Raw genomic sequence first — 72,089 nt, 5'->3', positions numbered from 1 at the left:
CAATACATCACGCCCTCGCATTCCCATCATGGTAGTCACATTGTGACTGGCGCCTGCTCTCAACAATTTCTTTCATGGTGAGGTGTATAAGGGATACCTTGGTTTTGAGTGTCCTTTTCATTAGCAGCTCTGCAGGTGGGACCCCAGTGAGCAAGTGTGGTCGGGATCTATTGGCCAACAGGAGGCGTGATAAGCGGCTTTGTAGGGAACCCCCTTGGATTCGGAGCATTCCCTGTTTGATTATCTGCACTGCTCGTTCCGCCTGGCCATTTGAGGCCGGCTTGAACGGTGCCGTTCTGACATGGTTGATATCATTTCTTGCCATGAAGTCCTGGAATTCAATGCTTGTAAAGCACGGGCCATTGTCGCTCACCAAGATGTCCAGTAGACCATGGGCGGCGAACATTGCCCGTTGACCTTCTACCGTGGCAGAGGATGTGCTTGAATTGAGAATGTCACACTTGATCCATTTGGAGTAGGCATCTACTACAACCAAAAACATTGTTCCCTTGAAAGGACCTGTGTAGTCCACATGGATGCATGACCATGGCTTGGCGGGCCAGGACCAGGGGCTAAGGGGGACTTCCCTGGATGCATTGCCCAGCTGGGCACACGTGTTGCACCTGCGAACACAAAGTTCCAGGTCTGCATCTATCCCTGGCCACCAAACGTGTGACCTGGCAATTGCCTTCATCATGACAATGCCCGGGTGCTCATTGTGGAGTTCTCTGATGACCATCTCTCTGCCCATTTGGGGCATGACTACTCGGGATCCCATAGTAGGCAATCGGCCTGAATCGAGAGTTCATCCTTGCGCCTGTGAAATGGTTTGAATTCATCAGGGCATGCCCCGTATGTGGCTGCCCAGTCCCCATTCAGGACACATTTCTTGACTAAAGACAGTAGCGGCTCTCTATTTGTCCAGACTTTAATCTGACGTGCTGTCACCGGTGAGCCTTCGCTTTCGAAAGCTTCAACAGCCATGACCATCTCAGCAGCATGCTCGGTTGCCCCCTCGGTGGTGGCTAGTGGGAGCCTGCTGAGTGCATCGGCGCAGTTTTCAGTGCCCGGTCTGTGCCGAATTGTATAGACATAGTCAGCTAATGTGAGTGCCCACTTCTGTATGCGGGCCGATGCATTTGCATTTATGGCCTTGTTGTCGGCCAAAAGGTACGTTAGGGATTTGTGATCTGTCTCCAGCTCAAATTTCCTGCCAAACAGGTATTTATTTTACAGCATATACACATGCAAGTGCTTCCTTTTCTATCATCCCGTAGCGCCGTAATGCCTGGGACAGACTTCTGGAGGCATAAGCTACTGGCTGTAACTTGGCATTAACATGCTGCAACACACAACCGACTCCATAGGATGACGCATCGCACGTTAAAACGAGTTTCTTACATGGGTCATATAGCATTAACAGATTGTTGGAGAATAACAAATTTCGTGCTCTATCAAAAGCCCTTTCCTGGCTGTCCCCCCAGACCCATTCGCGACCTTTGCGTAGCAGCACGTGTAGCGGCTCTAACAACGTGCTCAATTTGGGAAGAAAGTTACCAAAATAGTTCAGGAGCCCCAGGAACGAACACAGCTCCGTCGTGTTACGGGGTCTGGATGCTCTCTGGCTTGCTTCTGTTTTGGACGCAGTAGGTCTGATCCCGTCTGCTGCTACCCTCATCCCCAAGAATTCTACTTCTGGAGCTAGGAAGACGCACTTCGCCTTTTTCAGTCACAGATCTACCCGGTCCAGTCTGCGTAGCATCTCCTCCAGGTTGTGAAGGTGTTCTTCAGTATCACAACCCGTGATGAGGATGTCGTCTTGAAAAACCACTGTCCTTGGAATTGACTTGAGGAGGCTTTCCATATTTCATTGAAAGATCGCAGCGGCCGAGCGAATCCCAAACGGACATCTGTTGTACTCAAACAACCCCTTGTGTGTCGTGATGGTGGTCAGCTTCTTCAACTCACTCACCAGCTCCTGGGTCATGTCAGCTGAGGTCAGGTCCAATTTTGAAAAAAGTTTGCCACCGGATAGTGTCGCAAAGAAGTCCTCTGCTCTCGGTAGTGGGTACTGGTCTTGGAGTGACACCCGATTGATGGTGGCCTTGTAATCACCACATATCCTGACTGACCCATCCGCCTTGAGCACCGGCACAATCGGGCTCGCCCAGTCACTGAATTCGACTGGCGAGATGATGCCTTCCCTCAGCAGGCAGTCCAATTCGCATTCTATCTTTTCCCGCATCATGTATGGCACCGCTCTGGCCTTGTGGTATACTGGCCTGGCATCCGGGTTTATGTGAATCACTACCTTGGTTCCCATGAAAGTGCCAATGCCGGGTTGAAATAGTGAGTCAAATTTGTCCAGGACCTGTGAGCATGATATTTGCTCCACAGAAGAAATTGCATTGACATCGCCCCATTTCCAGTTCATGACAGCCAGCCAACTCCTCCCCAGCAGTGCAGGACCGTCCCCCAGGACAATCCAGAGTGGCAACCTGTTCTCCGAATCTTTGTGGGTCACGACTACCGTGGCGCTGCCTAGCACCGGAATGATCTCCTTTGTATATGTCCGTAGCTGTGCGTCAGTTGGCAATAATTTTGGCCTCCTGGCCTTGGATGCCCACAACTTGTCGAACTGTTTGATACTCATCAGGGTCTGGCTGGCCCCTGTGTCTAGCTCCATTGATACTGGGATGCCATTGAGGAGCACGTCCATCATTATCGGTGGCATCCTGGTGTATGAACTGTATATGTGCTCCACATGAACTCGCTGAACTTCAGCTTCCAGCAGTTTCCCCCAGTGTTCATTTGGCCTCGTAGGGCTTACATCCTCCCTGTCCTCCTTGTACATCAACCTTGCTGCAGGCTTCCTGCACATACGTGCCAAGTGACCGCTGACGTTGTAGTTTCTGCAAGTATAGTGCTGATACTTGCAAGCTCTGGCTGTGTGTTTTCCTCCACACCTCCAACATGAGCCGTTGTTGGAAACGAAAGGTCCATTACCAGTCGATCGTCTCTGACTGTCTCTATAACTGACCTTAAGCACGCCATTGACAGGTGTTGATGGCCCCATTACTGTCCGCATTGTTCCTTGCGATGGCATGAATCGCCGTTCAGCTAGCCATTGTCTCTGTTGAATTCCCCCTTTGGGTTCGATTACATGCCCGGGCATGTCCGATTGCCCCTGTCTGCCTGGAGAACTGTGTGCCACGTTAACAATGTTGACTCCCTGTCCATTTACTGCATTTAAACCAAGATTTTTGTCAAACATCATTCTGGTCTCTTTCTCCCCTGAGATAAATGTCTGGGCCATCAAAGCCGCCGTTTCCAGGGTCAAGTCTTTGATTTCAATCAGTTTCCTGAAAACCCCAGCATGCCCGATGCCCTCAATAAAAAAGTCTCGCAACATCTCCGCTCTGCATGCATCTGGGAACTTACATCGACTCACCAGTCGCCGGAGGTCTGCCACAAAGTCTGGGACGCTTTGCCCTTCTTGCCACCGGTGCGTGTAAAACCGGTGTCTCGCCATGTGCATGCTGCTCGCCGGTTTAAAGTGTTCCCCGATCAACTTACTGAGCTCTTCAAAAGTCTTGACTGCCAGCTTCTCTGGCGCTAGAAGGTCCTTCATCAGGGCGTACGTCCTGGATCCACAAACTGTCAGGAGATGAGCCCTGCATTTGTCGGCCGAATCCTGTCCCAGCCATTCCCGAAACTTTGCTGTAGTCTCTCAATAAAATCGTCCCAATCATCACCAACACAGTACCTCTCATCTGTGCTGCTAGTGGCCATGCTTGCATGGTTTAAATCACAGTTTCTCATCGCCAATAATATGTCCTTACTACACAGTATAAATGCACACGAGGCCCATACTTGAGAGAAGGTCACTCTGTGACCAGTAACCTTTATTCGCCAGCACTGAAGTGATGAATGTGGGTGGAGCTTCCCCTTTTATACCTAAAAGTCCAGGTTGGGAGTGTCTCCCACAAGTTCACCACCTAGTGGTCAATTTTCTCACGGTGTACAACTTAGGTCAGTTTATACATGGGTTACAATGACAGTTAAATACATGACAGGAACCATGCCAAACAAGCATACTACTACAACAGAGGTGCTATAGCAGTTCTCACACTGTAGAAAGGAGAAACAGTCAGGCTCAAACAAACGCGAGAAAGCAAAGAGTGGCAAAAAGCTCAGGTTCAAAAACAAGTCGGCAATTGTTCATATCAGTTCATTACAGAAGATGGCTGTGACTATCGCAGAAATAGGAAACACCTGAGAAAGAGTGCTGAGACATTTATCGAAACTCCAGAGATCTCAGTGACACCCACAGACGATCCACTGCCAACACAGCCAACTAACATGCGAAACAATACTTCAACGACAACACGTGAAAACAGCGATATGTTGCCTGATATTTCCCCTCAGAGCACTGATAAAGGGACTAAAGCGATCAGTGCACAGAACACCACTGAAACAACCAGTTTGAGGCGAAGCAACAGATTCCGCACAACACCAAAATACCTGGAGTACTATGGACAGAGATAAGAAATCATGGACACTGAACATTTGGATAAAGAATTAATAAAACAAGAGTTTTGTTGTTTGTTAAACATGTAATTGTTTAATACATGTATTCACAAGTTAATCACCCGTTTATATTGAAGCTAACTTTAATTTATTTTTGTTTCTTATGAAAGGAAAGGTGAAATGAGATAATGTATAGCGCCCTCTAGCTAGGAGGTATCGATATAATGTATAGCGTCCTCTAGCTCGGATGTATCGGGAGCTCTATTGAGAGAGAGGGTCTGTGAAGGAACACCATCTTAAGCTTTACATGGCTGTCTGAAATCTCCCAAATAAATAGAATTAAGTTGAACAAAGAGTGTTCAAGAGTGTTCAAGAGACTATAAGATACAGGACCCTATATAATGGCACATGTTGAAGTGTCCTAATGCCAACCCTTTACATAAATGCCAATTGTTGTTGTGATCAATCCCTTGCCAGACACTGAAAAATATCCATGTTGAAGCTACATGGACCATGAGCTTGTTAATGCACAACAGCTGCATACGATAATATTAATTCAGATTACTGCATTTGTGATCGTAACAGTAATGGTTTTGTGTGCATATATCAGAACATAAAAATGTAAGAAATAGAAGCAGGAGTAGGCCATACGGCTCCTCGATCCTGCTCTGCTATTTAATACATTCATGGCTGATCTGATCATGGACTCAACTCCACTTCCCTGCCCGGTCCCCATAACTCCTTAATCACTTATCGGTTAAGAAACTGTCTATCTCTGTCTTAAATTTATGTGCCCAAGTGCGACTAGAACTCACAACCTTCTGACTCAGAGGCGAGAGTACTACCATTTGAGCCAAGGATTTAGAATCTCTGCCTTATCAATGTGAGGCTTCAGAATTTTACACAATAATACATAATAATGGAGAGTGTGGAAGAATGAAAAGACAAATGAAGTGATAGAAAAAGAAAAGCAATGGAACAAAATAAGAAAAAAACGCTTTTTTTGGAAGATAAAATGGGCCTGAAATCCCGGTTCTGGGCTTCCCACGGGCACTCGGCAGAAAATAAGAAGAAAGATCCTCACATTCCTTTTGCTGTTGCGCCCTCCAGCAGTCCCGGAGATGTGCAGAGAGAAGCTAGAGTCACGTGGCAGTGGACAGCCAATCAAGGTAAAGTATTCTCATTCACAATAATGGGAACTCAGTAAGTAGGAGTTCTCATTATTATGAATGAGAACCGCCCCCCCAAACACCAAAACACCAGGCGCAAGAGTTTTAAGGACATTCGCTGGGCAAGAGATGAGCAAATAGCGCAATTTTGCCCATGCGAATGTCGTTGCTGCCGAGATGCATTGGATCTGTGAAGCCAAAACTTCACAGATCGGAAAAGCTGTTTTTTGCCGCATGTGCATCACGCACTGAAAACCGGCTTTTGCGGGGCCTCGCTGGGTCCATACATACTCCGTATGGACTGGTGAGGCCAGAATTTCCGGCCCAATATGTTAAAAAGAATCAATATACCACAGATTATTGATAATTTAAACAGAATTAAATAATTGTCATATTGTGCAAGAATGAAAGCAATTTTTATAGTTTATAAGTATCATGAATGATAACATATTCCTTGAATAAATGAATATTGCAGCTAAGTGAAAATAATTAAGACTCTATAATTTCTGTAGTTTGCTTTTTTTTCCTGTTTGTCACACATCACACAGATAGGCAAAGAATGAATACTGTGGTGTGGAATCTTTTCTCCTTTGCATCCAATCGCATCCAATGCCATGCTCAAGTCCAATGTACAATACCTGTCGGAGGGAAAATTGGCAATTTCCACCCACCTGATTCTTGCCTGAAAAATGTCTGGCAGTGAGAGGAATGTCCAGGAGGAAACTCATGCCACTGGTAGCTGCTCCACTAAAAGGGCCCTAAACCATCTTTGTTTGAATTTTTGTGGGACCAGAAGGAGCAGGAGTGTTCCTCCAGACCCCACAAACATAGTGCAGTCCCTCGCCGAGATTTTATTTATTGCCAATCACTAATTGCCATTGAGAAGGTGGTAGCGAGCCATCTTCTTAAACCGCTGAAGTCCATGTGGTGAAGGTACTCATGCAGGCCTGTTAGTTAGGGAGTTCCAGGATTTGGACCCAGCGACAATGAAGGAACAACGATATATTTCCAAGTCAAGATGGTGTGTGACTTGGAGGGAAACTTGCAGATGATGGTGTTCCTATGCGCCTGTTGCCCTTGTCCTTCTAGGTGGTAGAGGTCACTAGTTTAGGAGCTACTGTTGAAGAAGCCTTGGCGAGTTGCTGCAGTGCATCTTGTAGATTGTACACACTGCAACCATGGAGCGCAAGTGGCAGCGGGCATGAACAGGTAAGGAGGTGGATGGGGTGCCAATCAAGTGGGCTGCTTTGTCGTGGATGGTATTGAGTTTCTTGAGTGCCGTTGGAGCTGCACTCATCCAGGCTAGTAGAGAGTATTCCATCACATTCCTGACTTGCACCATGTAGATGGTGGAAAGGCTTTGGGGAGTCAGGAGGTGAGTCACTCACTGCAGAATACCCAGCAGCTGACCTGCTCTTGTAGCCACAGTATTTATGTAACTGATCCAGTTAAGTTTCTGGTCAATGGTGACCCCAGGATATTGATGGTCGGGAATTTCACGATGATAATGCTATTGAATGTCAAGGGGAGGTGGTTAGACTATCTCTTGTTGGAGATAGTCATTGCCTGGCATTTGTGTGGCGCGAATGTTAAATGCCACTTATCAGCCCAAACCTGAATGTTGTCCAGGTCTTGCTGCATACAGGCACAGACTGCTTCAGTATCTGAGGAACTGCAAATGGAACTGAACACTGTGCAATCATCAACGAACATCCCCACATCTGCCCTTATGATGGAAAGAAGGTCATGATGAAGCAACTGAAGGTAGTTGGGTCGAGGACACTGCCCTGAGGAAATCCTGCGGTGGTGTCCTGGGGCCAAATTCTTGTTGTGCTATGGAGTGGTAGCATATATGTTCACCATTACAATTGTTCATACAGAAACACTTTCAATTGGCCATCTTGGAAAATGCTGCTTGGAAGTCTGGTGTTTTCTCTCAGGAAGGAAGGAAAATTGGGCATTGTAATCTGTCATGCTCTCTTGCAGCTTCTCTTGGTTTGCTTAAGGGTAACATTGGCCATGACGGTTGGAAGAATAGGTAGCTTTAAGTTAGGCAAGTATTTAAATTAATTACAGGAACTGTCTGGGGAGGGTGAGGGGGAAGAGATAAATTAGAGAACAAAATTACCATAAAAGCTGCCAGATTTTCATTAAAACCCAAGTGGTTCAATAATGAATGTCCTTCAGGAAAGAGAACCTGTCACCGTTATCCAATCTGGCCTACACACCCCACATTACTGTATGTTTAACTCTTTATGCTCTCAGGACAATTAGGGATGAGCAACAAGTACTGCTTTGCCAGTCTCTCCCACGTCCCAAGAGCAAATTAAAAAGAGTTAACATTGATGAACAAACATCAAGGATCTCCACAATCTAGCCACACATTTTCTGGCATACCCAGGATGTGCAATAGAGGAAAATTGGGTGTTAAGGCCCAAAGCCACATCTCTGCCCCAAAGACAAGTGGAACCATTTTACTCTGCCCTGCTGGTTGCGAACCTTTTTGTCTGCTGTTTTATCACCCAGCTGCAGGGACATGTCAGCAAGTGGGCAGGCTTTGCTGCACGGCCCCACTGCTAAGTGGCTACCAGTGGGATCAAGGCCTGTACAATCCAGGCATTGGAACCTGTTTGCAGTGGCCCAGTGATGCTCCACTGTTAAAAGTCACAAGGGACCCATGAGAAACCTGTAAGGATGTCTTCAACCATGTTTATTTTTTTATTTTTTTTATTGATCCTGAAATTGGTTAGATGGAGTTCCACTGGAGTCCAGCAGGAGTCAGGACGAACAGCTGCAAACTTAGATAGGACAATTCTCTGCCTCACACTGGAGTTTGCAATTATGTTCTTGCACAATAAAGTCTCTGCCTGCCTCAAACAAGGCCACTAATGCAGAAGGATGGGGCCTAGGGTAGGGCCTCCTGATGCTGGGAGTTCTTGCTTTTTCATCATCAGGGGAACCCAGCATACTATATCACAAGATGAGCATTACCAACCTCCCAAAGGGCTGAAGCACGGCCCAATGGGATGGGGATGCAGCAGTTATGAAACATAGAGAAGAGCTTTCTATACTGGGAGTTAATACAGGCAACTCTCGATTATCCGTACACGGATCTAACGGAGAACCCGCTGCAACGGCACTTTTAAAAACTGTCGCACACGTGAATACCAGCTGACGTAATGAGGGTTGTCACTTCGTCCCCAGTCAGGAACAGATGAAAAACAAAATATATACTGCAGTCAGTTCTGGTTACTTACAGGGAGGTTAAATCATTGGGGGGATAGATGAAGTTCCGATACACATGATAGTGTCCCGTGTACAGCTGCACCGAGATGGACATTTCACTGTTTTTCTAATCTCAGCACCGGATAAGAAGCTGATCCCAACTGCAACAGAAAGCAACGCAAAGCTCCTGTCCAAACTACTCATTTTTGGTCTTTAACGCGCTCTTACACACGATCATTAAACCCACCCCACACACAGTCCTGCGCTGACCACTTTCTGCACCGTCCGCTGTTTGCACGAAAGCGCTGACATCAGCGAGTAACTGCAGCCCTGGGTGCAATGAATTATTTATTGAATGTTCCCACTCCAGAGAGTTTAAAAATATCCGCTTCCAACACAATAGGGTTCACCGTGTCCTTGCCCGCTGTTTTATCTTTCTCTCCACGTGAAAGACCGCAGATCAAATTTGGGACCTAAACATTCTCGCCAAGTACTGAACAGTCAAATTACAGGGGCATTTAAAAATAAAAAATAACTAACACAGACGATATGAATCCATTGTCATGTATTTTATTACCTTCATGCTTCGTGGTTGGTTCTAGCACCGTCAAATTTCAGCTCTGAGACGTGCACTCGCCCTAGCGGCAAAATCGTTTACTCGGCATAGCCTGATCCCCGAGAGACCCAGATAATCGAGAGTTGTCTGTATATTGTTTCAATTATTTATAAATATAATTAGATTTCCCATAGGATTCAGGATGGGGTCTGAATCCTTAAAATTCAGAACGAATGGGAATTTTTTTTTTAAGTTTTAGAGCATCCTCTGACACAGGGAACAATGGTGCTATGATCCACTTTTTTCAAGGGAGGATTACATAAGATTACATAGGGTATACGACGCAGAAACAGGCCATTCAGCCCAACCAGTCCATGCCAGCGTTTATGCTCCACTCGAGCCTCCTCCTGTCTTTCCTCATCTAAATCTATCAGCATAATGCTGTATTCTCTTCCTCCCCTCACCATCTGCTTATCTAACCTCCCCTTAAATGCATCAATACTATTCACTTCAACCACTCTCTGTGGTAGCGAGTTCCGCATGCTCATCACTCTTTGGGTAAAGAAGTTTCTTCTGAATTCCCTATTGGATTTCTTAGTGACTATTTTATATTGATGGCCTCTAGTTATGCTCCTCCCCACAAGTGGGAGCAGGATACCTGCCCCTAGGCTGGCCAGCTTCCACTCGCATAAAAGGAGTCTTCAACAGGGGTCACTGAAGATGGAAGATCGAGGTGGTACTTCCTTGTCTTTAAGAAGAAAGTAGAGAGAATGATGGCACTCTGTTTACTGTCATATGGTGTTGTGTAGGCATGCCTGTTCACTGTGTGATGTCTGTAACACTGTCATGTAACATTGAATGTACCCTTGTACTGTACACACCTTACCGGTACACTAGAGGATGCTGTTGCTGGAGGCCCAGGGGTTGCCTGCACATGGCAGGTAACCCAGTATAAAAAGGAACACACAGCTTGCTGTCGTCACTCAGGAGCTGCTAATAAAAGACTGCAGGTCTGCAGAATTTAAGCACCATACCCTGCCTCGTGGAGTCATTACTAAAGGTACCTACATACACTACAACTGGCGACGGGAATACTGGATCACGAACTACACGCTCAACATGTCTAACCTCAGCAACTTTCAGCAGTTTACGGAGGGGGAAGATTGGGACGCTTTTGTGGAAACTTTGGAACACTTCTTCATAGCCAACGACCTGGACGGGGACACACCGGCCACACTACCGAACAAACGCAGGGTCATCCTGCTTAGCAGTTGTGGGCCCACCATCTACGGTCTCATCCGGGACTTACTAGCCCCGGAGAAGACAACCACCAAGAGCTATGAGGAACTTGTAACAATCATACAGGAACAACTAAAACCGAAAGAAAGCATCCTCACAGCCAGGCACCGGTTCTACACTTACCGGCGACCTGAGGGCCAAGAAATTGCCAAGTATGCTGCACACTTAAGAAGACTAGCTGCACCGTGTGAGTTTGGCGACCACCTTAATGAAGCTTTGGAATGAATGTGGTACCTCTTGCAGGACACACACACAGGCAGTGAGAACAGACCCACGACAGGGACAATGGTCAATGGGCAGACAAGCCACCACCAATGGCAACCTGCACCAGACCAGCCCTACAGCCTCTGGCCATCAGGGCCAACACCAGAAGCATGAGGCCAATACCCTCCAGCTTCCCTGGCAAACCCTGGGATGACCTGACCCTCATCCCCATTGGTGGACAAGGAGCCCACCCAGTCTTGTGGCGCTGCCCACCATCCCACAACTACCCACATCACAGTGTACACACACCACCCACTGCTGCCGTGGCTACCTCCCCGAGGGATCCCACAACAGTGACACCCACATGGTCTGTGTGTGAGGGAGGGGAAACGTACGAGGCCAGCCTCAAGCACAGGGGTCACACCTGGCAACCACACAACCCTCACCACAACCGCCAATAGCCCACCACTGATCACCTCCACTGGGCATGACAACTAGGATATGAAAAATGCTCAGGGGACAGTATTGTTGTGTAGACATGCCTGTTCACTGTGTGATATCTGTAACACTGTCATGCAACATTGAATGTATCTTTGTAGTGTACACACCTTACACACTAGAGGGTGCTGTTGCTGGAGGCCCAGGGGTTGCCTGCACACGGCAAGACGCCTTGGATTCCGGTCGGAGGCCTTCTTTCCATGCGCTTCGCAGCCATCCACATCTTTTAGATATGGACGGAGAAGCTGGAGTCACGTAGGCCTGGACAACCAATCACGGTACAGTATTTTCATTGATAGTAATGGGAACTCTGATTTTACGAGTTCCCATTACTATCAATGAGAATAACCCCCTAAAACACCCAAACACAACATAATAAAAAAACGCACATATTTAAAATTAATTGAAGTGAAAGTTAATGAAATGTTTTAGAAAAAATATATATTTTGGGGATTTTTTTTAATGTCTTTTAATAAACTTACTTTAGTGAACAGGGTTTTTACTATAAAAATGCGTAATTACATTTTATTTTTATATGTTTTAAAACTTCTTATGCTGGTAAAAGTAGATTATGTGCCTGCTTTTACCAGGCATAAGAGTTTGAAGGACATTCGCTGAGCAAGAGATGGGTAAATAGCCCAATCTCGCCTGCGCGGATGTCCTTCTCCCAGGGATGCAGAGGATCTGCCAAGAATCAGGAAAAGCCGGTTTTTGGCGCATGTGCATTGTGCGCCAAAAAACGGCTTTTGCAAGGCCTCGCCGGGTCCGTATGTATTCCATATGACCCATACAGACTCAGCAAGGCCGGAATTTCAGAGCCTAGAAAGTTACCAGTTACCATTTGGATCCCCAGTATAATGTGAGGGAAAGATTAACTTTGATAGCTACAGTTAAACATTAATATTACCAGTGCGTTGAAAAGCCATAATGAGGAAAAACGAACTGCCTGCATGTATAAAAGTTAATTGAGCTGAAATTAATGCATGAAGCAGTCTTTGCCGAGAGACTAGAAGAAATTACTACGGCAGAATATTCATTCCATCTGGAAAGAAATCATATAAGTACCTGAGTTGAAAGTATATGTCGTGGAAAAAAACTCACATAGGACTGCAACATTTGTACAGCTACTCCCAAGTTTAAATTTAAATGTTAAATTCCCTTAACAATTGCTGCTTTTAACACAGAGCTAATATTACCTACATCTCTTTGCTGAACATTTTCATGGTACAGCATACTGAATTGCCTGTCAAACTCCTATCATTAAATGTCACATTCCTTGAAAACACTGTCATGCATGTATGCTTGAGGTTACTAGCCACCAGGGGGTGCCACTGCCGGAGGTCATTGGGTTGTATGCACGTGTGTGCGGGCCAGGTATATAAAACAAGCCACCATGTAATGTGGGCACTTTGGACCCGAATAAAGGTGAGTCAGGTTTGCACCTGAGTGAGTTTACAGATTTCAGTCTATCGCGTTATTACATACATAACATTTGGTGACGAGATAACTCAAGAAACTTCGCCTGCAAAATGAGCACCATTGGAATTCTGGAGAGATTTGTGGAGGGAGAGGACTGGTTGGATATTATCGATCACCTGGAACAGTACTTAGTGGCCAACAAAATGGAGGAAGCTACTGACGCAGTTAGGCCCAGGGCGGTTTTCCTCACGGTTTGCGGTCCGAAAATCTATGGCCACATAAAGAATCTCCTCTCGCCTGCACGTCCAATGGACAAGGACTATGAGGAATTGTGTGCTCTGGTACAAGACCATCTCAAACCAAAAGAAGGCATCATCATCTCACGCTATCGATTCTACACGCACGTTCGTTCTGAGGGCCAGGATGTGTTGGAATTTGTCGCCGACCTAAGACGTCTTGCTGGGCCATGTAAGTTCGAAGGCGCGTTGGGAGACATGCTGTGAGATTTCTTCGTAATAGGAATCAACCACGAGGTAATCCTCCGGAAGTTATTGGCTGCGGAGATGCCGGATTCGAACAAGGCCATCACGATAGCACAGGCATGCATGACGACAGATGATAACTTACGGCAGAGCTCCACAGCAAGTACTGTAAACAAGATTGTGTCATCGTATGGCAGAGCTGCTTATGGCAGGGCCTACTTGACTACGTATGCGAAACCTGTAGCTGCTCAAAGTTCGCCAATGGGTACGAATCCGATTTCACCCTGTTGGCATTCTGGAGTCAATCACCAGCATCATCAGTATCGTTTTAAACAGTACATCTGTAAAGGCTGTTCGAAAGTGGGGCATCTACAGCGAATGTGTCCACAACTGAGCAAGCGTGCTGCGACTCACCACATGGATGATGACGACCAGTCCAGCGCAGACCTTGATATGCAACCCGAGATACCCAAAGAGGAAGTGTATGGACTGTATTCATTCCTGACAAGGAGCCAACCGATCATGGTTAATGTGAAACTAAATGGCATGCCGGTTTCGATGGAATTGGACACAGGTGCGAGTCAGTCGATAATGAGCCAAAGGACATACAACAAGCTGTGGGACACTAAGGCTGTGAAGCCTAAGCTGAGGCCCGTCAATGCCAAGTTGCGTACTTACACCAAAGAACTCATACCGGTGATTGGCAGTGCAGTGTCAAGGTGTCGTATGATGGTGTGGTTCATGATCTACTGTTATGGATCGTTCCAGGAAATGGTCCAAAGCTGTTCATAGAAACATAGAAACATAGAAAATAGGATCAGGAGTAGACCATTCGGCCCTTCGAGCCTGCACCACCATTCAATAAGATCATGGCTGATCATTCACCTCAGCACCCCTTTCCTGCTTTCTCTCCATATCCCTTGATTCCTTTAGCCGTAAGGGCCATATCTAACTCCCTCTTGAATATATCCAAGGAACTGGCATCAACAACTCTCTTCGGTAGGGAATTCCACAGGTTAACACTCTCTGAGTGAAGACATTTCTCCTCATCTCAGTCCGAAATGGCTTATCCCTTATCCTTAGACTGTGTCCCCTGGTTCTTGACTTCCCCAACATCGGGAACATTCTTCCTGCATCTAAACTGTCCAGTCCTTTCAGAATTTTATATGTTTCTATGAGATCCCCTCTCATCCTTCTAAACTCCAGTGAATACAGGCCCAGTCGATCCAGTCTCTCCTCATATGTCAGTCCAGCCATCCCGGGAATCAGTCTGGTGAGCCTTCGCTGCACTCCCTCAATAGCAAGAATGTCCTTCCTCAGATCAGGAGACCAAAACTGAACACAATATTCCAGGTGAGGCCTCACCAAGGCCCTGTACAACTGCAGTAAGACCTCCCTGCTCCTATACTCAGATCCCCTAGCTATGAAAGCCAACATACCATTTGCCTTCTTCACCGCCTGCTGTACCTGCATGCCAACTTTCAATGACTGATATACCATGACACCCAGGTCTTGTTGCACCTCCCCTTTTCCTAATCTGTCGCCATTCAGATAATATTCTGCCTTTGTGTTTTTGTAGCCAAAGTGGATAACCTCACATTTATCCACATTATACTGCATCTGCCATGCATTTGCCCACTCACCTAACCTGTCGAAGTCACCCTGCACCCTCTTAGTGTTCTCCTCACAGCTCACACCACCACCCAGCTTCGTGTCATCTGCAAACTTGGAGATAATACACTCAATTCCTTCATCTAAATCATTGATGTATATTGTAAATAGCTGGGGTCCCAGCACTGAGTCCTGCGGCACCCCGCTAGTCACTGCCTGCCATTCTGAAAATGACCCGTTTATCCCGACTCCCTTTTTCCAGTCTGACAACCAGTTCTCTATCCACATCAGTACATTACCCCCAATACCAAGTGCTTTAATTTTGCACATCAATCTCTTGTGTGGGACCTTGTCAAAAGCCTTTGTAAAGTACAAATACACCACATCCTGCGAGGAGGATGCTATGAGGCTGCAGAGCGACTTGGATAGGTTAGGTGAGTGGGCAAATGCATGGTAGATGAAGTATAATGTGGATAAATGTGAGGTTATCCACTTTGGTGGTAAAAACAGAGAGACAGACTATTATCTGAATGGTGACAGATGAGGAAAAGGGGAGGTGCAACGAGACCTGGGTGTCATGATACATCAGTCATTGAAGGTTGGCATGCAGGTACAGCAGGCGGTGAAGAAGGCAAATGGTATGTTGGCCTTCATAGTGAGCGGATTTGAGTACAGGGGCAGGGAGGTGTTGCTACAGCTGTACAGGGCCTTGGTGAGGCCACACCTGGAGTATTGTGTACAGTTTTGGTCTCCTAACCTGAGGAAGGACATTCTTGCTATTGAGGGAGTGCAGCGAAGGTTCACCAGACTGATTCCCGGGATGGCGGGACTGACCTATCAAGAAAGACTGGATCAACTGGGCTTGTATTCACTGGAGTTCAGAAGAATGAGAGGGGACCTCATAGAAACATTTAAAATTCTGACGGGGTTAGACAGGTTAGATGCAGGAAGAATGTTCCCAATGTTGTGGAAATCCAGAACCAGGGGACACAGTCTAAAGATAAGGAGTAAGCCATTTAGGACCGAGATGAGGAGAAACTTCTTCACCCAGAGAGTGGTGAACCTGTGCAATTCTCTACCACAGAAAGTTGTTGAGGCCAATTCACTAAATATATTCAAAAAGGAGTTAGATGAAGTCCTTACTTCTAGGGGAATCAAGGGGTATGGCAAGAATGCAGGAATGGGGTACTGAAGTTGCATGTTCAGCCATGAACTCATTGAATGGCGTTGCAGGCTAGAAGGGCCGAATGGCCTACTCCTGCACCTATTTTCTATGTTTCTATGTTTCTATGTTTCTATCCACTGGTTCTCTCTTGTCCACTCTACTAGTTACATCCTCAAAAAATTCTAGAAGATTTGTCAAGCATGATTTCCCTTTCATAAATCCATGCTGACTTGGACCGATCCTGTCACTGCTTTCCAAATGTGCTGTTATTTCATCTTTAATTGATTCCAACATTTTCCCCACTACTGATGTCAAGCAAACTGGTCTGTAATTACCTGTTTTCTTTCTCCCTCCTTTTTTAAAAAGTGGTGTTACATTAGCTACCCTCCAGTCCATAGGAACTGATTCAGAGTCGATAGACTGTTGGAAAATGATCACCAATGCATCCATTATTTCTAGGGCCACTTCCTTAAGTACTCTGGGATGCAGACCATCAGGCCCCGGGGATTTATCAGCCTTCAATCCCATCAATTTCCCAAACACAATTTCCCGCCTAATAAGGATTTCCTTTAGTTCCTCCTTCTCATTAGACCCTCGGTCCCCTAGTATTTCCAGAAAGTTATTTGTGTCTTCATTCGTGAAGATAGAACCAAAATATTTGTTCAACTGGTCTGCCATTTCTTTGTTCCCCATTATAAATTCACCTGATTCTGACTGCATGGGACCCACGTTTGTCTTCACTAATCTTTTTCTCTTCACATATCTATAGAAGCTTTTGCAGTCAGTTTTTATGTTTCCAGCAAACTTCCTCTCATACTCTATTTTCCCCCTCCTAATTAGATCCTTTGTCCTCCTGTGCTGATTTCTAAATTTCTCCCAGTCCTCAGGTTTGCTGTTTTTCTGGCCAATTTATATGCCTCTTCCTTGGATCTAACACTATCCTTAATTTTCCTTGTTAGCTACGGTTGAGCCACCTTCCCCGTTTTATTTTTACTCCAAACAGGGATGTACAATTGTTGAAGTTTATCCATGTGATCTTTAAATGTTTACCATTGCCTATCCACCCCAACCCTTTAAGTATCATGCACCAGCAATTGGCTCGAAAAAATCAAATGGAATTGGAACGATATCAAAGCATTGTCATCGGTAGATGACACTTCGTGTGCTCAAGTGCTGAGCAAGTTTCCCTCGCTGTTTGAACTGGGCATCAGCAATTTCACAGGAGCTGAGGTGCAGATTCACCTGGATTTGGGTGCAAGACCCGTCCATCACAAAGCTCAGGCTATTCCGTACATGATGAGGGAGAAGGTCGAAATTGAGCTGGGCAGACTCTAACATGAAGGATTCATATCACCGGTCAAATATAACGAATGGGCCAGTCCCATTGTTCCTGTGTTGAAGAGTGATGGCACTGTCAGGATTTGTGGAGACTACAAGGTCACGATCAAACGATTTTCGAAACAAGATCACTACCCATTACGAAAGGCTGATGACCTGTTTGCAATGCTAGTCGGTGGGAAGTCGTTCACTAAACTGGATACGACGTTGGCCTATATGACACAGGAGCTGTCAAATCATTGAAGAAACTTACGTGCATCAACACTCATAAAGGACTACAACAGGTGTCCTTTTGGAATTCATTCGGCTGCAGCCGTATATCAGAGGAACATGGAGAGTCTACTGAAGTCCGTCCCTTGAACCATTGTGTTTCATGATGGCATTCTGGTCACAGGTCATGACACTGCTGAACACCTGAACAACCTTGAAGAGGTTCTACATCATCTGGACAAAGTGGAACTCAGGCTGAAACGTTCGAAGTGCGTCTTCATGGCACTGGAAGTCGAATTTCTGGGGAGGAAGATTGCTGCTGATAGCATCAGGTCTACGGACTCGAAAACCAAGACCAACAAAAACGCACCCAGGCCTCAAAATGTGACGGAGCTGCGTTCGTTCCTTGGTCTACTCAACCACTTCACTAATTCTTACCTAGATTGAGCACTTTATTAGAGCCACTGCACATGCTGCTCAGAAAAGGCGACAACTGGATTTGGGGTGTGTCTCAAGATGGAACTTTCGAGAAAGTTAAAAATCTGCTTTGCTCTAACAAGTTTCTGGTACATTATGATCCGTGTAAGTGTCTAGTATTAGCCTGTGATGCTTCATCATATGGAGTTGGCTGCGTGCTCCAACAAGCTAATGAGTCGGATAAACTACAACCTGTTGCGTATGCTTCGAAAAGTTTGTCAAAGGCGGAAAGAGCCTATAGCATGGTAGAAAAAGAAGCTTTAGCCTGTGTGTACGGTGTTAAAAAGATGCATCAGTACCTGTTTGGTCTTCGTTTTGAACTTGAAATGGAACACAAGCCACTCATACCTTTGTTTTCCAAAAACAAAGGTATCAATAACAATGCATCGTCCCGCATCCAGAGATGGGCGCTGACATTATCGGCTTATGATTATGTCGTTCGCCATAGACCTGGCACCGAGAATTGTGCCGATGCACTGAGCCATCTGCCTTTGTCCACGCCACAACGTGCAGATCTACTGTTAGTTATGGATGCTTTTGAGAGTGAAGGAACCCTTGTCAATGCTCAACAAGTTAGGACCTGGACCAGACAGGACCCGATTTTATCAGTTGTAAAATGTTGTGTCCTTAGTGGTGATCGGTCTGCTACACCTATGGAAATGTGTGATGAGACCAAACCTTACAACCGTCGCAAAGATAAACTATCCATTCAGTCAGATTGTTTACTGTGGGATAATCATATTGTATGCCTAAGAAAGGCAGAAAGAAATTTGTACGTGATCTACACAGCACTCATCCCGGTATTGTCATGATGAAAGCCATAACCAGGTCTCACGTATGGTGGCCTGGAATTGACTCTGATCTGGAATCATGTGTGCATCAGTGCGACACTTGCATGCAGCTAAGCAAAATACCAGCGGAATCTCCGCTGAGTCTGTGGTCGTGGCCATCCAAACCATGGTCGAGGATCCACATTGACTTTTTGCGTCCTTTCCTGGGTAAGATGCTTTTTGTTGTGGTGGATGCATATTCCAAGTGGATAGAGTGTATAATCATGTCATCCAGTACATCCACAGCTACCATTGAGAGCCTTTGTGTCATATTTGCTACTCATGGTCTGCCTGACATCATTGTGAGCGACAACAGATCTTGCTTCACAAGTTCGGAGTTTCAAGAGTTCATGAAACTCAATGGTATTAAACATGTGAGGTCAGCACCATTCAAACCTGCTTCTAATGGTCAAGCAGAGCGTGCTGTCCAAACAATCAAGCAGAGTATGAAACATGCAACTCAGGGTTCACTACAGACTCGCTTTTCATGCATATTGCTTAGTTACAGGACAAGACCCCACATGCTTACCGGAGTCTTCCCTGCTGAACTATTGATGAAGAGAGGTCTCAAGATCAAGCTCTCTCTCGTCCATCCTGACTTGAACAATCGTGTTGAAAACAGACATCAAAATCAGCAGTGGTATCATGATCGTGCTGCTGTGTCACGCGACTTCTCTGTTAACGATCCTGTGTATGTGCTAAATTATGGTCAAGGTCCCAAGTGGGTCGACGGTACTGTTACGGCCAAGGAGGGTAACAGAGTGTTTATTGTCATGCTGAAGAATGGGCAAACATGCAGGAAACATGTTGATCAGATAAAGCTGCGGCACTCGGATGAACCAGAACAAGTTGAGGAAGACACAATTAGTGATCAACCAACCTATATTCATTCATCGGAGGACTCCGCCATCATCAATGAATCTGGACTTTAAATCTCTGGCATGGTCATTGCCATTCCAATCAGATCGGCTGCCCAGCCTCCAGTCATAACTGACTCAGAACGCTCGCCCAGAACTGGAGTTGAACTGAGACGATCAATTTGTGAGCGGAAAGCCCCGGACCATCTTAACTTGTAACAAGGCTCATACTAAGATCTTGAAGGGGGATGTTGTCATGTATGTATGCTTGGGGTTACTAGACACTAGGGGGTGCCACTGTCGGAGGTCATTGGGCTGTACGCATGCGTGTGCGGGCCAGATATATAAAGCAAGCCACCATGTAATGTCGGCATTTTGGGCCCGAATAAAGTTGAGCCAGGTTTGCACCTGAGTGAGTTTACAGTATTCAGTCTATCGAGTTATTACATACATAACAAACACTGAATTCAATGGGAGGAATGTTAACCCCCAGAACGGGTGGGAGGGGAATTCATAGAAACATAGAAAAGTACAGCACAGAATGAGACCATTCGGCCCATCAAGTCTGCAAAAAAAATCTGAAACCCGACCCCAACCCACCTCCAACTTCCACTTTAGGTTTTAATGGAAACGGGTCGGAGGGCTCTCTGGAGGCTAATCCTGAACTTAACTATTTTAATGATGCTGCATGCCTCACATTTTAACTCCGTTTTAAATTTATCGCTGGTCCCGTGCCTTGGGAAACCCAGCAGCTTAAGGAAGGTGAGAACTGTGGGAACAGGCCCAGCCCCCCCATTAAGCACGGTCCCCTGATGCAAACCTGTAAACTACCCCTCAATTGGATCCCTCCTATGTCCTGTCCCCTTCCGATGTCCGCTCCCCTTCCGATATCAGCTCTCTTCCCGATATCCAATCCCCCTCCCGATGTCTTCTCCCCTCCCAATATCCAACCTCCTCCCGATATCAGCTCCCACCCAACGTCAGCTCCCTTCCCGATATCAGCTCCCTTCCCGATGTCCGAACCTCTCCCGAGGTCCGCTCCCCTCCCGATATCCGACCTCTCCCATTATCAGCTCCCTCCCATTTCAGCTTCCCTCCCAATGTCCACTCCTCGGCTCAGCCTGGAGCAACAGGCCTACCTGCCCGACAGCCTGCCTTTCAATCTAACTGGCTGTGGCCAGAAAACAGAGAAGAAAAATTAAATCAGGTCCAGCCGTTAAATTCGGTAAGACCTCCGGGAAACTCGTACTTCCGGGTTTCCCGGCCACTAAACCTCCTGCATGCTCTCTTCCCACCTCACAGTTATTATTGGGGCCAATCTTTCTCAATTTTGTATTGGTGTTATCTTCTATTGCTCTTGTAGCTCGGCAAGCATGTCTGGTTTTCTCCCACCTGTTCATCACCTAAGTATTCCCCGATGGTATGATTAACTGACAGATTAGCTAACAACTACCAGATCTATCTTTCTTAGTACAGGGTATTGTTGATCTATAGCAAATTAAATGGTATGTATTGAAGGGAAGGTACGCTTGCGGTCTTCCGCGAGAGTTGGGCACCAGAGGGACTGGAGTCTGTCATCATCCCTGGCAACCAAACTTTAATTTGACCGTTTAATGTTTAAAGTCTAATTTGTTTAATTGTCGGTTCTAGTGCACCCCCCCCCCATTAATCAGGGCGCACTTGATTTAATGATTTATTGATTTACAGATACAACCAAAAATAGTTGTATCGAAGGGAAACTGCTCTGGCCTTGCCTACATCGAAGGGCTAGGATCGGAGCACGGTGATCCTGGTGGGTGGCTTTATGAGAATATTGGGATCACTTCCACAAACTACTTAATCTCTTTCTCAAGATGTTGTAAGGTAATAAACTTCCAGGCTGCACATACATCAGAGGGAAAAAAAGCTTTACAACATAGAGTGCAGGTCAGTGGCTACAATATGGACTCCAGATGCTTGTTTTCACACATACAAAATCAAAGTCCCAAACCTAACCAGACTTTGATTTTTTTGCCTTTCTTTGATTTATTGCTTATCTTTTTTTTATTTTTGGAGTGTGTCTGTTCACCAAGGTGACTGATGGGGAGGTCACAGTGCTAAGAAATTGAACTTTTTTGTGGTTTGCTTCTGATGACACAGGTCACATGCAATGCAGTGCTCGCTCTATATCACCCTGTCAAAGTGTCTAAAGTCTAATATTAGAAAAAGATTTCAGCAGTTCTGTTCCCCTATTTCCAACACTATTATGATTCATTACATATCTTAAGTTTCTTTGAATAAGATTGCTGAATTACTGCAGAATATGATGGTATTTTTGTGTTGCATGTTAATGTCTACAAGAACCTGAGGTAAAACTGCTCAAATTCATTTCAAGTTAACCAACAGAAAAAAAATAATTTTAACCCACTCCTCTCGGTTAGAATGGATTCTAGGTGGCAAAGTAAAACAAACTGCTTGTTCCATATGGATCCTGATGATTAGTCACATTCAAAATGTTAACCTATCTTTCTTTTTCAGATGTTGAAAAAAACCTGTATTTCCAACATTTTTTTTAACAGATGCCAATATTCATGGCTTTCCATTATAACCTCTAATGATGACTTGTGCAACAATATTGATGTAATTAGCAGACAGACAAACACCTGGAAATAATTGGAGCTGCTGGTGTTAAACTCGGTCACATTAATGTTTAAGTACTCAAAATGGTTGACAGCAGTCCTGAGACACTGGGGCAGAATTTTGCATCATTAATCCCTACCACATGCACTAATTCATGAGACATAACAGCACAGAAAAAGGGACCGGGTCTTCTAAGACTTGGTCTGCATCTTTTGTGCCTTTCCGGTGGGCCAGAGAGCAGACACAGGAATTACCCCAAAAACAGACATGAGCTTTATAATATTATAATGACACAAAATGACATAATTGTGTCTTCAATATCATTTCTGTCACCGCCCACCTTGGTTACACATGAGCTCTGTCTGAAACGTGAGGGATGTTCTGAGTCATAGATACACAAATGGTAAATAACCTCCAGAGATTGCTGTGAGTGGTCCTACTGTTCATGATGGCTAGTTTGAACTCCCGCTGGGATGAGCTGGCAATCCCACCGTGGTGTCCTTGTTGTAGGCCCTGCATGTCAGCCACTTGGTCATTTTGGGTGGAAAGTGGCAGCTGGTTGGTAAAGTGGGGGAAATGGAGATCAGGCAGCTGAAGGTCGCCCAGTGGCACCAAGTTAAATCTGGGAGAGGGGGTGTAGCGAGAGTCTGATGCTAGTGTGGGGAGGAGTCTAGGGCAGCAGACCCTCAGACTTTCTTTGTGGGACCCAGAGAAACACTCCTGCTCTTCGTGACCCAACTAGGAAAATGTTTAAACTTTCCAAAGAGGGTTTTAATGATTTCGCCATGGTGACCCACTCAGAGGTGGATTAAAATGCCATCAGGTGCCCAGGTACATCATGAGATCCCAATTTGCATTTATTAATTAGACTACTGCCAGAACCTCATCTGCCAACAATTGCACTAAAATGGGGAATTAGTGAGAACAGACCAGGGTAAGGAGCTACTCTATTTTAACTGTTCCCTCATTCTTTACCCACCAATCAGGGAGAATTAGAATTTGCCCCTATAGTTTTTGAAGTGCTTAAAATAGTGACTGAAATGGTTATGCAAGGATTAACATGCTTGAACAATTGTACCTCCTTACTGGAAATCTATTGTGAAACTAAATGATGTTTATGCAAAGCAGGGTGATTATAAGCTAGTGACGGGTATTGAAGCGAATGAAGAGTTGCAATACATCTTACCACCTTACCATGGTTGGTGTGAAATAGTTGATTATATATAGATTTACATAGAACACAAGGGGTGATGGAAAGAAAAGTCAGAAAGTTATACGAAGTCTCCAGCCAAAAAATACTGAATACAAGAGGTATACGTCTGGGTATTATTGTCTTTGTTAGTCATAACAACTGTACTATTGGTGGAATACATTGCATTAATTTCCAAGGACGCCATATAATTTATTCTTTCCACCCATTTCTTGCATGCTGCCAAATTATTGTTCAGAGTAAGTGGTTTTTTTGCAATAATATACAATGACAAAGATACGGGGGGGTGGGGTGAACATAAAACAACCACTATCACTAGAGAAAAAGTACTAGACAAACTAATGAGATTAAAGGTGGACAAGTCCCCTGGACCTGATAGCATGCACCCTCGGGTCTTAAAAGAGGTGGCTACATTGATAGTGGATGCATTGGTTAGAATCTACCAAAATTCCCTGGATTCTGGTGAGCTCCTAGCGGACTGGAAAACTGCAAATATAATATCCCTATTTAAGAAAGGAGGGAGACAGAAAGCAGGAAACTTTAGATCAGTTAGCCTAACTTCTATCATTGGGAAAATGCTGGAGTCTATCTTTAAGGAAGTAATAGCAGGACATTTAGAAAATCATAATGCAGTCAAGCAGAGTCAGCATGATTTTATGAAAGGGAAATCATGTTTGAAAAATTTTCTGGAGTTCTTTGAGGGTGTAACGAAGAGGGTTGATAAAGAGGAACCAGTAGATGTCATGTATTTGGATATCCATAAAGCATTTGATAAGGCGGCACATAAAAGATTACTACACAAGATAAGAGCTCACGGGGTTGGGGTAATATATTAGCGTGGATAGAGGATTGACTAACTAACAGAAAACAGAGAGTTGAAATAAATGGGTCATTTTCAGTTTGGCAAATAATAACTAGTGGGGTGCCACAGGGATCAGTGCTGGGGCCTCAACTATTTACAATGTATATTAATGACTTGGATGAAGGGACCGAGTATAATGTAGCCACATTTGCTGATGTTACAAAGATGGGTGGGAAAGCAAGTTGTGAGGAGGATGCAAAAAATCTACAAAGGGATATAGAGAGGCTAAGTAAGTGGGCAAAAATTTGACAGATGGAGTATAATGTGGGAAATGTGCGGTTATCCACTTTGGTAGGAAAAATAAAAAATCAAATTATTATTTAAATAGGGAGAGATTACAAAATGCTGCAGTACAGAGGGATCTGGAGGTCCTTGTACATGAAACACAAAAAGTTAGCATGCAAGTACAGCAAGTAATTATGAAGGCAAATGGAATGTTGGCCTTTATTGCAAAAGAGATGGAGTATAAAAGTAGGGAAATCCTGCTACAACTGTACAGAGCTTTGATGAGACCACACCTGGAGTACTGCTTACAGTTTTGGTCTCCTTATTTAAGGAAGGATATACTTGCATTGGAGGCAGTTCAGAGAAGGTTCACGAGGTTGAATCCTGAGATGAAGGGGTTGTCATGTGAAGACAGGTTGAGCAAGTTGGGCCTATACTCATTGGAGTTTAGAAGACTAAGAAGTGATCTTATTGAAATGTATATGATTCTGAGGGGGCTTGACAGGGTAGATGCAGAGAAGATGTTTCCCCTCGTGGGGGAATCTAGAACTGGGGGCATAGTTTCAGAATAAAGGGTCGCCCATTTAAAACGGAAATGACGAGGGATTTCTTCTCTCAGATGGTCGTGAATCTGTCGAATTCTCTGCCCCAGAGAGCTGTGGAGGTTGGGTCATTGAATATATTAAGGTTTTTGAATGATAAGGGAGTCAACGGTTATGGGGAGTCGACAGAGAAGTGGAGTTGAGGCCAGTATCTGATCAGCCATGATCTTATTAAATGTCGGAGCAGGCTCGAAGCGCCAAATGGCCTACTCCTGCTCCTATTTCTTAAGTTTTTATGTATTAGCGTAATTAATCTTATTATTGCTGACATAAATGCCCTGAAATTTTGGCCTCTCCGGGTGCCTCCCCAGGAGAAGAGCCTTCGTGGGTGGAGATTTGGGCTATTTGCCCAGCGAATGTTGTTCAAAGTCTTCAAAGCCTGTTAAAAGGCGTAAGAATTTTAATATAGTAAAAACAAATGTTATTACTTATTTTTATATTAAAAACTCTGAGAAGATAATTTTATTTTAACACTATTAAAACCTTTTATTTTTAATTGTAAAAATAAATTTTCTCTAAAACATTTAATTTAATGCAATTTCTATTAATTTTAAAAAAGCAAAGTGATTTTTTATTTATATTTGTGTCTTATTTTATTTTAGGGGTATCTTCATTGATAGTAATCTGAGCCCGGAGCTCCCATTACTATCAATGAGAATACTACATTATGATTGGGGGTCCAGGCCCACGTGATCCCAGGAAGTGCTTACATTTCTGGGATGCGTGGGCCTCTGCGCTGGGCTGCGCAGCTAAACCTCGGACCCGAAATGTTCGTTGGAGAGGGACCACCAGGTACTTTCGGATTTTTTGAGGGGTTGGAGACATCCGCCCGCAGCAAGCCTCCGACCGCAATTTTTGGCCCAATATATTGACGTGTCCAATGTGTGGTGCATTATTAGCCTTCATAATTCAATAACTATTGCTACAGAAGTTAGGGAATGTTTATCTGACTATTTACTGAAAGTTGTGCTGTTCCTTACTTGAGCTGAAACCTACACTTTTTGACACTACAAGGACTGGATTCAATGTTCCACTAGTATTACAATTGAAGAAGGATGACCAGCAAGAGAAGGCTACCCATGATATAAGGTAGTAAAGCAACTTCTAGGAACATGGGAGCAGGAGTAGGCCATTTGTCCCCTCAAGCCTGTTCCGCCATTGAATCAGATCATGCTTGATCTGTAACTCAACTGCTGTGATACCCTTACCTAGCAAACATGTATTAATCTCAGTCTTTAAAATTTTAATTGATATAGCATCAATGGCCTTTTAAGGGAGTGAGTTCCTTCTCACAATGTTGAAAATTAAAATGATTTTGCAAAGATGATATCGTCTAGCATGCCTTGATCAAGAATTAGTTACAGTAAAGGCTCTCTTTGATGGGCCGAGTATAAAAATGCTAATGTATGTAATCATTAACAATCCTCAGAAAGGAGTGTATTTTGAAATTGGTGTGACATGTGAATCTGCTCTGCCAAAACATAACTCATTGTGTTGTGATTTCCTATGGTCAATGTGGCCACATGTCAACTCGTTAAACAACTGCCATGTCAATTTTATATGCTATGCAAGGTTGCCAAAGTTAGATGCTAAAGACAATCTTCAAAAATGTACTTTTACATCAAAGGAATTCAAGATATAAAACACAAGAATATTTCAGTGTTTAGCAGTCCTGTCACTGCTGATCTACATTTGGATGCATTCAATTCCATAAGCAGATGACTTATGTATTGCCAGCGACTGTCATTTCAAACATTCATCAGATAGGGCTAAGAGAACAGTTGATTCTTTCAATTGATTCTTTACAGTGTCAGTGTAGCTTAGATGTAGCACTCTTGCATTTGAGTTAGAGATTGTCATTTTTTTTTGCATGAGAAAATAGTGTTGGAAAGAATCTGAACTATAATGGATGTGTTGTGGCAAGATAATTTGAGCAAAAATTCATGTCTATTGCTGGTTTTTAGCACTGCATTTGGGAAGTTATTGGTAGTAGCATATGCCATTTGGCATAACATCAGCTCCAGTGGTGTAATATAGGTGAATGAATGAATGAATCTAATGAGGGTCTTTCAGGAGTAAACAACATGTGGACAACATTTGAGTTAATAAAGAAGGAGCGATTTTAGAATCTTTGTCATCTATTTGAGAGAGCATGAGAGAAGCTTAAAGTTAAATCAAAAGAAATCTCAGTTACGCCTTACATTCACAGGTCATTCATTACCTGTTGGTAGGTTGAAACCAGCTTTAAAGAAAGTTAAATCTATCCTCCAGACACCTAACCTAAATGGTTACTTTTCACTTAATAGCCATCTTTCAAAGTTTGTGCCTCAGTTTTCAATGGTACTTTAATCACTAAGATATTTAGAAGATAAATGTCTTGCGTTTCATTAGCTACAGACTCACGACCAAGTTGTAACCATCCAGTTCTTATAATGTGATGATGCATCAGAATCAGATCTATTTGCAGTTTATATGCAAATAGAACAGTCAGTGGAATATACTTTGAGATTACATAATCAAACAGATTGGAACAATGCAAATTGAGAAATAAATAGGTTCCTTACTGTATTGGTGTGAGCAGTTTTAGAATACACATATGGAACAGAAGGTTGGCTAGAAACTTCTGAGCAAATGCAACTGGGAAGAGACAGCACAATACCAGTGCTATCGATGACTGCACTTACGTGTCCATTTACTTCAATTTTCAGAATTTGAATATGTTAATTATTCTGTAAATGCTCCTTTCCATAAAGTGGGTAACCTTAGGGAGTGTTTGCATGTGAATCCCAGCTGACAGAAACTTAAACTTCTGCACAGAGTACTTAATAAAAGTGGATTTAAACAGAATCGTTTATTTGGGAATTTGGAGGGCTGGATTTTCCAGTCCTTTGCGCTCCGGGTCTTGCCCTGGAGTGGCATGAAATGGGGCGGTGAGGTTTCCTGCATCCTGTCGTGAGCTTCGGGTCGGGTTTTGCGCTGGAAGAGCTGCGCCGGGTGTGCAACGCCTCTCGTTGCGACACCGTCCGAGTTTTGACTCGAACCTGACCCGTAAGTCTGGAATCGAGCCTCGCAATGAGCACCTGGGAAACAAGAGCGATCCAGCCATGTCGGCAGCAGTGATGAAGGTAAAGTGCTGTAAAGGTAAGTGCAAGTGTTTGTTCTTTTAATTTTCTTAGCGATTTGTGTTGTGGTGGTGTTTTTACGGGTTTTTTTTAAGGTTTACTCCCCCTACCCCCTGCCCGCCCAAAGCCTCTCTCAGAGCACACACAGCCCGGCACTTTAGTTTGCAAATTTCCCATTTTTGCACCTTGAAAGTTGCACAATGCCTCCCTTCGCGCTGCACATCCTGGTGCAGGACCTAAATGGCGAAAATTCCTGACTAAAGCGCAACCTATTCCCGGCCGGTAACTTTCCCGCCCTGCTTCCGTTTTCGCCTAAAATCCGGCCCTGGGAATTCGGAGAAGAGGGGAACGGACCTAATTAGAGGAGGTATCAGCGGCGGTGGAACCTTCGACGATTTCCAAAAAACACAAGGACAGCAGGTAGGTGATTGGTTGGTGAGTGTTAAGGTTTTTTTTTCTCTGTTTCCTCACTAACCTGGGACTGTGGTTTAAACTAGGTGCACGAAAATATAAAATATAAACTAGTTAAACTAATTAATGTAACTATAAATAATCATTGAATAAAAACTTTAACTAATTAAATAAATAAAATAAGGCTAGACTAAGATATGGTAGGGCAGATTGTGTGTCTGGACTGCAGTATGTGGGAGTTTGTGGACAGCGAGACTGTCCCGAGCAAGCACCTCTGCAGGAGATGTCTCCATCTTGAATCTCTCCAGCTTAGAGTCATTGAGCTGGAGTGCGAATTAGAGACAGTCCGATACTTAAGGGAGGGGGAGGAATTTCTGGGCAGTTTTATCCAGAATACAGTCACACCCCAGAGGAAATCATAGGTTCAGGAAAAGGAGGATGTGACTGTTAGGGAGCCAGGTAGGAGGGATTTAGGAGAGGTTGAGAAGGAGGTCCTGCTGACACTGGTCCTGTCCAACAGGTACGATGTACTCGCGACCTCTGAGGACAAGGAGAAAGACTGCAGGGAGGACAACCACAATGCAGACCAAAGCACCGTGGCTCAGAGGGCTGTCCAAGGGGGTTGGGGAGGGGAAGAGCAGAATAGGGATGTGGTAGTGATAGGGGACTCTATAATTAGGGGGATAGATAGCGTCCTCTGCAGCCAAGAATGAGAATCCCAAAGGGTGTGTTGCCTACCCAGTACCAGGGTAAGGTATATCTGATGGCAACTGGAAAGGAACTTGGAAAAGGAAGGCGTAAATTCCATTGTCATGGTCCATGTTGGAACAAACGACATAGGTAGGAACAACTGCTGAAAGAGTATCAGGAGTTAAGCTCTAAATTAAAAAGCAAGACCTCGAGGGTAATAATCTCTGAATTATTGCCAGAGCCACGTGCAAATTGGCATAGAAGCAGACAGATCAGGAGAATTAACATGTGGCTAAAGGGCTGGTGTGGGAAAGAGGGGTTCCTTTTCATGCGACATTGGCAGCAGTTCTGGGACAGGAAGGAGCTGTACCGATGGGACGGGCTCGACCTGAAATTGGATGGGATCTGTGTCCTAGCGGAAGGGGTAAATAGAGAGCTGGCAAAGGCTTTAAATGAGTTAGATGCAGGGAAGGATCGACAAGAAACATAACCAATCTAAATATAAACAAAACAGGAAAGAATAAAGTAAGGGAGGACATTGATGGCAAGAAAATAAATAGAGTTATACAACAGGAGTCTAAAAAGATGGTTAAAAATAAAGTGAGAGGAAATCCGATTTAAAAAAAAATCAAGTACAGCAATGCACACAGTGTCTGTTATGTATGGAGAAAGAGTCAGACTGAACACTGTGAGCTCAAAGTAAAGTGTGACCTTAGTCTTTTATTGCAGGTCTCCAGAGTGCCTCTCCAACCTGTGAGGCCTCCTTAAATACTTGTGCTCCCAAGGGATTATGGGATCCCTTGGGACTCCAGGGGATGAGTCCTCTGGTGGCTGTACAGAGTAAATGCAAGTTTACATATATAACAACACTCCCCCGAAAGTCAATAGTGTAACTATTTACAATGTGAGTCGATCTGGGGCCCTTCTTGCTCTAGTTGATCGTCTCGGTGTGAAAGCTGGTATTGTTGAATCATTTGTTGGACCCTCGCTGGGCTGCTGTGCAGCTGGCCTTGCTGGGCTGCCTGGTGTGTTGGGTCCTGCTGTGCTGCTGTGGATGATGGGTTCTGCTTCGTGGTCAACCGTGGTGCCGGTTGTCACTGGTGTGTATGTTGGGGTATCAAAAAACGTAGGGTCCAAAGTGGGTTGCTCTGGATAGTCCGTGAATCTGAGTTTGATTTGGTCCAAGTGTTTCCGGTGAATGAATCCATTTGAAAGTTTGACCCGAAACACGCTGCTCCCCTCTTTGGCCACGACAGTGCCGGGAAGCCACTTGGGACCTTGTCCATAATTCAATACAAATACAGGATCATTGATTTCAATCTCGTGTGACACATTTGCGCTATCATGGTATGTACTTTGTTGAAGCCGCCTGCTCTCTACTTGTTCATGTAGATCAGGGTGAATTAACGAGAGCCTTGTCTTAAGTGCTCTTTTCATGAGCAGTTCAGCAGGTGGGATCCCAGTGAGTGAGGGGGGTCTCGTGCGGTAGCTAAGCAGGACTCGGGATAGGCGAGTCTGCAGCGAGCATTCAGTTATCCACTTCAAGCCTTGCTTGACGGTTTGCACTGCTCTCTCTGCCTGACCATTGGACGCTGGTTTAAACGGGGCAGATGTGACATGTTTGATCCCATTACGGGTCATGAATTCTTTGAACTCAGCACTGTAAAACATGGCCTGTTGTCGCTCACCAGGACACCGGGTAGGCCGTGTGTGGCAAACATGGCCCGCAGGCTTTCAGTAGTGGCAGTGGACGTGCTACCGAAATTATCTCGCATTTAATCGACTTGGAGTATGTGTCTACAACCACAAGGAACATTTTATCCTAGAACGGGCCTACATAGTTGACATGTAACCTAGACCACGGTTTGGAGGGCCAAGACCATAAACTTAGCGGTGCCTCCCTGGTACATTGCTTAACTGCGAGCATGCATTACATCTGTGAACGCAGGACTCTAAGTCCATATCGATACCGGGCCACCAGACATGGGATCTAGCTATCGCTTTCATCATTACGATGCCTGGGTGGGTACTGTGGAGGTCATTGATGAAGGTGTCTCTACCCTTCATGGGAACCACTACACGATTGCCCCACAAAAGGCAGTCTGCCTGTATAGACATTTCATCTTTGCGCCGCTGGAACGGCATTATCTCTTCCTACATTTCCACTGGGACACTGGACCAGCTCACGTGAAACACACAGCTTTTGTGTAGGGATAATAAGGGATCCTGGCTCGTCCAGGTTTTGATCTGCCGGGCAGTGATGGGTGATTGCTCACTCTCAAATGCTTCCATAATCATGGCTAAATCTGCGGGCTGCGCCATTTCCAATCCGTGGTGGGCAATGGCAGTCTATTGAGAGCATTGGCGCAGTTTTCTGTGCCTGGCCTGTGGCGGATGGCGTAGCTGTATGCGGACAACATGAGTGCCCATCTCTGGATGCAGGCCGATGCGTTGGTATTTATCCCTTTACTCTCGGAAAACAGGAATATGAGTGGCTTATGGTCAGTTTCCAATTCGAATTTTAGCCCAAACAGGTATTGATGCATTTTCTTTACCCCATAGACACACGCGAACGCTTCTTTCTCAATCGTGCTGTAGGCTCTCTCAGCCTTAGACAGACTGCTGGATGCATAAGCAACCGGTTGCAGTTTCCCAAAATCATTAGCTTGTTGCAATACACACCCGACACCAAATGATGACGCATCACATGCTAGTACCAAACGCTTACATGTATCCTACAACACAAGCAATTTGAGGATAACAATTTTCTCATTTTTACAAAGGCATTTTCTTGGCTTTTGCCCCAAATCTATTCATCCCTTTTTTGTTGTAAGACATGCAGTGGTTCTAACAGTGTGCTGAGACCCGGTAAGAAGTTACTAAAGTAGTTCAGGTGTTCTAGAAACTACTGCAGCTCCATTATGTTCTATGGCCTTGGTGCATTCTCAATTGCCTCCGTCTTCGCGTTGGTAGGCCTGATGCCGTCCGCCGTAATCCTCCTTCCCAAGAACTCCACTTCAGGTGCCATGAAAATGGACTTAGAGCGTTTTAACCTGAGCCCCACGCAGTTGAGTCAACTAAGAAGCTCCTCCAGGTTCTGTAGATGCTCAGTTGTGTTCTGACCTGTGACCAAGATGTCATCCTGGATGACCACGGTGTGTGGGACCAACTTCGGTCAGCTTTCCATGTTTCTCTGCAATATCGCCATCGCTGATCGAATTCCAAATGGGCATCTGTTATAAATAAAAAGACCTTTGTGCGTATTGATGCAGGTGAAGCCCTTCGATGATTCCTCCAGTTCCTGTGTCATGTAGGCTGAAGTCAGATCCAGCTTCGTGAACGTCTTTCCTCCCTCCAGCGTTGCAAAGAAGTCATCGGCTTTTGGTAATGGGTATTGGTCCTGCAGGGGAGAAACAATTGATCGTCACTTTGTAATCACCACAGATGGTGCCGTCTCCCTTGAGGACCGGAACTGGCCCACTCGTTGATCTCGATTGGTGAAATGATGCCCTCTCGTTGCAGCCGGGCTAGCTCAATCTCTACCCTTTCTCTCATCATGTACCATACTGCTCTCGCCTTGAGATGGATGGGTCGCTCCCCTGAATTAGATGGATCTTCACTTTTGCTCCTTGGAATTTTCCAATGCCTGGTTCGAACAGCGAAGGGAACTTATTTAAGACCTGGGCACACGAAGTGTCGTCAGCGGGCAATAGCGCTCGGATGTCGTCCCAGTTCCAGCGTATCTTTCTCAGCCAGCTCCTGCCGAGCAGCATGGGATCATCGCCCAGTACCACCCAGATTACAGTAGCACTGCCAATTACGGGAATCAGTTCTTTCATGTAAGTTTTTAGTTTCGTACGAATTGGAGTTAAGACTGGCCTTGAGGCCTTGTTGCACCACAATCTTTCAAAAGTCTTTTTGCCCATGATGGACTGGCTCACGCCCATATCCAGTTCCATTGACACCGGGAGTCCATTTAGTTCAACATTCAGCATTATCGGGGGATAATTCGTGATGAATGTGTGCACCCCATGTACCTCTGCCTCCTCGGTCTGAGGCTCTGGTTCGTCATGATCCTCCGTGGATCTGTCCTCCTCTGCAACATGGTGGTTTGAAAGTTTAACCGGATTAGCAGCTCGCCTGCACATACATTGGAAGTGTCCCATTGTTCGGCAGCCCTTGTAAACTTACCTTTGAATCTGCATGAATGGAAACGATGATCACTCCTGCAGAACCAACTAGGTGTTAATGGCCTTGCATTCATCACCCTTAATGATGGACTCTGAGACATCTGTGTGACCTGCCCTGTCCGTTGCGATGCAAAAACAACATCACTTTGTTCACAGTGCTTGTAGCAGCACTTGTGTGCTGAGAGATTTGCTTAGTATTGTCACTGGTAGCAATGAACGCCTGGGCTATCTCTATGGCCTTACTCAAGGTTGGAGTCTCTACAGTCAAAAGTTTGCAAAGTATGGTTTCGTGGCCAATGCCAAGTCCGAAAAAGTCTCTGAGCATGTGCTCCAAATGTCCTTCAAATTTTCAATGTCCTGCAAGGTGTCTTAGCTCGGCGACATAACTTGCCACTTCCTGGCCTTCAGACCTTTTGTAGGTGTAGAATCGGTACCTCTCCATCAAAACGCTTTCCCCTTCTGGTTCAAATGCTCTCGGACCAGGGTATACAAATCATCGTACGATTTCTCCGTGGGTTTCGCTGGAGTGAGCAGATTCTTTGAGGTCATACGTTGGTGCCCCACAGACGGTGAGGAGAATCACCCTTCGTTTGGCAGCATTCTCTTCCCCATCTAGCTCGTAGCCACGAAGTATTGGTCGAGTCGCTCCACAAAAGTTCCTCAGTCATCTTTCTCTGGGAATTTCTCCAAGATGCCCACTGTTCTCTGCATCTTTGGGTTTGCTATCTGTACCTCATCACCAGTTGTTATGTATGGAGAAAGAGTCAGACTGAACACTGAGCTCAAAGTAAAGTGTGACCTTAATCTTTTATTGCAGGTCTCCAGAGTGCCTCTCCAACCTGTGCGGCCTCCTTAAATATCTGTGCTCACAAGGGATTATGGGATCTCTTGGGACTCCAGGGGATGAGCCCTCTGGTGGCTGTACAGAGTATATACAAGTTTACATATATAACACTCCGCAATAAAACAGGGGTGTTGGTGGCAATCATGCATTGAGAGGAACCAGACGTAATAGAGATTACTGAGACATGGCTCCAGAAAAATCAGGACTGAGAATTGAACATTGCAGGGTATAACATATTTAGAAAAGAAAGAAAGAGAAAAAGGGGAGGTGGCGTAGCTGTACTTATTAGGGATAACATAATGGCCGTGGAAAAAGTGATGCAGCTATCAGCACGAGAAAAGTAGAATCCGTATGGATAGAGATCAATGGTTGGATTTTCGGCTCGTTTGCACCTCGGTTAGTGCCCCGGTGTGACATTAAATGGTATTCTTGGGAGTTATGCCGGGCATCCAGGATTTAGCACCTGGCTGTAAGACTCAGCTATTGGTTTGTACTGGCGCAAAAACTTACCGCCCTGTCCTCAGTTTTCAGCATGATTATGATGTCAATCATTATGCAAGGCTGCGCTAGCGCTGCTGATGGAACTTTCGGACTTCATGCTTCATTTAACGCCCGCCCCAGGAAACGTCTGAAAAAAACAAGTGGTCCCAGGGTGCAGCAGGCGCTATTGGTGGCATATTTAAATGGAGGCTGGAGGATCTTATATCGCAGTTGTCAGTGAAGTTACAATTGTGCGCAGTATGCTGTGTGAGGCTCCGAGTTGCAAACGGCACGTTTATGTGCCATGACACTTTGCTTACAAGGTCAGTGAGAGATTTCAAAGGGGGTAATACTAGTTCACCAACGTATCATGCTGATTGCTGCTGGCAGACGGCTTCAAGCTGGAAGAAGGGTTCTTGGCCATGTTGGGCCACGGATTCAAAGAGGTCACAGTCGTATGGGGAGGCGACCTTACCGCCACGCGGGTACTTAACATTGAGCTAACCCAGACTGTGGATTTTGCAGTACTTATCCTCTCTCTGTTACCTGGACCCATCTTCTGCATGGGTGGTCGATCTTCTGGCGGTACCAATAATACCTGCAATCCTCCTTTCCAGGGGTGTTAATGGCTGCCGGACCGCCACCGGTTTTCAACTGCTCTCGGTGGTTGTCGGACAACTTCTTATGCAAAGATGGCAATAGAAATTTTTAAGAGAGGGGCCTTCTGCTGTTGTGGCGCACACAGATAATCACATTTACAATTCAAGTAATTGTTGTGCATAAATAAAAACATTACTTACTCTAACTACTTGGCAAAAGTCCTGCCACTTTGCCAGCACTGCTTGCGACCCTCTGGATGGACGCCACTGCTGAATCCTGCTGGGCAACATGATCCCAAACTTGAGCCATTGCAGAAGGTTTCAGTTTACGAGCGCCCTTCTTGCCAATCTGTCCCCATCTACTTTTGGCAGTAGCTACGAGGGCATCATTGGTGTCTTGGGTGTACATCAAGGCCCTTTTCCTTTCCAATTCACCATCCATTTTTCATTTTCAAGCTCCTGTGTGGAAGTACTTAGAAATCTCCTTCAAGTTAAAGTGGTCTTTAAAAATGGCTGATCCAGACCAGAACGTGCACTGCGCATGCGTGGGCACACCCGTCACATGAAAAACGGGCGATTTTTTTTTTTTCTTTTTGTTTTGCGCATGAGCAGAACGGACGTTATTTTTAATTGTGAAAATGTTAAGCTCCATCCTTAAAAACTGAGGTATTTTAGCGCTATGCCAAAATTAAAAAATTATTTTCGCGAAACTTGGTACTTTTTTTGGCACTCTCTCGGAATAAAAAATTATCCATTACTCAGAAATAGTGCCAAAAAACGGAGCTATTTTTCAATGTGGAATTTCTAGCCGTATGTCACTCCCAATAACCCAAATTATACAATGAGAAAATCACAACTAAATGAACATAAAACTGATTCCTACAGCAAGCCAATGCAAACTAATCCATTTCTTAAGATGCAACTATTTACAATATGAACAAGTCTACATCAGCTGAACCTTGTGCCAGCCCTTAATGGCTCTTAGCCACACTTTCCCCTCCCCCCCTTTCTGTCAGCCCCCTCCCATGCCTGCTGCTCATCCTCAATGAGGCCTCAGTGCCTGCAGCAAGGCTGCTAGAGAGCTTCTGTTTCGCGGGAGAAGACAATACAGACAGCATCTGTGGACCCCCTGGACCAGCTCTTGGCCTGGAAGGCCCGGCTACGGACTGCTGCGCCTCATAATCGGCAGAAGCAGATGCGCTCAAAGCTGTGATGTGATCAAGGGCACGCGCCACACACTCTGGAATGCCACTGTCGCTACTCGAGGCCACCAGCCTCTGTGTGGGCAATGATGGCCTTGCTGGGGTCCTGAGTTGCATGGACAATCCGTGATGCTGCCTCCGCAACAGTCGGAGTAAGCTTGTCTAAGCTCTCTGGGATCCTTCCCAGTGCATCCATAAGCTCACGGTGTTTTCCCTGGACTTTTCCACCAAGTCCAGTTCTATGTCTGCCTGTCATTGAGCAGACCGGAGAGCTAGCCTGCGAGATTGCCCTCTCACACTGCGTTGCTTTACGTGGCTGGGGCCAGGAGCCTCCGAAGACACAAATCCCTCAAAAATCTCATTGCCGCCAGATGGTAAGTATGGAGACGAGGCAACTGGTAGGCTCTGCGGCTCAGTGATGTTGGTTGTGTCCGCTGCCTCATCATCACCACCATGGCCTGAGGTTAATGCGTCCCGGGAAGGGTGGCGTGATTGTGGCTGATCTTCTGCAAGTTCACGGGGGGCATTTCAGGGACACCCTCAAAGCCTCCCTGATAAAGCGCAACATCCCCACTGACACCTGGAAGGCCATGGCCAAAGACCGCCCTAAATGGAGGAAGTGAATAGAAACATAGAAACATAGAAACATAGAAAATAGGAGCATAGAAACATAGAAACATAGAAAATAGGTGCAGGATTAGGCCATTCGGCCCTTCGAGCCTACACTGCCATTCAATGAGTTCATGGCTGAACATGCAACTTCAGTACCCCATTCCTGCTTTCTCGCTATACCCCTTGATCCCCCTAGTAGTAAAGACTACATCTAACTCCATTTTGAATATATTTAGTGAATTGGCCTCAACAACTTTCTGTAGTAGAGAATTCCACAGGTTCACCACTCTCTGGGTGAAGAAGTTTCTCCTCATCTCGGCCCTAAATGGCTTGCCCCTTTTCCTTAGACTGTGATCCCTGGTTCTGGACTTCCCCAACATTGGGAACATTCTTCCTGCATCTAACCTGTCTAAACCAGTCAGAATTTTAAACGTTTCTATGAGATCCCCTCTCATTCTTCTTAACTCCAGTGAATACAAGCCCAGTTGATCCAGTCTTTCTTGATATGTAGTCCCGCCATCCCGGGAATCAGTCTTGTGAACCTTCGCTGCACTCCCTCAATAGCAAGAATGTCCTTCCTCAAGTTAGGAGACCAAAACTGTACACAATACTCCAGGTGTGGCCTCACCAAGGCCCTGTACAACTGTAGTAACAACTCCCTGCCCCTGTACTCAAAATCCCCTCGCTATGAAGGCCAACATGCCATTTGCTTTCTTAACTGCCTGCTGTACCTGCATGCCAACCTTCAATGACTGATGTACCATGACACCCAGGTCTCGTTGCACATCCCCTTTTCCTAATCTGTCACCATTCAGATAATAGTCTGTCTCTCTGTTTTTACCACCAAAGTGGATAACCTCACATTTATCCACATTATACTTCATCTGCCATGCATTTGCCCACTCACCTAACCTATCCAAGTCACTCTGCAGCCTCACAGCATCCTCCTCGCAGCTCATACTGCCACCCAACTTAGTGTTATCCGCAAGTTTGGAGATACTACATTTAATCCCCTCGTCTAAATCATTAATGTACAATGTAAACAGCTGAGGCCCCAGCACAGAACCTTGCAGTACCCCACTAGTCACTGCCTGCCATTCTGAAAAGTACCCATTTACTCCTACTCTTTGCTTCCTGTCTGCCAACCAGTTCTCAATCCATGTCAGCACACTATCCCCAATCTCATGTGCTTTAACTTTGCACATTAATCTCTTGTGTGGGGCCTTGTCGAAAGCCTTCTGAAAGTCCAAATACGCCACATCAACTGGTTCTCCCTTGTCCACTCTCCTGGAAACATCCTCAAAAAATTCCAGAAGATTTATCAAGCATGATTTCCCTTTTAAAAATCCATGCTGACTTGGACCTATCATGTCACCTCTTTCCAAATGAGCAGTTGTAGGCCATTCGGCCCTTCGAGTCTATCTCAATACCGTATTCTCGCTTTTTTCCCCATACCCCTTGATGCCTTTTGTTTCTAGAAATCTATCTATCTCCCTCTTAAATATATTCAGCGACTTGGCCTCCACAGCCTTCTGTGGTAGAGAATTCCACAGGTTCACCACCCTCTAAGTGAAAACATTTCTCATCCGGGAGGGCGTTGAGCACCTCGCATCTCATCGCCGATAGCATGCAGAAATCAAGCGCAGGCAGCGGAAAGAGCGTGCGGCAAACCAGTCCCACCCACCCTGTCCCTCATCGACTATCTGCACCACCTGTGACAGGGACTGTGGTTCTCGTATTGAACTGCTCAGCCACCTAAAAACTCATTTTAAGAGTGGAAGCAAGTCTTCCTCGTTTCCGAGGGACTGCCTATGATGATGATGATATGATGTACATCTCAATGCAGTCTCTTCAGGTGCCCTATCATTTACATACCCTTACTATCCAAAGGGGGCTTAGCATCACCCCCGACAACTGCCCGAGTTGCTACTCCAATGAAGGCTGATACCTGTTCCTCGACATCAGTAAGTTATAGTATTTGGGATGGCCCCCCACCTGTGCACAGCTGCTCCCTCCTGTTGTGGGAGTGCTTCAACTGCAAAGAGAAAAATAGGAAGGGTTCAGAAAGGGTTACTCTCCTGTTGTGGCTCACATGCCTACCATAGTACAATAGATGAGACTGTGTGAATGTTCCAATGGCTTCCGTTCAATCTGCTTCGATGTTGCATGAGCTTCATGAGCAATTGTTAGGAGGTTAGAGGAATGTAACAGAGGAGCTGTAGGTGATCTTTCTGAGAGTCATAGCAGCAATGGGATTGTGAGGAAGGATGTAAATTAGTGAGTTCAGGTGCATCGATCATTCGAAGGCAATGGGTGCAGAAGTAAGCCTTCATCTTTCTTATGCATTGTGAAACCCACCCCACAGACAGCAATACTTTTAAGAGGGACCATATGCATGAAAGACTTCACATAGTGTGTGAGATTCATGTTAGAAGGCAAGGAGGCATACATAAATGTGAATGGTTCTCACACTGACCATCCTGGTAAGGTCGTTGAATATTTTTTCGACATGGTGTCCCAGTTCTGGGCACAGTGTCTGCAGCAGGGACCTCCTGTGCTATGTTCCTCCACAGCCTCTTAAATACACTTGGGAGTGGTCTGGCTCCCCCAGCAAGATGGTGTGAGGACCACCTCCTCTCCACTGTTTGGACTAAGGCCTCACTCGCCTCGTTACTGAAGTGCCTAGCACGCTGCTTTCCATCCTGCTCCTCCATCTCCACAGAAGTGGCTGAACTGGGGCAGTTTATATGTGCATGCACACAGGAAGTTGCAGCACCCTGCATTAGCATTTGCAGCCGAGGAGAAAAACATTTCTTACTGCGCATGCACAAAATGGTCGCCTTCTTTAATGATACAAGTTTCGGCTTGGGCACACAAAGTTCATTGTGCAATGCCTGCCTTAACGTCAATGCTCCTCCAACTGACATTTTCGTTGAAACTTTCAGTCGAAGGCGCAAACTATTTTCAGGTGCTATCTTTAATGCCTCGCCGCGATTAACGCCCCGAAATCCAAAAAGCCCCAAATCCAGTCCAAAGTTTTTAACCAGCTTGACTCAAACTCTAGGGGCTAAATTTTCCATTATTGTGCAGATCGCCCAAAAATGGGCGTTATTTCCAGCGTTGACATTTATTATGGGTTTTGAGATCGCCGGATTATCGCCCATTTTCAAAATCCCAACTTTCCACTTTATAAAATGGGTGTTACCAGGACCGATGTGAAATGGGCATTAGCAGTACATTTTTTGCCCTTCAACCGTAAACTGTCGGCATCCATAGCAACCCCAATGGAAACGATCATTTCCCGCATTTCAGGAGATCAGGGGTCATCAATACATGTGTAGAAGAGTAAAGAGAGAGAGAGCAGAGAGGAAGTGAAAGCATGTGTGGGTGTGTTGTCTGGTTGTTTGGCTGTTGTGGGAGATAGGAAAGAGATTTTGCAGCAGTAAGAAGAATTGAGAGCACAAAATACTTTGTTTATACAGAGATTTGAGGAAAAAAAATATTATTTACATGGAAGGCATGGAGGAGGCAAGACAGCATGATGTGGAGGGGGAGGAGGCTGGCGAGAGCAGTGAGGTAGGAGAGGAACTCGAAGTGGGAGGACAAAAACGAGCTCGGAGTTTCTCCGACGAGGCAAATGACTCCCTCCTGCAGGAGGTGGAGTCATGCTGGGGTCAACTGACCCGGGGTAGGCGTGGGAAGCCCACCACAAAAGTTTACCAGAAAATTTGGGCCGACAGGCTGAGGTGGTCTCGTCGGTGACGCACGAGGTGCGTGAGAGCAACCAATGCCGCAAGCGCTGGAACAACCTTGTCAGATCCGCCAGAGTAAATATTACATTTATTCACATTTGCTTATATATTTATATAATTTGAATTGTAAGTGTAATGAGTGAATCAATTCAGATCTGATGTATTGCACTTATACCGGGAATGTTTTACTCAAAGCCTACGTTTACAGTGTACGTCTTTAAGTTAATAATGATGTTAATAATAATAATGATTACATCTGTCGGTTATTTGTTGTATAAGTTTCTGTGACAATACCTGTGATTTTATGCAATGATCTTATGCCATGTTGTGCTGTTGTTACCTTTTGCAAAAGAAGCTTTCGAAGAATAGGCCCGAGCAGCAGCGCACGGGTGGCGGCCCACCAGTCATCATCGAGCTGACAGATATCGAGGAGCGGGTGCTGGCACTAGTGGGGAGCCACCCCCGGTCAGCCACGCAAGCAGCAGCAGAACCTGATGTGATGCCACGTGAGTAAAGTATACACTATTGCGTGATGTAAAGTCAATAGATGCCACACCCACTCATATCCGAACGATAATATATGATAGATAATTGATGAAAGTGTTATCTAATTAATGATGGCCTCATGAAAATCATTGTAATGCAGAATTTGGTCATGTTCATGAAATGTGATGTCTGTGATCATTTTGATAGTGGTAGTGCTTTTGTCGTGCATATGCTGTGTGTGGCGTTTGAATCACCCTGTGACACTAGCACTTCCTTCTCCTCTAATAACCTCATTTATGTTTTGTAGCTCAGCCAGCAGCGCAGCCCCAGGCAACACCACCGAGCCAAGGTGCGGATCCAGTGGCGGCCTCAGCGGGGGATGGTGCTGAGGAGCCCCGAATCTCGCCCATGGAGCTGCAGGGTACCTTCTCCACTGATGACCGTATGGACTTTGAGGAGCCTGCAGCGACAAGCTCCATCATCTATACAACCCCGATGACATCGAATACTCCTGTGGGCATGCTACCTCCACCGTGGAGGTAGCAGGCCCAAGCACTTTGCCACAGGACACCCCACGTGTCTCCATGCTGGCTCCGATCCAGCGGAGGTTGGTTCAACGCGGCAGGATTGCTCCATGAGTGGCAGATCTAAGCGGGGACTTGGTTAGTTTGTCCAGGAGGAGTGTTGAAATAGGTTAGCAGATCCTTCAGACAATGGGGGCATATTCCAACAGCTGGTCACCATGCCCATGTACGTGTTGCGGATAGCGGAGGCCCTGGAGGTGATACCCAAGAACACTGCTGCCAGAGGGCTACCAGTGGACCCGGAGCGCGGCACTGAACCCCAGGGTGCCACACCTCCATTGCCAACGACACATGCGAGCCAGGAGGAAGCTCTTGCTTCTGGCTTGGAGGCCGTTCCCTCCTCGGGACCGTCCTCTCCAGTATCCGGATCTGCGGATCTGCCGTCATCCCCCCCAATGAAGCAGTGCCTGAACACTTCGGCAAGGCAGCTTGGAGTCGGGAGGGGAAGGGGAAGGGGTAGAGATGGGGAGGAGAAGCTGGGGGGGGGAAGGAAAGAGAGGTGCAGGAGTTATACTGGTCACAGTATTTTGATATTGTTGTTGCTATTTTGTTGGGAGCTTTGGCGGAAGGCGGGAGGGGGAAGTGTTGGGAGTGTAAAAAATTTTATAGATGATTCAAATGTGTTAATTTTTTTGTGGGGTGGGGTGTTTTGTACAGTTCTCAGTATGACTTAATACAGATGTTAAATTTTTTTCATTTTACATAACATTGTTGCGCATTTTCTCAGCTAAGACCGCTTTTCCCGGTAAGTGCATCTGGTGTATGTTCTCGTCCTCCTCCTCCTCAGTCTGCCACCTCTTTGATTGGGCACATAACGCTCTTCAATAAACCTTCTGTCACCTGTAGTCTGCAGCATGTGCGTAGTCATCAAGACAGGCTGAGAAATTACAGGCCCCATTACAATAACAATCAGTATTAGACCTATTGTTCACAAACAATACATTTACCTACTAAAACAAATAAAATAAATTCAAATCATCCACAGTATGATAAGATGTTTGTTCAGATGTTCAAATCACTTAAAATAACTCCAGATTACAACAAAAGTCCCCAGAAGTTGAAGAAACCTTTTTTATGAAAACTCCTCCAATTTACAACATGGCGTCCATACCGTTGGGTTTAGTTCAGGTGAGAGCAACTTTTTCTCAGCGTTTATTTTGGCCAGCGATATTTTCGGCGATATGTAGTCGAGATGCCGAAAGTAATGCTCAGTGATATTATGGGCGTTTGTTTCCATTTTTCTGACGTTTACGGCAGGAAAAAATGGGCGGGCAGTAATATTACTTGTCGGCGTTAACTAAATGCCGTAAGTAATGCTGGGCGATAATTGACGATAAATGGGCATTAGTTTCCATTTTTTTGCGAAATGGGCACTATCTGGGCGGTATACCTCAACTCAGCGTTAAAATGGACTTTAAGTGGGCGGTAGCGATGCAAAACTAATGGAAAGTCTAGCCTTAGGATCTCTATTTATAATATATATGGAATATGTATAGTTGAGAGTGAGTTACAAGGCTGTAGTTTAATTGGAGGTTTCAAATTATTTCATAAATGGGAAAAAAGTGAGTTATCTACCAATGGCATCTAACACCCTAAATTACATTATAGACTTATCCATTTTGATTTTACAGAACACATACCATAGTATCAATGGAATGAAAATGACATAATGACAGTTAAAAGTAAAGCTGAAATACCATAGATTGAAGAAGCTGTTATGATATTGTTGAGTTAGCCTAGGAGGGGACAATGGGTAAATTCATTTTCAGTTCTAAAGCAAAATTGTGAAAGAATGCATATTTTCTGGAGGAGTCCAAAACTAGGTGACATATGTATAAGATAGTCATTCATAAATCTCACAAAGAATTCAGCAGAACCTTATTTATCAGAGAATGGTTAGAATGTGGAACTTGCTAACACAGGGAATAGTTGAGATAAACAGCATAGATGCATTTAAGGGGAAGCTACATAAGTATATGAGGGAGAAAGGAACAGAAGGATATATTGATGGGGTTAGACCAAGTAGGGTGGGAGATGCTCATGTGGAACATAGACCAGTTGGGCCGAATGGCCTGTTTCTGTGCTGTAAGTTCTATGTAATGACTGAGCACTATATTGTCATAAACAACAAGGCTTAGAAATTCCCTACCTTACCAGCGATGGTTTGGACCATATTTCTGCAAAAAATGGCAGCCGCCATTTTGTTCAAGTCCATAGCGCTGCCATTGCCAGCACTAGCCTCTCAAACCCAGATGTGGAGATCGCGACGTCAATCGATTTGACACAACCTGCGATTTTCAACATCGCCACACGCCATAACGCCCACTCCAAAGAATGTGCATGGCATTGCAGAGATGTTGTCAGCACTTCTTAAAGGGACAGACATATCTTTCAATTAAGTTTGGATTTCAACTTTTGGAGTGTTTTTTTCATATTTTATTGAAGTAGTGGCTTGATGCAATACATTTAAAAAGTTGTTAAAGTGTGCAGGGAGTGCTGCTGGACATTTGGGAGGCTTTAGATGGTAAACGAAGGGCTCCGAGAAGACAGAAATGTCGGAAATACTCAGCAGGTGTGGAGAGAGAAACAGAGTTAACGTTTCAGCTCGTGATGCTGCCTGACCTGCTGAGTATTTCCAGAATTTTCTGTTTTTATTTCAGGTTTTCAGCATCTGCAGTATTTTGTCTCTGAGACGACCACTTGCTCACAGTCCTGGGGGGCACATGGAGATGGACATATGCAGCAAAGGGGACAAGCTGCTCACAGAGGGAGGAGGAAGCAGAAGAGGATGAAGCGGAAAGAAAGAGGCAACCCAGACTGCCCTTTTATGGCCAGGATATCCGGGATTAAATCCTCCACCTATGATACCAATGAACACAGCCCCAATTTACCTTCCAACATTTGTCCCACACCTTACCTTCCCTCTGTTACTGACCATTACAGTGTCCTCTTGGCCACAATGCTGAAATAAAGGCCACCACAAAGCAACCTTTCCAATCCAACTTTATACATCAATAGATCCAATATGACATCAAGAAATCAACTAATCACCCTTGTGCATTCCCTTAGTGACTATCTTGCCTGTGCCTTTGCCTGTCCTAGTGCTGTTACGCAGTGCTACTCCAGTGGCTGCGTGGTTGATGGAAGGCTGCTGACTTTCAGTGGGGTCACTGCAGATGGCCTTGCAGAACAACCTCAAGGAGCAGGTTGTTGGGAGTGTCAAATTCTTCTTCACTCTCCCCTCCCCCTTCCTGGTAAACCATTGGCTGGCTGGGCAGGCTGAATTTCTTGGGTGTCTGAAATGAGGAAGGCATAAGGGTAGGGTTGTGGTGAGGAGAGGGCAGGAAAGCAAGGGCTGCACGTTTACATAATGCGCAGCTTGTAAATCAGAAGTGATTATGGTATGAGGGGGAGGTGGGATATGAGAAGGAGGATAACGTATGAGGATACTAGCAAACTGTATTCTTTCAGCCCCGCCACTGGCCAAGGGCTCAGCCATGCCCCTGCCAAGAATGACCAACACTGTCTCCTCCAAGGGGCGAGGTGAAGCTAAGTGTGCCTTGTGTTTGGTAGAGATTGTTGGTGGATGAGTGATGGGGTAGATTGGTCGTGCATTGAGCAATATGTAAGGCTGGTGATGCAGTTAGTAGGAAAAGGCTTTTGAAGATGCATTCACTGACCTTGACCACTGTTCTGAGGTCGTGAAATTTCTTTAACACTGGAGCCATGTCCTGGGGGCAACACTGCTGGCAATGACGGCCTCGCTGATCTGGGCCCACATCCTTCTTTCCAGAGCCCTGTGGATAGAGGACCTCTTTTTCAGTGTTGACCCCTGCTCAAAGCTGGAGTGCTGTGTCTGAGACCCTGGTGCCTTTTCGCTGGCCTGCTAAGCCATTTGTGTTGGTGCTGAAGCATTTTTACCATTATTTATGTGCAGAAGGCAGTTCAGTTTGCAGAGCTGAAGGCTGCCATTTTGGATAATTTTTTTATTTTTTTATTTTAAGGGCTCGAGACTGCTTTCTAAAATGACAGCCTTGCTTTAAGAAAAGGGCAGGCTCGCTCCAAGGGCACTGCGTCCATGCTACGTTGGATCTCCTGTTGTGCGTGTTCCACACTAGGCTGTGCACTCCAATCATTCAAATCAGCAGGCAGCACCAAAATAATGGCGCTGCCTGCGATCTTTTTAAGGGCACCAGCAAACCGTGCCCCTCGGTGGCACTGCCCGTTTTCGGGCCTTGTCGGATTTCTAGTCCCAAGAATTTGTTTGGATATCTTTATAACATCATCATGGCTAATTTTTAATATAATTACCTGCAAACTAATGGGTAATTCTGGTAACAGTAAAAATTAACTGGAAAATTGGATGGGCATTAAATTGGCAAAATTTGATATGACAGTTTCACCCCATTTTCTGATAGGCTACATCAGTTTGCAGTCCTTTCGTTAGCCAAGACTGATCAGCATATCTACCCTAACAACTCTGCATCAAAGTGTGCAGTTAGTTGAAGCTTCTTACTGTGCACTCAGCATTCATTTCTGGAAAAACACTTATGTCAGCAATATCGGATTAACTTCTCTGTGTAGCTTCAAGGTATTCACCTTTTTGAATATATGAATAATGGAGCCAAATAATATCTGCAGTTTTGGGAATGAACTTTTGATAATGTAACACCCTTTTCCATTGAAATTATCGTAGACTACCAAAATTATTTTTGCTCAGTGAAATTTATTTTATTCTTGCAAAATAGACCGTGATAAAAATAATTCACTCCGTATATTGTGAACCGTACTGGAAAAAGTTCTGCAGGCCCTTTACATTGTAAAGTGATGATACACATTGGTCTGTAAGAAACCTGAGAATAGATAAGAGCTGAATCAATGTTTTCCTCGTCTTGTTTATAATGTTCACATTTTTTTATTTAATTGACACAAAATACAAATTGGAAACACCCAGAGATTTCACATAACACTGCAGCATCAAAGCCATTTTACTGAATTTCAGAACAGTTTTAAGTTCAAGTAAGCATGATATGAAGCTCCATAAATATTACAAACTCACATGCATTTTTACATTTATATTATGACGTCTTTAATGATTTGTATACAATACTGTTGCCAATGAGTGTGGGAAAGGAATGTTCTAGAAAGCTGGGCTGAACAATTCCCAGAGAATCATTTCGATAAAAACTGAAAATAACATGAATTGTATTTCCAGCAGAGCATGTCAAACTACTGCTGAATGTTTCATAAAATGCTGGTTTTACTTTTTGGAAAGCTAAGATCAGTGCATTATTATTGCTGCATATTGTACACAAACCATACATTATAGATAAATAACGGACTTTGACAATGTTTACTTATGCCTTACATTATTCACTAATAAACCACAATTTATGTTTTATTACCTGAAAGAAACATCCCTACATATCAAACACCTAATATAGGTGGAATTAATCTGAAATGTAATAACCATCTGAATTTATGTTTGTTGTTACCAAAATACTGCATTTTAGAAAGCTAAATTTGAAGCTTTCATTTTTCTAACTTAATAGGAAGGACACAACACACAGATAACTAGCATGGCTAGTGTATAAAAATGAAAAACTGTCAATAAATTGAAGCCAATATCTTAAATATAAATATAGTAAATTAGTTTTCTTGAAAAATATAATTCTGCCCTTTTGACACAAAACAGCATAATACTCAATGGTTTTGTGGATGTTTTAACAGTTATGTTGATGATTGCTTTAAAGTATTCAATTCTAATGAGGAGATCAAATAATTTGACAAGTATAATCTGTGTGTACACAGGCATACAGCAAGAAAATTTCAATAGCCTTCTCTTCCTGGGCTTCCCACGATGACTGTAAATTCTGATGAGAAGTTTAACCTCTGTGGTAAGGACTTCAACATCCTTGCATTAGGTGGCATCAGGATTGTTCCACGTATAATGATAACCCACAAGGGAAGTATATATTGATGCTGGCTACCATATGCTGTAACTTACGGAGACAGTTTGATAGGAACAAAATTGGAAGGGTGTGTTACTCATCAGGGCACCACGATATGCCCTCATAAAATTAGTTAAGATCCTGAGGCGGCTTGCGGATTTAATATTACTAGTACGCAGGTAAATTGCACCATGGAAACCGTGAGTGCACAATGGGGAAAGGCACACATGGTGTATGTAAGCAACAGAGAATACTGTGTAATGACTAATCAGAAATCCTTTAAGTACAATCAGCAGGAATGTCAGATCCCCACTGCTACATTCTGCTTTGTTCCGGAAATGCCCGTGAGAATCGAAAAGAAGGAATTGGTAGACATACATCGACGAGAGTCAACATCGATACAGGTGCCAGGAGACATAAAGGAGGAGCTCGCCAAGTATGGGAACATGATTAGGTATGAGGTGTCCCCGTTACCAGAACAACTTGTCAAACTGCGAGTATCAAACACCCAATAGAGGTGGAATTAATCTCAGATGTTATAACCATCTGAATTTATGTTTGCTGTTACCAAAATACTGCTTTTTGGAAATTTGAAGCTTTTATTTTTCTAAGAGTCAGAGAGTCTACTACACTCTCAGGCAGAACAATCAGAAGGATATCAAGGATATTAAGGTCACCACATGCTAGAATGACCTATGGAACTGGAGACTGAACATTCAAATTCATCCTTGGATAAGGATAATATCTCATGTGCTTATCATGATTCAATTACTGATTGTGCTATATTTGTTGTGTTTGCAATATGCTGCAGCAAGAAAATGGAAGGCCCAACTGCTAGTAAGGGCAATTAAGGCTAGGTCAACCACTGGGCAGGAAAATCTTTATGAGCCAAAGTTGGACAAGGGGCGCACTGTTTGAGGTTTGGAGAGACATGTGATGGTACTCCAGGCTACATGGCCACTGGTCAAGGAAAACTGGAGGTGTTCTTGAACAAATCTCAATGGTATGGCCTACATGTGTATAGCCAATGACCATAAGGGGGGATTGTAGGAAAGTGAGGAAAATACCGACAGATTGTATGTAAAACTCGCTTATAAATGATAGGAAATGGCCGTATAACATAAAATGAAACTTTAGATATTCAAGATTGAGGGAACATAAAGATCTTTTAAAGAATGCAGAACAGGCTGAAAAGGCCAGGACAAGGTCAAACCTGTAGAAACAAACATTCTAAGAGGCTGAGAGTGGTTCCATATGCTATGGAGGATGAAGAGATCACAGGCCACTTAGCAGGCAATCTGATAAGGGTTAACAAATGTTTTGTCTGAATCCCCTTCTTTGTATTTGTGTTATCTGTGGCAGTTAGATAACTTTTCTTAGCCTCTCACTGCCACTGGCAGTGTTTTCTATCACTGTCACTTCAATGATTAGTTGTAGGACAGCCTACTCAAAATCTGTATAATAATGTGTGAACCCTTTGGGTTTTTGAAGATTTTGTCTTAAGCTGTTAAGACAGAGTTTCCCCTGCATATGCTGGAATAAAGATCGTTTCAAACCTATCTCTGGAGTCTGTCATCAATCGGGCGTCAATCCTCTATTTCAGTGGGTTCACTCGGAAGACAGGAAGATTTCTCCACAACATACCCAAACCTCAACAAAGCACACTAGTCAAGCTACAACATAGAAATGAAAGTCTTGCCACACTTCCAGGGGTTTAAACATCAACTCGTAATAGAAACATGGAGGTCAATTTTAATGTGTGGTGTGCATTGGGCAAGTGCTGGGCGGCCTGAGTAGTTTTGTGTTAGCCATGGCTTAGTTGGTAGCACACTCACCTCTGAGTCAGAAGGTTTTGGGTTCAAGTTCCACTCCAGAGACATCAACACAAAAATCTAGGCTGACACTCCAGTGTAGTACTGAGGAAGTGCTGTACTTTGGGAGTTGCTGTCTTTTGGATGAGACACTGAACTAAGGCCTCATCTCCTGTCTCAGGTGGACATAAAAGATCTCATGGCACTATTTCGAAGAAAACAGGGGAGTTATCCGCAGTCTCCTAGCCAATATTTATCCCTCAATCAACATCACAAAAACAGATTATCTGGTCATTATCACATTGCTGTTTATGAGAGCTTCCTGTGTGTAAATTGGTTGCCGCATTTCTTACATTACAACAGTGACTACATTTCAAAAGTATTTTGTTTACTTTTTAAAATGTTGTTTTTTTTCTTTTTATAATTAAGTATGGGTATATGTTATTTTCCCATGCAGTTAAAGATAAAGCTTATGTTGAGTCTTATCTTGACAAATCCATTAACCCTCACTGCACCATGGACAACTTATCTGATCCATGTGTAATCACCATGACCAAAAACTTAACTGGACCAACCACATAAGTACTGTGGCAACAAGAGCGGGTCAGAGGCTGGGTATTCAGCAGCATGTGTCTCACATCCTGACTTCCCAAAGCCTTTCAACCATATGCAAGGCACAAGTCAGAAGTGTGATGGAATACTCTCCACTTGCCTGGATGAGTGCAGCTCCAACAACACTCAAGAAGCTCGATACCATCCAGGACAAAGCTTGATTGGCACCCCATCCACCACCTTAAACATCCACTCCCTCCACCACCGGCATACTGTGGCTGCAGTGTGTACCATCTGCAAGATGCACTGCAGCAACTCACCAAGGCTTCTTCAGGGGCACCTCCCAAACCTGTGACCTCTACCACCTAGAAGAAAAGGGCAGCAGGCACATGGGAACACCATCACTTGCAAGTTCCCTTACAAGTTACACACCATCCTTATTTGGAAATATATCGCCGTTCCTTCATCAACGCTGGGTCAAAATCTTGGAACTCCTTACCTTATAGCACTGTGGGAGTACCTTCACCCCAAGGACTGCAGCAGTTCAAGAAGGCGGCTCACTACCACCTTCTCAAGGGTAATTAGGGATGGGCAACAAATGCTGGCCTTGCGAACGACGCCCACATCCCATGAAAGATAAAAAAATAAATCAGGTTGCAGACACTGAGGATAAGATAACTTATCCAAGGTTAGTATATGTTTATTTGCCAGTTTTTTAGTGCCTCAAGAGCCATTTTTTACAAAATGGATGTTGGGACATTAGATATCAGAGGCAAAAAAAAATAAAATTTAAAAATGTTAAGAAAAAGCATTAGAATAGATTGAGTAGTGTACATTAAATGTGAAATAAAGTCAAGTTAAGATAATACAAACAGAAGAGAAGCATAAATGTGGAAGAGATGATGAAGGGAAAGGAAGACAAACTGAAGTAATGTGAATGATTTTCATTTCAAATAATTTTATTCATTGTTTTCAATATATAGATTTAATATAATAACAGTTGAGTAGCTTTATTACTGCAATATTGATGTTTATTTCGGCATCACAGTTTATGATATGAAGAGTATAAAAGTGGTCTGCCAAGGGAGATTAGAACTTCCAGCTACCAGCAGTCTAAGGGTTAAAATAAAACAAGATGCCTTCGTCCATATGGGAAACATACTCCAAAGTAATTTCACTAGTGAATGAAATTATTTTGAAAAAGCTCCATAAAACAACTTTTCTACATTGCAAGAACAAAAGTGCCAACTTCAGCACAAAAGTGTACTGGATCTGCATTATTCATTTCTGTGAATATTAAAATGGAGGAGTTAGCAAGCATGGCACTAGACCATCTCTAATGGGAATTTCACGCTCAAGTGCGGGGCACTCTTAGCAAAGTATCACACCAGCTCACACAGTATTACTAAGTTAGGACTGGTGCTATTGTTCCAGCTGTGCAGACAGAATGCAGGCAAGTGACAATTCAATGGCAATGTATAATCAATGAGTTAGCAACATTACACTAACAATAATGATGGGTAAATCTGCATATGAAATGAAAAAGAACAGAAGTTATTTTTTCAAAAGCAAAATACTGCGAATTCTGGAAATCTGAAATAAAAACAGAAAATACTAGAATCTCAATGAGATTCGAACTCCGGTGGTAGTTTAACATAACTTTATTCCAGCAGCAGCAACAGAACCTTGGCAGGGTTCCAGCTCTTTGTTCTGAAGCACATGGCTTAAAATGGCTATACTTATACCTGGATCAATTTACAATAGTAAGCTCGCCCCCTTTGATCTCATTGGCTCAACCGATTCAACAGCCTGTTGTTAGCCCATGGTTGGCTCTCAGCCTAAAGTCCTGAAATGTCAAGTGTGAGTTATGGCTTAATGCAATGTGCTAGCTCTTGTGTCGGCAATCTGACTGGGGCCTGTGTTTTCTCACAGGCCCTTGTAGCCTGCTTGAATTCTCTATCAATTCAGCAGGTAAGCCTGCATCCGTGGAGAGAGAAACAGAGTTAACAATTCAGGTTGATGACTTTTCGTCAGAACTGGAAGAAGTTAGAGATATAATAATTTATAAGTACAAAGTAGGGGAAAAAGTGGAGGGGAGGAAAGAATAAAAGGGAAGATCCATGGAGGGCAGGATTAATTAAGTGAAAAAAGGGATAATGGTGCAAGGCAAACAGCGTGATAATGGGACAATAAAGAAATAAAAGATGCATCTAGAGGTGCCAATAGTAGAACCATTACCAGCACCTGCTGTCCGAACAAATGGGAGCAGTGGTTATGATCTGAAATTGTTGAACTCAGTGTTGAAGGTGGAAGGTTGTAAAGTGCCGAATCAAAAGATGAGGTGCTCATCCTTCAACTTGCATTCAGCTACATTGGAACAGTGTAAGAGGCCAAGGACAGAGGTCGAAGTGGGAGTGAGATGGTGAATTAAATGGCAAATGGCCAGAAGCTCAGGGTCTGAATGGAGGTGTTCAGCAAAACAATCACCCAATCTGTGTTTGATCTCCCCATTGTAGAGGAGACCGGATCATAAAATGCAAATACAGTCATTTTTCCCCTATATGTGGTACCTTAATTGGGCAATGATATGAGCCTTTGTATTAAGAATGCTCAATTAAGACCATGGTCAGATTTACTTCACTTGACACTGTACACTATGGCTGCCACATGATGCACCAGATTGGCACAACCCCACACCAACACCATAAAGCATTCCTACAATGTCTAAGCCATTCCTTTCACACTCACCACCATTGTGGGGGATACCGTATGTCTCACCATTCACTGCAACTCACTAAGGAACTTCCAAAGGTGCACACAAATCTGTCCAAGAATACAAAGTGTTGAAAATAAAAAAATCCAATGTGCCTACCCTTTTGTGTTGTTAGTTGGTATGATTGGACCAGGATGAGGGTGAGTGGGAGGGGTGGCTAGTGAGATGGGGAAATGATAGTGTAGATAGAGAGCAAGGAATGGATGGAAGTGCAAGGTAAATTGGTGTGAGTAAGGATATGCAGGAGTAGGGTAGGGAAGGGAGAGTGATGGGGATGTGATGAGAGGCACAGCAAAATGAAAGTGAGTGTGGCTTTGTTTCATGGTCTACTGAGATCACTGAAAGGTTTGCATCACTGCACCCAAGGCTTCTTTGGCAGCACCTCCTAACAATATCCCTGCTTGTGACTTCCTGAAACAATGGGTCGACCGGAGCAGTCCTGTATATGGATTTGGGAAGGAGATAGAAGCGGGCTGTGCAGGGTTGGGGAACTATGAGGTTGGTGGCTGTGGAAGGAACATCTCCAGAGGAGTTGAGGTCAGTGACGGCCTGGGAAATGATGGCTTGACGTTCAGTAGTGGGGTCATGGTCCAGGGGGAGGTAGAAGGAGGTGTCAGAGAGTTGTCAATCAGCCTCTGCAAGATAGAGGTCGGTTCGCCAATCAACAACAGCTTCACCTTGTCAGCAGGTTTAATGATAAAGTTTGGGATGAAACAGCACCTTATCTTTTATTTATGTACTTTACAGCCTTCTCAACTCAACATCGAGTTCAACAATTTCAGAACATAACATCTGCCCATTTTGGCTCCCTTCCACCCCCTGCCCCCTGGATCTTAAGGTTTTTTTTCCTATTTGTCTTCAATGGCAGATAGTCATTATTCCGCTATTCACACCCTATCTAGATTAACCTTTTCCTAACTTCTGTTATTACCATTTCAATTCAGCCCATCATCCCTTTTGTCTCTCTAATCTCTCCTGCCTTCCACCCTATCGCAGACCTTCCCTTTTGTTTTTTCTTCCCCTCCCCCTTTTAGTGCTCCTTAAGAATGTGTTCTTTTCGAACATGCACCAGTTCGGATGAAGGGTCATTGACCTGAAATGTTAACTCTGTTTTTCTCTCCACAGATGCTGCCTGACCTGCTGAGGTTTCCAGCATCTTCTGTTTTTATTTCAGATTTCAGCATCCGCAGTATTTTGCTTTTGTCCCTTTAAGGAAGCCGGCTGATGACGCGTCATCAAATGATGCCACCAGACCCACTTGCTCTAATTCGACCGGGAAACACGCTGGGTGGGCATAACAAGCCTGCTCAACAGAAAATCATTTCACAGAGCGGGATGAAGCCAGCAGTGGGGTCGGGAACCACCACCGATGTCGCCCGGCCCACAACTGTCGAAGTCAGCAAAATCCCAGCCATTGTTTTTACAACTCTTGGAGCTTTTTAAAGATGTTTGAAGTTGCTGAGGTGAAAGGGAGTGCTGCTGAAAGTGGATAATGCCTTGCTGCTCATTTAAAGGCTTCTGCTCACACAACTTAGGAGCAGGAGTAGGCCACCTGGCCCCTCAAGCTTGCTCCGCCATTTAATAAGATAATGGCTGATCTGATCAAGGACTCAGCTCCACTTCCCTGCCTGTTCCCCATAACCCTTTATTCCCTTATCGCTCAAAAATCTGTCTGCCTCCACCTTAAATATATTCAATGGCCCAGCCTCCACAGCTCTCTGGGGAAGAGAATTCCATAGATTTGCAACCCTCTGAGAGAAGAAATTCCTCCTCATCTCAGTTTTAAATGGGCGGCCTCTTATTCTGAGACTATGGGCTAGACTTTGCACTTTTGTGCAGATCATCCAAAAATGGGTGTTATTTCCAGCGTTGTCGGTAAATATGGATTTTGAGATTGTCGGATTATTGCCCATTTTCAGAACCCTAACTTTCCATTTTTTTAAATGGGCATAACTGCGAGCAATCTGAAATGGGCGTTAGAGTTAATTTCTTTTGACCTTCTGCCGTAAAGAGTCGCCGTCCATAACAATGGCATGGCAATGGTCGTTTCCCACATTTCCGGAGGTCAGGGGTCATCCTTACACGCGCAGAAGAGGAGACAGAGAGCGAGGGAGCAGAGAGTAACTGAAAGCATGTGTGGGTGTGGTGTGTGCTTGTTGGTTGTTTTGGGAGGCAAGAGGGAAATTCACCAGCAGCAAAAAGCCTACCGAGCACAAAGAACATAGTTGGCACCAAGTTTTTGTCAAAAAAGTAATATTTAAAATGGAAGGGATGGAGGAGGTGACACAGCACGTTGTGGAGACTGACGCTGGCGAAAGTAGTAAGCTGGGAGAGGAACAATTGGGAGGACGAAAAAGAGTGAGGAGATTCTCGGATGAGGCAAATGCCCCCCTCATGCAGGAGGTCGAGTCATGCCGGGGTCAATTGACCCAGGGAGGGCTTGGGAAGCCGACCCCAAAGGCCTACCAGAAGATATGGGCCGACATAGCCAAGGTGGTCTCGTCGGCGACCAATGAGGTGCTTGAGGCTCCAGACATCAAAGTGCACGGCGCGGCTCTGGACAACGTGAAACCACTTCCCTTATCTCGGGAGGCTCCTATCAACAAGAGCAGACATTGATGACGAGATCCAACACCACCTCAAGTGCACCAGTGCAGCCTTTGGCCACCTGAGGAAAAGAGTGTTTGAAGACCAGGCACTCAAAACTGTCACCAAGCTCATGGTCTACAGGGCCATAGTAATACCCACCCTCCTGTATGGCTCAGAGATGCAGACACCTCAAGTCGCTGGAGAAATACCACCAACGATGTCTCCGCAAGATCCTACAATTCCTCTGGGAGGACAGATGCACCAACATTAGCATCCTTGTCCAGGCCAAAATCCCCAGCATTGAAGCACTGACCACACTTGATCAGCTCCGCTGGTCAGGCCACATAGTTTGCATGATGGACACAAGACTCCCAAAGCAAGCGCTCTACTCGGAACTTGTCCACAGCAAACGGTCCAAAAGTGGGCAGCGGAAGCGTTACAAGGACACCCTCAAGCCTCCCTGATAAAGTGCAACATTCCCACTGACTCCTGGGAGTCCCTGGCCAAAGACCGCCCTAAGTGGAGGAAGTGCATCCGGGAGGGCGCTGAGCTCCTCGAGTCTCGTCGCCGAGAGCATGCAGAAATCAAGCGCAGGCAGCAGAAGCAGTGTGCAGCAAACCAGACTCCCCGCCCACCCTTTCCTTCAACCATTGTCTGCCCCACCTGTGACAGAGACTGTGGTTCTCATATTGGACTGTACAGCCATCTAAGAACTCATGCTAAGAATGGAAGCAAGTCATCCTCGATTCCGAGGGACTGTCTATGATGATGACGATGCTTGAGGGCAACCAGTGCCACAAGCGCTGGAATGACCTTGTTGTATCTGCCAGAGTAAGTATTACATTTATTTACATGTACTTTTATCTTTATATAATTTGAATTGCAAGTTTAATGAGTGAATAAAATCAGATGTGATGTCTTGCACTTATACAGGGAATGTTGTACTCAAAGCCTGCATTCACGGTGTATGTCTTTAGGTAAAGAATTATATGTTTCATAATAATCATGATTACATCTGTCGGTTATGTGTTGTATCAGTTTCTGTGACAGTACCTAGCAATGATATCATGCAATGATCTCATGCCATGTCATGCTGTTATTACCTTTTACAGAAGAAGCTTTCCAAGAATAGGCCTGAGCAGAGGTGAACGGGTGGTGGGCCACCAGTCATCAGTGAGCTGACAGACATCGAGGAGCGGGTGCTGGTACTAGTGGGGAGCCACCCCCGGTCAGCCACCGCAAGCAGCTGCAGAACCTGATGTGATGCCACGTGAGTAAAGTATACACCATTGCATGATGTAAATTTAATAGATGCCACACCCACTTATATCCGAACAATAATATATGATAGATGAATCATAACAGTGTTCTCTAAATAATGATGGCCTAATGAGAATCATTGCAAGGCAGAATTTGGTGATAGTCATGAAATGTAATGTCTGTGATGATCTTGATAGCAGTGGTGCTTTTGTCGTGCATATGTTGTGTGTAGCGCTGGAATCACCTTGTGACCCGAGCACCCCCTTCTCCTCTAATAACCTCATTTATGTTTTGCAGCTCAGCCAGCAGCGCGGCCCCAGGCAAGAAGACCGAGCCCAGAAGGTGGGGGTGGGGGACGGACTCGGCAGACGATCCTCCATCTGGTGCTGAGGAGCACCGATTCTCACCCGTGGATCTGCTGGGTCCCTTCTCAACGGCTGACAGTGCCGACTTTGAGGTGCCTGCGTCACCAAGCTCCATAGTCCATTGGCCACCGATGACATCTTGTGCTCCTGTGGCCATTTCCACCTCCACCGTAGAGTTATCGGGCCCAAGCAGCTTGCCACAGAGCACCTCAGGTATCTCTAGGACGGCGCCAACCAAGAAGAGGTTGGTTCGACACGGCAGGTCTGCTCCATGAACGGCAGATCTGAGCGGGGACACAGTACACATGTCCAGAATGAGTGTTGACATAGGTCAACAGATCCTCCAGACAGTGGGGGGCATATCCCACCAGCTGGCCAGCATGTCCGCCACCATGACGGAGTACGTGCCGTGAATGGCGGAGGCCCTGGGCTTCCCAGTGGTCCCGGAGTGTGGCACTGCACCCCAAGCTGCCACACCCCTATTGCCAATGACACATGAGAGCCAGGAGGAAGATCTTGCTTCTGGCTCGGAGCACGTTCCCACATCGGGACCGTCCTCTCCCGTATCTGTCCAAGCAGCGGTTCTGCCGTCATCCGCCCCCCCAATGAAGCAGCGCCTGAGGAGTTCCTTTGCCAGGTGGCTTGGAGTCAGGAGGGGAAGGAGAAGGGGTAGAGGTGGGGAGGGGAAGTCGGTGGGGGGGTGGGAAAGGAAAGTGAGGTGCATGGCCGCCGGTGTTGTCTTGGTCACAGTATTTTTATGTTGATGGTGCTATATTGTTGGGAGGGTTGGGGGAAGGGGAGAGGGGGTTACCTTGTTGGTTTGCATTTGTGTTCTGTGTTGCTGGAAATGTTGACCATTTGAATGATGTAAATATGATAAATTGGTTATGGGGTGGGGTGGGGGTGGAGTGGGGGTGGGATGGGGTGTTTTTTACACCCATATAATTATGATTTCACACCAATGTTCGAATTAAATGTTTTTTATTTAACATTACCTTGTTGCGCATTGTCTCAGATAGCTGCACCGTTACACACTGGTGATTGCTTAACTTGAAAGGGTATAATTAAACTTAACTTGAATCAACTTAATCTTTAACTGTCACCAAGGTGATGCACACCATTAATGTATGAGCTGCACACCCAGCTTTGTAAATAACAACAACGCTCTTTCAAGCAAAGCGTTATTTATTAGCTGCTGACGTAAGAGTCTGGCAGCTATATAGCCACCACGGGCCCTTTCCTACGGTCTAGAGGGGGGCGAGGGCATGGTTTCAGCATTAGCCTGATTGCCTGGCCCGAGGTCAGTGTCCACCTCCTCATCCCCCTCTTTCTCTCTTTCCTACGGTGGACCGTCAGTCCCTTCTAACAATTCTTGTCCCCTACTAATAGCCAAGTTGTGCAGCATGGAGCACACCACCATGAATTGAGCTACCTGCTCAGGGTGGTATTGGAGCTCGTCCCCTGAGCGGTCCAGGCATCTAAAGCGCTGCTTCTCGGCCTTTTGGCTAAGATCAAGTGTAGTATCTGTTCTTATCAGTTTAATATCCCCTATGGGGACATGATATTGAATTGATTTTTGGACAGGGAGCTGGATCAGGGACATGCCCCGTCCACTCCATGCACCGATCTGGTATTGCAATATTTCCAGGAACGGTGCAACTTCGCCTCTCGGCCTTTTGGCCTAAGATCAAACACATTGGCGCAAAGTGATCTTTGGCGTTAGAGTTGATCTGGAACGAAATTGGATTAAAAAAAAAAAATCTAAAGCGCTGCTTAAGCACTCCAATGGTTTTCTCAACGATATTGCAAGTGGCTCTGTGGCACTCGTTGTATTGCTTCTCGGCTTCGGTGTGGGTGTCCTGCCAGGAGGTCATCAGCCAGGTGGTGAGGCCATATCGTTTGTCACCAAGCATTCAGCATTGTCCTCGTGGCTGACTGGTAAACATGTCAGAGACAGCAGGATGTGAGCCTCATCGAAGCTGCCCGGACATTTGGCATTCACTGCCATAATTATTTGCTGGTGGTCGATAACGAGTTGCACATTCAGGGAGTGGAATCCCTTTCGGTTCTGAAAAACGTCTGCATCCTGGAAAGGTGCCCGCATTGCAATGTGCATACAATCTATTGCTCCCTGCACCTTAGGAAAGTTAGCTATTCAGTAGAATCCTAAAGCCCTCTCAGTCTGAGCCTCCCTGGTCATAGGGAAGCTGATAAAGTCCATCCTGCGTGCATAAAGGGCTTCAGTGACCTGTCGAATGCAGCAATGTGTGGCATGCTGAGTTAAAGCGCAAATGTTGCCAGCTGAGGCCTGAAAGGAATTCGCTGCATAGAACAAAAGTGCCGCGGTGACCTTGACCTCGACGGACAGTGCGGTCCTGATGGTGCTGGCAGGCTGCAGATCTCTCCTGCTGAGCTGGCATATCTCACTGATAACCTCTTTGTGGAAGCGCAGTCTCCTAAGGCAGGTGTTATCATACAAGTTGAGGTAAGACCGTTTCTGCCTGTAAATGCAGTGGGTGTAAGATCTCGTCCTCCGCATCAGTCTGGCACATCTTAGGTTAGGCACATAATGCTGTCGAATATACCTTCTGCCATCTCTAGTCTGCAGCATGTGCATACTCATCAAGACAGTCTGAGAAATGACAGGCCCCATTCCAATAAGTATCAGTATAACACCTATTGTTCACCAACAATAAATGTCCCCACTAAGACACCTAAACTAAATTCCAATCATCCACAGTATGATAAGATGTTTGTTCAGAGGTTCACATCACCTTAAAAAAAACTCCAGAGTACATCCAAACTCCCCCGAAGTTGAAGCAGCCTTTTAAATGAAGCGACCCGTGATTTAGAAAATGGCATCCATATTGCTGTGATTAGTTCAGGTGAGAGCACCTTTTCACAGCTGGCAATATGTGTGCGAGATGCTGAAAGTAACACTCGCCGATTTTCTGGGCGTTAGTTTCGGCAAATGTGAGCTTTACAACAAAAAAAAGTGGGCGGGCGATATTATTAAATCTCAGCGTTAATTACATGCTGAAAGTAACACTGGGCAATTTTATGGGCGTTGGTTTCGCCCATTCTGAACTTACCGCCCCCCATAAAAGTGGGTGAGCGGTATTATTTTTTATCGGCGTTAAGTTCATGCCGAAAGTAACGCTCGGCGATAAGTGACCGAGAAATGGCCGTTAGTTTCCAGTTTGTGGCTAAATGAACAATATATGGGCGTTATACCTCATTTCAGCATTAAAATGGACGTTAAGTGGGCAGTATACATGCAAAAATAATGGAAAGTCTAGCCCTATGTCCCCTAGTGTAAGTTTCCCCTATGTGGATATATCCTCTCTGCATCCACCTTGTCTAGCCCCCTCATTATCTTATATGCTTTGATAAGATCACCTCTCATTCTTCTGAACTCGAATGAGTATAGGCACAACCTACTCAACATATCTTCACAAGTCAACCCCCTCATCTCTGTAATCAACCTAGTGAACTTTCTCTGAACAGCCTCCAATGCAAGTATATCCTTCTTTAAATATGCAGACCAAAACTGTACGCAGTACTCTAGGTGTGGCCTCACCAATACCCTGTACAGTTGTAGCAGGACTTCTCTGCTTTTATACTTTATGCCCCTTGCAATAAAGGCCAACATTCCATTTGCCTTCCTGATTACTTGCTGTACCTGCATACTAATGTTTTGTGTTTCATGCACAAGGACCCCCAAGTCCCTCTGTATTGCAGCATTGTGCAATTTTTCTCCTTTTAAATTATAATTTGATTTTCTATTTTTTCTGCTAAAGCGGATAACCTCACATTTTCCCACATTATACTCCATCTGCAAAATTTTTGCCCACTCACTTAGCCTGTCTATGTCCCTTTGCAGAGTGTTTTTGTGTCCTCCTCACAATTTGCTTTCCAATCCATCTTTGTATCATCATCAAACTTGCCTACATTACACTCGGTCCCTTCATCCAAGTCATTAATATAGATTGTAAATAGTTGTGGATCCAGCACCGATCCATGCAGCACTCCACTAGTTACGTAATGCCAACAGGAAAATGACCTATTTATCCCGACTCTCTGTTTTCTGTTAGTTAGCCAATCCTCTATCCATGCTAATATATTACCCCCAACCCTGTAAACTTTTATCTTATGCCATAACCTTTTATGTGGCACGTTATTGAATGCCTTCTGGAAATCCCAATACACTACATCCACTGGTTCCCCCTTATCCACCCTGCTCATTACATCCTCAAAGACCTCCAGCAAATTTGTCAAACATGATTTCCCTTTCATAAACCATGCTGACTCTGCTTGATTGAATTATGCTTTTCCAAATGTTCCACTACTGCTTCCTTAATAATGGACTCCAGCATTTTCCCAACAACAGATGTTAGGCTAACTGGTCTATTGTTTCCTGCTTTTTGTCTGCCTCCTTATTTAAATAGGGGTGTTACATTTACGGTTTTCCAATCCACTGGGACAGCACCAGAATCCAGGGAATTTTGACAAATTACAACCAATACATCCACTATCTCTGCAGCCACATCTTTTAAGATCTTTGGGGGTAAGCCATCAGGTCCAGGGGACTTGTCCACCTTTAGTTCCATTATTTTACCGAATATTACTTCTTCAGTGATAAGAATTGTATTAAGTTCCTCCCTTCCTATAGCCCCTTGATTATCCACTATCGGGATGTTTTTATTGTCTTCTCCGTGAAAACTGATACAAAATATTTGTTCAACATCTCTGCCATTTCCCTGTTCTCCATTATTAATTCTCCAGTCTCACCCTTGTAGGATTGCAAAATTCGTGGGAAACCGCCCCCACCCTGTGTTTGGACTCATTGGAAAGGGAATTTAATTTGGAACTGTCAACCAGAAAATTTTGGATCCTAAAGTGCACATGGAAGAAACTACGAGTTTTATCGAATTTGGGAGGCACTGCAAGATTCCAAAATTCGTGGAAATCCCCCAGTGTTTGGACTCATTGAAAAGGAAATTCGATTTGGGACTATCAAAAAGAAAGTTTGGGATCCTAAAATGCTTATGGAAGAAATCTACGAGTTTTTAACCAAGTTTGGGATTTTTAAAAGGTGAATGTTGGGTCTGCAAAAAAAGGGGTGGGGTCAATCTCTAAAAGGCCAGTTTGGACATTGGAGCTAATCAAGCTGTCTGGGGACATTTGAATTAATCAAATTGTCTGGGAACTGTTTACCCTCGAAACCTGCCCCTAGAAGACATTTACATTTCAACAATCGATCCAAGGAAGTACAGCTTCAACTCAAGCACAAAAAATCATCCAACACATACATAATGCAAATCACTTTTCCGGCCTGCATTGACAAGAGCTCAGGCGCTCAGAAAGTCTATCAACTCCAGCTTAAAACCACTTAATCAAGTTTCAGTTAGCTGGGCTGCAAAACTTAAACAAAGAACCAAGGTTGATTTGGGGCACAGATAAGGAAGTCTCTCAAAGTATAATTAAGGGCCTCGTACCAAGAGAGCTATCTCTATTCTGACCATCACAGAAAGAACTTTTCTGACCAAGCACTTCGGAACAACAAGATCAAGTGCACATGGCAAGAAAACGCAGGAAGAAACATCGTGATATCGGAGAAAAGAACTCGCCTCAACTGGTTTCAATACGCAGCAGAGGTCTTCTGCCACGTCCAGGGTACGGTAAAGCAAACTGGCTATAACCAAAGAACCACAAAACTGCAAAATAGCCCTAATTGTCAAAGGAAGGATTGGTGAGCATTATCTCTGTTGCCCTAGAGTCTAACTTAGCTAGAGAGTAAGTGCGAGGTGGGAGGTATTTCTGTTGTGTTTATTACCTGTAACAAAGTATTCCACAGTGCTTAGAACCTTTTATAAGATTTTACAGTTTTACTGGAGTGTATTTGTGTTATTTGCTTCCTTGAATAAAATCTATACCTTCTTTGTACAAAACAGTTGTCTTATGTACTTTATCACACCCTGATTAATAAATCCAGGCTTGAGAACCAGGAAGTGAGAGTGACTCGCAACCACTCTGGGACAGGGAAGGCAAACTGACCCCGCACACCACCTCCTACAGAATGGCGACCGTGGCAGGTCTTTGGTAAAAGGATGTGATGCAGAGAGTACTGTGTTGGAGGAAAGAACTAAGATGGAAGAGAGGATTTCCTCCTATGTGTACAAGAAAGTGAATGTCACTAAAGAATGGGTGCTTGGTCTATTGTGTGCTGAGCATCCGGGAGATGCTGCGGCCCAGTGGACAGCAAGCAAGGACCATAAAGAATCGGTAGAAAAGGCAATTTGGTTGGTCTGTCTACAGTGACAGGTCCAACTCTTAAACAAAACCATTGAGTCACTACAGGCAGAACTATGGGAATCTGCAGAGACATCACATGAAAGGGCTATGGCAGGAGAAAGGTTAATGGGGAAAACTCCGCAAGCTGAAGCATGGAAAGGCGCAGCTAATGGAGAGGTTCAAGAACAGTCAGAGCTATTTTCAGTGTCAGGTTACCGAGGTTAGGAATAATGAAAAGATACTGCGGGAGGAAAACACTCGCCTTACCCTTCAAGTAAAAGAGCTGGAGGAGAAATTAAGAGCTGTACAGGCAGCTTATAAAGTAGCTAGCACTAATAGGTTTGAGTCGGGAGACCACGGTCCCTGCCAGCAACAAATCAAGAGTTTAGCCCTTGCTCTGTCCAAGGCCAAAGGCATGATATGCCTAATAAGCCCGGGTACAGCCCAGGTAAACCTGGAAGAGAAGGAGGAAACTGTTCAACCACCACCTGTGGCACCGGTGATAATACCGGTTTGGCAGCAGGGGGGGTGGACGGGTTGCGGGGGGGGACAAGGATAGCGGACCACCACCACCTGTGGCACCGAGGTTCAGCTCGGTTTGGCAGCAGGGAGAGGTGGGCGAGCCAGAGCAGGAAGAGCCAGAGCCGGGGCCGATGTGCCCAGTCCAGCAACAGAAGTTCGGCCCGCCCAACGGCACTGGGGGTCAGGGGGCCCTGGAAAGTCAATTTGTGGTTCCCCACACTACCCAACAGCTTAGGGCTATGATAAGTCACCTGGGGAAGCTCATTCAAAAGGAAGACCCCTCGGTTCACTTTATGGGAGTGGAACAGGCAGGGGATATTAACGGGTGTGATGATGCCGAGATAGCAAAGATGCTCCTCCTCTCACTGGACAGGAAGCTGTACCAGTCCCTCTCTGCTGAGAGCAAAAGGGGGCAGAGCACCTGTGCCGCCGGCCAGGAAGACATTCTAAAAACCATGGGCTGTAATGACGGGAGTCCCTTCTCCAGAGTGTAGACAGTGTAGCTCACAGGGGAAACCCCGCAGGCTTTCGCAGACAGACTGGCCTGTGTACCAGAGCGGCTGTGGTGGGGACGTCAACCGGGATCATCTAACCCGGGACGAGAGAGCCCGCTAGCTCTGAAGCCTGGTGGCAAACAGTTCACCATGGATCAGAACAGAGGCTGAGGCCTGGTTTGACCCGAGAGATCCCCAGGCCAGCGAGCAGGGAGTGGTCAGACAACTGACCCTAGCCTACCGGAACAGCAGGGGGACGGAAGAACACCCATCCAAGGGAAGGGTTCACGAAATCAGACCTAATCAGGATAAGAGGGAATGGCGCCAGGAGGCAGGTAACCCCTCCGATACAAAACGTACCTGCTTCGGGTGCAGAAAGAGTGGGCACTGGAGAAAGGATTGTAGAAATCCATGGAAGAGTAGCGCAGGGAAGAATTCTCCAGCCCTGCCCAAAGGACTGAGACCGAGAAACCAGTCACTCCCCACACGTTTGACACATTCATGACTGCGCTCCAAACAATGCTGGATGGCCCTGGGAGGGTAGCCGCCGCCACCAATCCCGAAATCCCAACTGCCCCATTCCATCCAAAACAGTGACTGGGACAAGCACAGCCTGTTCACCTGTGTTCCCTCGAGTACGATGCATGGGAAAGACCAACCGTTCAGATGAAAATGGAAAAGGTGAAAGGGATTTATCTGCTGGATACCGGTGCATCAAGCACCCTCGTCTATGCAGCTAACCCCACCTCCTCACCTCTGTCCAGCGGGGTCCCCTACAGTTTGGTGGGTTTCACAGGCGCCAAGCAGCCTGGCTCTTTCTCCGTTCCGCTCTCTATCCATTTGGGAACATTTCACATCAAGTGGACTTGTGTCCTGATGAAGTGGGAACAGAAAGGGAGGGAGATCCTGGGGGCTGACTTCATTCTAGGCCACGGGATCCTAGTGGATTTAAGAAATCACTGTCTTTGGGGAAAAGTATGTACGGGACAGGAGAGTGAGATGATGGTTATCCCAGAAAAACGGGGAAAAGGGACGGTCTGCACCATGAAGCCAAAGGAGGTTATGACCTTGAATCACTGGTCAGTAACACTCCGATGGAGTATCAAGAGTATGTGAGAGCAAACCTTGCAGCTTTTGCCACTCAGAAACACAACTGTGGGAGAATAAATGGGGTCGAGGTTAGCATAGATGGGGATCCCATGACCCGACCACAGAAACAGTATAACTTTCCCAGGGAGGCAGAAGCAGACATGGAAACAGCCTTGGGTTCTTTGGCTAAACAGGGGTTATTGAGGCCAATAGCTACCCATGTGAACTCTCCATTCTGGCCAGTTAAGAAACCGGACAACTCCTGGAGGGCCACGGTGGACTATCGACTACTCAACCGTAACATCCCTGCCGATGCACCCACAGCTGCTGCCATCGCCGACCTCATTGGGAGTATCCTAGCCTCCGCGACCACCTTCGCTGTGCTGGATATTTCCAATGGGTTTTGGTCCATCCCTTTATGAAGAGAAGACCAGTGCAAGTTTGCTTTTACCTTCAAGGGTCAGCAATACATGTGGAACTGCCTTCCCCAGGGGTTTCACAACAGCCCCAGTAGTTTCGACCAATGTATCGCCAACTGTTTAAAGAGCTTCAGCAGACCCCAGCAGCTGGTACAGTATGTGGACGACCTGCTGCTATTCACCGATGAGGGGGAGGAGCATGGCCCACTGCTGGCTGAGCTGCTGGAGCTGCTGAAAGAAGAAGGGTTTAAAGTGAATCCCAAGAAAGCACAGATCGGCCAGAAGGAAGTAAAATTCCTGGGACTGGCTGTACGCGCTGGGGAAAGGGCCATTGACAAAGCTACAAGGGAAGCAGTGCAGAAGTTATCAGCCCCCAACACAGTAACAGGAGTAAGATCTTGTCTAGGGCTAACCAGGCACTGCAGAGATTTCTGTAAAGTCCTTACTCTACAGCATGAAACCACAAGAGGCATATTCTGGGGACAAGGTCACTTTGTGATCTTAACTCTTTATTCATAGGACTCCAAAGACGATGACCCTGCTTGGGACCTCCCTTTTTATACCTGTGTGATCAGGTAAGGAGTGTCTCCCACAAGTTCACCTCTTGTGGTCAAGGTGTGCATCTAGGTTGAGTGTATACAGTAATACAGTGATGTTACATTGTGGTTACATACATGACATCACCTCCCCCCAAAGTCTTATTGGGATCATAGGTTAAGTCTTTCAGGTGGTCTACGCTCCCTCGTGGAGCGCCGCAGTTGGGGGTCTGGTTGTTGGACACTGACGTGAGTGTCTGTCACTTTTTTGGCGATTCTGGCCTGTCCGGGCTGACCGCAGGGACTGTGCATTCTTCTGATTGCTCTTGTTGCTCGTTCACTGGCGGTGTTGTGAGCTCCATCTCATGGTCTTCTTCAGGTTCCTCTGTGTCAATGCTGAACCTTTTTTTTACTTGGTCCAGATACTTACGGCATATCTGACCATTGTTAAGTTTTACCACGATGAATCTATTCCTTTGTCAGTTACAGTGCCCTCAAGCCATTTGGGCCCCATGGCTTGATTGAGGACAAATACAGGATCATTTATTTCTATACATCTCCCCCTCGAATTATGGTCATGGTACTCGTTTTGTGACTTGCGCTTGCCCTCAACTATGTCGGTCAGGACTGGGTGAATGAGGGACAACCGAGTTTTGAGTGTCCATTTCATTAGTAGCTCTGCGGGCGGGACCCCCGTGAGCGAGTGCAGTCGGGATCTATAGGCCAGCAGGAGATGCGATAGGCGGCATTATAGGGAGGGTCCTTGAATCCTGAGCATACCTTGCTTAATGATTTAGACTGTCCGTTCTGCCTGGCCATTGGAGGCCGGCTTGAACAGCGCCATCCTGACATGGTTGATGCCATTGCCCGACATAAACTCTCGGAATTCGTAGCTTGTGAAACATGGGCCATTATCACTAACGAGGATGTCTGGCAAGCCGTGGGTTGCAAAGATCGCACGTAGGCTTTCCACGGTGGTGGATGACGTGCATGAATTCAGAATGATGCACTCGATCCATTTCAAGTACGCATCTACCACAATAAGGAACATCTTACCCATGAATGGGCCCGCATAGTCAACATGAATGCGTGACCATGGCCTGGTGGGCCAGGGCCACGGGCTGAGCGGGGCCTCCATGGGGGCATTACCCAGCTGGGCACACATCGTGCACCTGCGAACACAGTGTTCCAGATCCGAATCAATTCCAGGCCACCAAACGTGTGACCGGGCAATGACCTTCATCAGCACAATGCCTGGGTGCTTGCTGTGGAGTTCCCTGATGAATGCCTCCCTGCCCTTCTGGGGCATAACTACCCGGCTGCCCCATAGTAGGCAGTCGGCTTGGATGGAGAGCTCATCCATCCATCTGTGGAATGGTCTAACCTCCTCAGGACATGCTCCGTGTGCAGGCACCCAATCCCCAGTCAGGATACATTTCTTAATCAGGGATAAGAAGGGATCTCTGTTGGTCCAGATTTTGATCTGGCGGGCTGTGATGGGGGAGCCTGCACTGTCAAAGGCATCGACAGCCATGACCATCTCAGCGCTTTGCTCCGCTGCCCCCTCAGTGGTGGCTGTATGCGAGCTGATGCGCTGGCATTGATAGACTTGCTGTCTGACAACAGGAATGTTAATGGCTTGTGGTCCGTCTCTAATTCAAACTTCCTACCAAAGAGGTACTGATGCATTTTTTTACACCATAGACACATGCAAGCGCTTCCTTCTTGACCATTCCATATCCCCGTTCTGCTTGAGAGAGCGACCTGGAGGCATAAGCCACAGATTGTAGTTTTGTAGTTGACCCTCAGCATTACCCTGCTGCAACACGCACCCAACCCCATAGGACGATGCATCACAAGTCAGAACCAATTTTTTACAGGGGTTGTACAAGGTCAACAACTTGTTTGAACAAAGTAGGTTTCATGCCCGATCAAAAGCCCATTCCTGACAGTCCCCCCAAAACCAATCGCAACCCTTACGCAGGAGTACGTGTAGCGGCTCCAACAACGTGCTCAAGTTCGGCAGAAAGTTCCAGAAATAGTTTAACAGTCCCAGGAATGAACGCAACTCCGATGTGTTGCAGGGTCTGGGTTCTCGTCGAATCGCCTCTGTTTTGGATTCAGTGGGCCGAATCCCATCTGCAGCAACCCTCCTGCCCAGAAACTCAACCTCAGGAGCTAAAAACACACATTTAGACTTCTTGAGTCGCAGGCCTACCCGGTCCAGTCGGCGTAGCACCTCCTCCAGGTTGTGGAGGTGTTCCTCGGTCTCTCGACCCATGATGAGGATGTCGTCCTGGAATACGATCGTTCCAGGAATGGATTTAAGCAAGCTTTCCATGTTTCATTGAAGAATTGCGGCCGCTGATCGAATGCCAAATGGGCACCTGTTATAAACGAACAGTCCCTTGTGCGTGGTGATGGTGGTCAGTAGTTTAGATTCATCGGCCAATTCCTGGGTCATATAGGCTGAAGTGAGGTCCAACTTAGTGAACAGCTTGCCGCCTGCCAGCGTGGCGAAGAGGTCGTCTGCTCTCGGGAGCGGGTATTGATCTTGTAGGGACACCCGATTGATGGTGGCCTTGTAGTCGCCACAGATCCTGACAGAACCATCCGCTTTTAGGATGGGAACGATGGGGCTCGCCCAGTCGCTGAATTCAACAGGTGAGATGATGCCCTCTCTCAACAGCCGTTCCAATTTGCTCTCGATCTTTTCCCGCATCACATACAGCACCGCTCTGGCTTTGTGGTGCACTGGCCTGGTGTCCAGGGTGATGAGTATCTCTACTTGAGTGCCTTTGAAAGTCCCGACGCCAGGTTGGAATAGTGAATCGAATTGTTGTAGGACTTGTGAGCACGAACTTCGCTCCACAGATGACATTAACTGAACATCCTCCCATTTCCAGTTCGTCTCGGCTAACCAGCTCCTCCCCAACAGTGCAGGACCATTGCCCGGGACAATCCAGAGTGGCAGCCGATTCACTAACCCATTGTGTGTGACAGCCAACATTGCACTGCCTAGCATCGGAATGATTTCTTTAGTGTAAGTCCGCAATTGTGTCTCAATACGTGCTAATTTGGGTCTACTGGCTTTAAGTGGCCATAGCTTCTCAAATTGCTGAACGTCCATGAGTGGCTGGCTAGCCCCAGTGTCCAGCTCCATGCGTACTGGGATACCGTTTAATAAAACCCTCATCATTATTGGTGTCATTTTGGTGTATGAACTGTGAATATTCGCCACATGGACCCGCTGAACCTCGCCGTCCATCGATTTGCCCCAAAAGTCATCCTGCCTCAAAGCACCCTCTTCTGGTCCATCCGCCTCATATATTAGTCTGGTTGCAGAATTCCAGTACATTTGAGCTAAATGGCCACTGAGATTGCAGTTCCTGCAGACAAACTGTTGAAATCGGCAAGATCGAGCTGAGTGTTTCCACCCACATCTCCAGCATGAGTTAAAGTTTCCATTGTTGGGAACAAAGGGACTATGGCCAGGCCTTCCACGCTGACTGTCCTTTTGACTGCTCTTAAGTACCCTATTAATGGGTGTCAATGGCCCCATCCCTAGCTGCATTGTCCACTGTGATGGCGTGAATGTCCGTTCAGCCTGCCATTGTCTCTGTTGAAGTCCTATTCTAGGGTCTATTGCTGCCTGGGGAGTGTCGGACTGCCCCTGCCTGCCTGCGGGGCTCTGAGTCGCATCGATGATGTTGACTCCCTGATCCATTGCCACGTTAGAGGCAGAATTGCACGCGTATATTATTTTCGTCTCTTCCTCCCCCGCCATGAAAGTTTGAGCTATCAACGCCGCCGCTTCCAAGGTCAAATCCTTGGTCTCAATTAATTTGCAGAAAATTCCAGCTGACCGATGCCCTCAATAAAGAAGTCCCTTAGCATCTCCCCCCTGCAGACGTCTGTGAACTTACAGAGGCTGGCCAAACTCCAGAGGTCTGCTACAAAGTCCGGTATGCTCTGTCCTTCACGGCATTGGTGGGTGTAGAATCTGTGTCGGGCCATATGTATGCAACTCGCCGGTTTGATGTGCTCCCCGATCAATTTGCTAAGTTCTTCAAAGGTTTTGTCCGCAGGCTTTTCGGGTGCTAGTAAGTCCTTCATGAGCGCATAAGTCTTTGGTCCGCAGCTGGTCAAAGGATGAGCCCTTCGCTTGTCGGCCGCTGCATCCCCCAGCCATTCTTTCGCAACAAAGCTTTGCTGAAGCCTCTCGACAAAATCGTCCCAGTCTTCCCCAACACAGTACCGTTCCTCTGTGCTACCGGTGGCCATTCTCGTGGGTCGTGGATTCCCGTTTTTTGTCGCCAATGTAAGATCCTTACTCTACAGTATGAATCCACACGAGGCACATTCTGGGGACAAGGTCACTCTTTGACCTTAATTCTTTATTCACAGGACTCCAAAGATGATGACCCTGCATAGGACCTCCCTTTTTAAACTGTGTGATCAGGTAAGGAGTGTCTCCCACAAGTTCACCTCTTGTGGTCAAGATGTGTATCTAGGCTGAGTGTGTACAATAATACAGTGGTGTTACATTGTGGTTACATCCATGACAATTTCATTGAGGATTATGCAACCACAGCAGCCCCTCTGCTCTGACTGCTACACAAGGAAGTGGAGTGGGATTGGGACGAAGGCTGCGAGGCAGCATTTATCCAACTCAAGAAAGACCTGCAGACCGCGCCAACTCTAGGGGCTATCGATGGGGGTAAAGAGTTCTTCCTGGACTTAGCAGCCAGCGGAGGCAGTCTGAGCACAGTACAGCTCTAGGAGCGGCACGGCCAGCTGCGGCCAGTGGTCTACTCCTCCAGGATACTCACGAACGTGGAGAAGGGATACTCCAACTGTGAGAGGCACCTCCTAGCCACTCACTGGGCTGTGAAAAGATCACTGATCTTCACAGTGGGGTCCCCTATCCCATTCCTTACCCAACATACGCCAACCCAAATGCTCCTGGACGGGAGAATCAAGGACGGGACGGTGAGCAGTGCCCGCATTGTTCACTGAACTCTACTCCTCTTTCAGATAAAGGGTCTCTGTGAGCCAAGGCTCGCAGCCAACA

At 45.6% G+C, this 72,089-nt stretch overlaps 2 long non-coding RNA genes and 1 pseudogene across 2 annotated transcripts; all 3 read left to right on the top strand.

The window, feature by feature from the left end:
• Positions 1–28,450: 28,450 nt before the first annotated feature.
• On the top strand, positions 28,451–42,782 carry LOC139265865 (uncharacterized). The gene is made up of 3 exons (XR_011593644.1): positions 28,451–28,529; positions 41,646–41,796; positions 42,084–42,782. It is a non-coding gene; the product is annotated as an uncharacterized lncRNA (long non-coding RNA).
• Positions 42,783–42,879: 97 nt separating this feature from the next.
• Positions 42,880–58,268, top strand: LOC139265859 (uncharacterized). Its single transcript, XR_011593636.1, has 3 exons — positions 42,880–48,765; positions 57,149–57,306; positions 57,594–58,268. It is a non-coding gene; the product is annotated as an uncharacterized lncRNA (long non-coding RNA).
• An 878-nt stretch (positions 58,269–59,146) lies between these two features.
• LOC139278714 (U2 spliceosomal RNA) lies at positions 59,147–59,325 on the top strand (annotated as a pseudogene).
• Positions 59,326–72,089: the final 12,764 nt, after the last annotated feature.

The sequence above is a fragment of the Pristiophorus japonicus genome, chromosome 1, assembly GCF_044704955.1.
Source record: "Pristiophorus japonicus isolate sPriJap1 chromosome 1, sPriJap1.hap1, whole genome shotgun sequence".
Lineage (NCBI taxonomy): Eukaryota > Metazoa > Chordata > Chondrichthyes > Pristiophoridae > Pristiophorus > Pristiophorus japonicus.
This window is presented reverse-complemented; position numbering and strand designations above follow the sequence as displayed.